At 44.2% G+C, this 71,307-nt stretch overlaps 2 protein-coding genes across 10 annotated transcripts; one reads left to right on the forward strand and one right to left on the reverse strand.

Moving 5' to 3' along the window:
- Positions 1-3,100: 3,100 nt before the first annotated feature.
- On the reverse strand, positions 3,101-30,542 carry C11H17orf67 (chromosome 11 C17orf67 homolog). Its single transcript, XM_005597503.4, has 4 exons — positions 24,900-30,542; positions 23,994-24,094; positions 5,541-5,678; positions 3,101-3,538 (listed from the first exon to the last, which is right to left on the reverse strand). Exons 1-3 carry the CDS (start codon positions 24,952-24,954, stop codon positions 5,562-5,564), a joined length of 273 nt encoding a protein of 90 aa, XP_005597560.1. The 5' UTR covers positions 24,955-30,542; the 3' UTR covers positions 3,101-3,538; positions 5,541-5,561.
- Positions 30,543-34,210: 3,668 nt separating this feature from the next.
- On the forward strand, positions 34,211-57,864 carry DGKE (diacylglycerol kinase epsilon). 9 transcript variants are annotated; one of them, XR_011423019.1, is made up of 13 exons: positions 34,234-34,407; positions 34,826-35,304; positions 42,220-42,379; positions 43,993-44,112; positions 45,911-46,054; positions 46,321-46,478; positions 46,832-46,883; positions 48,066-48,179; positions 49,237-49,308; positions 51,259-51,321; positions 51,736-51,859; positions 52,090-52,201; positions 52,590-52,938. XR_011423019.1 is itself a non-coding variant. In XM_023652828.2 (12 exons), exons 2-12 carry the CDS (start codon positions 34,850-34,852, stop codon positions 52,767-52,769), a joined length of 1,695 nt encoding a protein of 564 aa, XP_023508596.1. In that variant the 5' UTR covers positions 34,211-34,407; positions 34,826-34,849; the 3' UTR covers positions 52,770-57,864. The 9 variants fall into 9 exon arrangements, 4 of the variants coding, with proteins under 4 accessions (XP_023508596.1, XP_001503369.3, XP_023508599.1 ...); XR_011423018.1 differs by having other exon boundaries at positions 34,254-34,407; positions 51,732-51,859; positions 52,590-53,804; XR_011423017.1 differs by having other exon boundaries at positions 34,407-34,625; positions 51,732-51,859; positions 52,590-53,804.
- The last annotated feature ends 13,443 nt before the right edge of the window (positions 57,865-71,307 follow it).

The raw sequence follows: 71,307 nt of genomic DNA on the forward strand, positions 1-71,307 counted from the left end.
GGTAACTCCATTAGAATAACGCCTCTAGCCTCCCTCTGCTCCCTCACCCACCCTAAGAGAGCGATTTACTGAGTTTGGGGAAACCACCAGCCTGCACAGCTCGGCGCCTTCCCTCTGCTGCCTTGCGGAACCAGCCTGCCCACGAGCAGCACTTGCTTTCTGCTCGCCCGTTCCCTGATCTTTACAAGGCGCGGCCCACGGGAGGTGCCTGCGGTTCTCCAGCTCCGTCTGTGGCTGGGTGCCTCTAACTACGGAATGCAGTAATAGACAGCGTATTGCAGCCACAGATCTAAGCCATATTTTCCAAAGAAACTTATTGGTAATAAAGGTGATAGTTTTTACTCTATTTGGCTCCTGCGTCTACTTCTCAGTTTGTTGTACACTTGAGAGAGAAGCGAAGGTCATATATAGGAATCCTCTCAAAGCCCCAAAAGATTAGAATCAATGAGAACTATCAGAAGGCTGCTGGATGCAATCAATATGTGAAAATCAATATTATTCCTATACCCACCTGAATAACCAACTAGAAAGCGGAATTTTAAGAAAATCCTAGTTATGATTTTATAAGTCCTGCAAAGTATCTAAAAATAATGCTGACAAAAGATATGCACAATCTTTGCAAAGAAAATTGTGAAATTTTAATGATAGACATTTAAAAACAGCCTCAATAAATAAAGAGATAGACCATGTTCACAGAGAGAAAGATTTAATAATGTAAAGATAGCAACTCTTTCTAGATAAAGAGGCAGCTCTTTTCTACTCTGGACCCCCCAAACTCTCTCCATCTTTTCCCTAAAAAAAAAAAATTAAAAATAAATAAATAAAGGGGGCGGGAGAGAGAGAAACTTTATCTTGATTACTAAAATAATGCCCCAGAATTTTTTCTAAATAGTAATAGCTACTTTTATGAGTGCTTACTCAATAAAGGAATTATCACAATAACGTTTTGAACTAAGTACCTCTATTATTCCCATTTTACAGTTACGGGAGCTGAGGCCCAGAGAGGTCAATCAGCTTGCCTAAGAGCACACAGCTAGTCAGGGCTAGAGCCAGGATTGCAATGCAGGCTGGCTCCAAGCCTGTATTCTGAACCACTGATCTCTGCTGCTATCAAGATTGTCCTGTAGCACTATTGCTGTCACTCACCTGCCGTCTGAGAAGCTGTTGTGACTCGGGGGAAGGTGAAGTTGCAGCAAGCTCTAGAACAGCAGAGTCCAGCCCCCTTGTCTGTGGGCCTCAGGGGATCGTGTCCGGGTAAGCACATCCATCATGTGTGTCAGGAGAAGAGGCTGAAAACCAGGCCCTATATGACAGGTGGAGACTCTCCTCTGTTCATCAGGGGAATTTTTGCCCCTGAGATGTGAGCCATGCCCATGGTTCCTGGAAACTCAGGGAGTTCCTGGAAACTCCTTCTCTGCTTGGACATGAGACCCTGCCTCCCTGTGGGTCTGCTTTATTTGTAATTCTGCTTCACTTCTTCTCTCTTGTGAGACCTGTTAGTCTCATTCCCTTGGGTTCTGTCCCACACACACATATTCAGCTCCTACTTCTTGGAACGCACCCCGAGAGGCGGGCAGGCGGTGTGATGGACTGAGCAGGAGCGTTCTGTCTGTTATTGCTGCACGTGCCCTGGGCAAGTCCCTGTATTCAGTGCCCGAGTCCGTGGAATGGGCCTGACACTCAGCCGATGCCCCCACTAAGGAAAGGGGGCAATGTCGTCAACTCAGTCAAGACACACGCTGAGCCCTCAAGGAGCTCAGCTGAGAAAACCACTTAATTCCAGCCAGAAGGAGTTCCGGTTCAGGGCACAGGTGCAGAGTGTTTGGGGGGCCCAGGGCAGTGAGGGGCTTCCTGGATTCAAATCCTGCCTCCTCCACCCACCGGCTGTGTGAACTTGAATCAACTGCCTGTGGAGGCAGAATACTGCGCCTCCCCCCGCCCCCTGCCAAAGATACCCACATCCCGATCCCTGGAACCTATAAATACATGACCTTCCGTGGCCATGGGGAATTAAAGTTGCTTGTGGAATGAAAGTTGCTAACCAACTGACCTTAAGATAGGGAGATTGCCCTGGTTTATGTGAATGGGCCCAATGTCATCACAAAGGTCCTTAAAAGTCAAAGAAGGAGGTGGAAGAGACCGTCAGAACGATGTGGCATGAGGAAGACTGACCCCATCGTGGCCAGCTTTGAAGATGGTGGAAGGAGGACATGCGCTGTGGATGCGGGCAGCCTTTAGAAGCTGGAAAAGGCTAGAAAACAGATTCACCCCCAGAAGCTCCAGGGAGGAACGCAGCCCAGTGTGTCTCACATTGAACTTCTGACCTCTAGAATGTAAGATAATAAATTTGTGTTGTTTTAAGCCACTAAGTCTCTGATCATTTGTTACAGCCGAGACAGAAAACGAATACATTATCTAAATTCTGTAACCCTCAGTTTCCTCATCTTTGAAGTGGGAATAATAACCACATCTGCTGCATGGAGTCGGTGTGGGATTAAATGAAGTGCAGGGTGTAAACATTCTAGTGTAGGGTTTCGCCCATAGGACGCATAAAATAAATGCTGGCATCACTACTGTTGGGAAGATCCATCGCTTTCTCCCTAGACAAGCCCACCCAGGCCCCCTTGGGACAGGCCCTCCTCTGTGGCCCAGGGTGTATGGGCATCTCTCCTTATCTTTTTTAAGAATGCCAGATTCTCCCTAGGACCATTCAGCCCACTTCCTCTTTCTCCTTCCCAATTTCTGCTTCTCTTGGTCTTTGATAGTCCTATTTCTGATTCTGGGGGTTGTGGGCAGGTGAGGGGGACCAGGATACAGGCTGCAGCCCAGTTCCCAGAGGAAATGTCTCCATGGCTGGAAGACCAGGGTGTGCACCTGAGACTCAGTGAGGATTCTCTTGGCAGACCGGCCTTGGGCAAATAACCTCTTTACAAAAAAAGATGGCCCTTGTGAAACACGGCTGGGTGTTTACATTTTCATCCACTCAGCTATTCAAGGAACAGTAAGTTTTCTGATGCTGTGATGTTTGTCACAAAGATAAACAGGGAGGGAAATCTCTGCTTCTCTTCTTGTAAGGAAAGGAAAGGAGACACCACAGAAAGCAGGTTTAACACTGATGTTTATTAGAGCAGAAAAGAAGAGGGGAAAAGTAGATGACCAAAAACCTTCACAGCCCCAAGCTGAGCTTCACCACACTGCCCAGAACTCCCAGAGCCCTTCGAGAAGGCAGCCGGCCCCACTCCTGTTCTGGGGGTCCCGGCTCCATCTGCCCAGGTAAGATTCTCCTTCTGCCCACCCTTTCAGCCTGGTAGGAAGGCCAGTGGGGGGCCTATACCTTAAACTATTGTTTGTAATCAGTTATGCAGGAGAGTAAAAGGAAGCAGCATATATGTATTTCTGTGAATCCCCAAGGCAACCTTGGCCACGCCCGCAGTTCGCAAGGTCTGAAGACATCCGTTTCTGCAGCTGACAAACAAATGAAAGAAGGAGCCTCATCCTGGTTCAACAGGATCCAGGTCGTTGCCGATCAAAATGCTTGCTGGAAAAGAACAAGAAAATAATGTTAATATGAAGATGATGTTGATAAAGAAGAAGGAGGAGGGGGAGGAGGGGAAGGCAGGAGGAGGAGGAGGAGGAGGGAGAAACAGCCATCCAGCTGTCATTTCCCGGAGCACCTCCTAGAATGTGCCAGGGCAGCACTATTTTCCATGCGTTAACTTTTTAATGCTCAGAAGAAGCATAAGAGAGAGGAACTCTTACTATCCTCATTTTACAGACGAGAAAACTGAGAGAGAAGTAAGGAATTTTTCCCCAAAGGGACTCCCGATCTGAACGCTATCTGACTCCAGATTCCAAGTCGGCGCATCCCTCCAGCCACTACTTCCTTGTCTTTGTGTGAATGCACGTCGCCTGGAGTCAGGCCTCTGTGGAACCCCATGTTTTGCAGGAGTGAGCCCCCCCCCCGCCTCCCGCTCACCAGGAGGGCCTCTCCTTACGTTGAGGCAGAGGCCTCAGTCGCCCCTGGGAGGGTGCCTCCCTGGAGTTCCTCTACTCTCGCCTGGCCTGCACAATGGTAATAAGAGCCTCCATTCATGGAGTCATTTACTATGCACCAGGCCCTGTGGATACCATTATTCCCCCAATTTCCAGATGCAGAAATGCAGACTCAGAGAGGTTAGGCAACTTGCCCGAGGCCACAGAGCAGGAACACAGAGAGCAGAACCCCAAGTCTGCCCAATTCCAGAGTCTGAGCGCCTAACTACTCCACAGTTCTCTTTTCTGGAAGAAGCCAAATGAGGGCTTCCAGTGCTGGAGGACAAAGATCCCTGGTGCAGGGGGAGGGGCAGGCTTTGCCCTAGAACAGGGCTCCAGAGGCTGGAAGGACCAGAGAGTGATGTCAGCCTGACCCCTACCCCTCGAAAGCAGAACTTCTGTTCACTCCTAGCAGATGCTCCTCTCACTATTTGTGAAAGCCCCTCAGAGGGATCCCATGCCCCCCCCGCCCCCTCACACACACACACACACACACACACACACACACACGGGACCCAGCAGTAGGGTGCCGTTCATGCAAAGCGTTCAGGGTTTAGAGTTGTCAGAAGACTGACATACCAACCAGTGCCCAGCATGAGTTAATGACTTAAGCATGCTCCGTTAGCTCCTCTATAAAATGGGGTTAACCTGCATGCCCTGCAATGACGTGGGGGTGTTAAGAGAGAGAACTTAAGTGATAGCACCCTGAACATTATAAAGAGTGATACTCGAAAGGGAGTGTGCCTGTGTCGATCGCGGTAGCACAAAATAAACAACAACAGAGATAGAAGATGTCTCTTAACCACAGATGACAAACTACCCCATCACATCCTGTCCCGTTTAGTCCGTACAAATTACAGGGGAGGAATGAAATTAACTAGGCTTAACCACAGAGGGGATTTTGCTACGTTATCTGATGGGGTTTGGAAAGGGGTCAAGGAGACGGAAGCGGACACACAGAAGCAAACAGCCTGACGTAGGGATAAAGGTGCCAAGGTGGGGTCTGCAGGCCGCTGGGAACGCCAAGCAGCCCAGGTCCAGGGACTTCAGAGGCAGAGGGAAGACAGGGCAGATTCCCGGCCTGGAAGGCTGTGAGAAGACAGAAAGGAGGTTGCTGCTCCTGGTGACAGTGGTGATGATTGTGACAGATGTCAGTGGCCAAGGCCATGGCTGCTGACCCCACCTGAAGAGACCCAGGTCTCCACACGCCAGGTTTCTGCCTGTGCTTCTCCGTGTTTGTATTCCGGAGTGACTTTTTCTGGATGGCAAATAGGGCCACATCCCTACCTTATCTGGGATCTTTTGGTGACTCAATAGGGGTCAGGCTCTCTTGGCGCTCCTCACAACCTGGCTGGCGCCTGTCTCTCCTGCCTCGCTCCTGCCACTCCCCAACCATAACCAGCTAACCAGCTGGTCCCCTAACACATGTTCTCGAAGGCCCCCCAGCCCATGGACGTGCTGTCCACCACTGTCTCCCTAAAGCGGAAGGCTGAGGAGAAGGCACATACCGGAGGCTGGTCCCGAGCGCCTTACACGGGATGGACCACGTTCCTGTCGCAGTGGGGCTTGCAGTGGGGGTTCAACCAGTGTTCCAGGAACTGCTCCTCGGCACGGTGCTCCAGGCGGAGCAGGTGGTGCATGTACTCCTGTGAAAACAAACCCAGCCTGGAGACAGGCTTCTATCCACAGTGACCGCCGAGCTACCCACGGTGTGGTGCGGCAGTGGCTCTGAGACAGGGAGCCGCCAGGCTGCAGGAGGAGAGACCGCCGCTCCCATGCCCATTTGTAGGGAAGACCCACCAGACAGATGGGTTCCATGGGAAAACGAAGAACTCTGACACCCTGAGAGCTGGGACAGCGCATGTCTGTGGGAGCTCACACTGCTGACAGAGAATAACATGGAACAACTACTTTGAAAAACAATTGGTTGCCTGCAATCTAGACATTTCACTCCTTATTTATACCCTAGAGCAGTGGTCTTCAAATTTTATCAGGCATGAGAATCACCTGGAGGGTTTGTTAAAACAGATTGCTGGACCTCACCCCCAGGGTTTCTGATTCAGTCAGTCTAGGGTGAGACTCTAGAATTTGCATTTCTAGCAAGTTCCCAGCCAATGCTGATGCTGCTGGTCACTTTAAGAACAAGAGAAACTCTTATATCAGATGTGTGTAAGAATGTTCATAGCAGCAATAAATTTGCAGTAGCAAAACACTGGAACCATGCCAAATATCCCTGACAGAAGGATGAATAAATAAATTATGGTAGGGCCACAGAGTGGAATATTATACAGCAGTAACATCAGTGAATTCTAGCTGCATATGACAACATAGGTGAGTCTTAGAAATAGCAGGTTGAGGGGCTGGCCCCGTGGCCGAGTGGTTAAATTCGCGCGTTCTGCTACAGTGGCCCGGGGTTTCACCGGTTCAGATCCTGGCGCAGACATGGCACCGCTCATCAGGCCACGGTGAGGTGGAGTCCCACGTGCCACAGCTAGAAAGACCCACAACTAAAAAATATACAACTATGTACTGGGGGGATTTGGGGGAGGAAAAGCAGACAAAAAAAGAAATAGCAGGTTGAGTGAAAAGAGCAAGTCCAAGAAGACAACATTTCTAGTGTGACATCATTTTTATAAAGCTCAAAACATGCATAACTAAATAATATATTATGTATGGCTACATGCATTTGTGATAAAATCATCTTTTTTAAAAGGAAAAGGAAGGGCTGGCCCCGTGGCTGAGTGGTTGAGTTCGCGCACTCTGCTGCAGGCGGCCCAGTGTTTCGTTGGTTCGAATCCTGGGCACCGACATGGCACTGCTCATCGAGCCGTGCTGAGGCAGCGTCCCACATGCCACAGCTGGAGGGACCCACAGCAAAGGATATACAACTATGCACTGGGGGGCTTTAGGGAGAAAAAGGAAGAAATGGAATCTTTAAAAAAAATAAAATAAAATAAAATAAAATAAAAGGAAAAGGATAACCATAAAAAAGCTGGAGTTTATATACTATCATCAAACAAAATAGACTTTAAAACAAAAAGATGTCACAGGGATAAAGAGGCATTTTGTAAAAACAGCCTGGCTGTTCCTCAAAGTGTTAACCATAGAGTTAACATATGACCCAGCAATTGTATATTCAAGAGAAGTAAAAATGCATGTCCACACAAAACCGGGTACACAGATGTTCAGAGCAGCATTATTCGTCATAACCAAAAAGTACAAATAACTCAAATGTCCATCAACAGATGAATGAATAAATAGAATGTGGTATTTACATATAATGGAATATTACTTGGCAATAAACAAGAATGAGGTACTGATACAGGCTACAACATGGATGAACCTTGAAAACATCATGCTATGTGAAAGAAGCCAGATACAAACAACCACTTATTGTATGATTCCATTTATATGACATGCAGCCAGCCCAACACGTTGATGTGTCCACAACAGAAAGCAGCTGGTTGTCTGATGCTGTCCATCTCTGGGACCAGCATCTCCATCTACTCAGGAACCCAAGCCAGAACATGGACCATCATCGTCCCCCTCAAACTCAGCATAAAATTGAGCATCAGGTCTTGGAGTCTATCTCCTGAATAGTTCTCAGAAGTACCCCCTCCATCTCTGCCACTTCTGTAGGTTGGGTCTTCATCATTGCCCACCCAAGCTTCCTTGTCCCTCCATCCTTCACTCTGCCTCCCCCATCGTCTCTGCTCCACCCTGACAGAGGGATCTGTCCAAAACGCTGTCCAAAGGGGCCACTGCTCTCCTCAGAGGCCCTCCCCAGCACTGCCTGCCTCAGAGGAGACAGGAGGTGCGGCTGACTGCCCCTTGGGTTTGGTCCACGACTCAGGATAATGTCACTGTAACCAGCAGGCGAGGGCAGCTCCTTGTAGGCTCTACCACCTACCCCTGCTCCTCACAACAGCAGAGAGAACCCTTGCCCTCCAGCCCTGGTCCACAGCTGTCACTGGCAGCCTTTGTCCATCTCTGAGCTTCTCAAGAACCACAAGTTATCCCTCAGATGGTTCATCCAAAAGGACTTTAAGGAAGGAACCATTCCCAGCCACGTGAATGGTGGTAAGGGAATCACCAAAGAACATTCCAGCACCGAGGGACTAGCAATACAGGGAAGCCATGGCCACTAGCAATACAGGGAAGCCTGCAGGGCCCACCGGAAGGGGCTGCCATGGTCTTGGAGGGGCGCAGCCTCCGCAGAGCAGGGAGGGAATGGGGGACAAATACCCCATCCTCTCTCTCCTCCTGCCCTCCATCTCCTGCCGAGCCCAAGCAGGAGCCAGCCCACCAGGGAACCCGTGATGCAGTCCATAGCGGTCAGCCTCCTGAGCTGGGCAGAGCAGGGTGGAGGATGGATTGGGGGCCAGATGGAGAAAACCAGTGGCCATACTAGGATGATGAGGTGCGGGAGGTGCGCTGTTGCCAGAAGAAGGGAGCAGAGAGCACAAATAACACGTGTTAGTGATGTGTGTTGCAGAGGGGCCAGCCACTCAGGTCATGCGACCCGAAGCTCGTGAACACCATGTTCCACCAGGGGGAGGAAGGGCTGTTTCCTCTGCGTGCGGTTGCTGTCTCTCCTCCTCCTCTCTCTATTTGCTCATCCCCTGCCCTTTATCAACATGGGCATCACTTCCAGACTTCTCTTCCCAACATGCATTTGGTGTCAGCGTTCTGGATTTGGGCCATTCCAATAGGTGTGTAGTGGTATCTTATTGTTATATTAGTTTGCATTTCCCCGATGACATACAATACAGTGCATCTTTTTATATGCTTACATGCCATCTGTATATCTTCTTCAGTGAGGTGTCTGTTAGGGTCTTTTGCCAAGAGGGCGAGTTTTTTAAATACAAAAACATGAAAATGGCTTTATTGGTTTTATTTTTATTACAACAGCGATGCATAATACTGTTTTGAAATTGTGTAAAAATGAAAGTTCTAAAGAAGAAAAGGAAAAAAGTCCCTCTTGCTTTTTTGTCTCCGTCTCTATCCTGTTGCAAAGTAATGTTTTCTTTAAAAAATCTACCCATGCTGCTTCTTCACTTAAAACGCTTGAGCGGCTCCCACGGGACTTGGGAGAAAGTTCCAGTTCCTCAATGTGGTTTGTGGGGCTCTCCATGGTCGGGCCTCCCCCATCTCCTGAGCCTCTTCTCCCACCATCAACCCACTGGAGCTTCGGCATCCATCTTCCCTGGAGGGGCCTTGCTCACTCTTCTCTCTGATCGAAGGCTCTTCTCTCTGCCTGGAACCCACCTGTGACTTTGCTTTGCCTGTCTCACTCTGAACTGACTTTTCAGGACTCTGCTTAGATGCCACTTCCTCCAGGAAGCCTTCTCAGTTTCCCTGAGATCCCAGAGCTCCCTTCACTTCCTCCGGCATAGCCTTGGTCACTCTGTTTGGCAGTGACCTCTCCCCGAGAGCAGGGACTGAACTGGCCCGCGTCATATTTTCTTAGTGGAGGTGTCATGGGGGTTGGTTCACATGCTGGCATGTGAACTTGATGTTTTTTCCCCAAAAGAGAGCAGATGGAAGTAGAAAAGATTTCTAATTTGGAGAATGTATGTGGTCAATACTGCCCCAAAAGAAGTCTGGGTGCTGTAATTATGGGACGCAAACCCTTGCAAGGTGTGCATGAAACAGATCCATATAAACACATCTAGGTAACCCAAAGCAGCAAGCCATCAATCGGAGAAGTGGCATTTCACCTTGGAAGAGAGTAGTCATATTCGGTAATATTTGTGGCAAGATTAAATTGTTTTAGCATGTATAGATATCATAAAAATCCTAATCATGAAAATCCTCCTATGCCATCAATAAAGCTTTAGTTAAGAACTTTAAGTTTTTCAGTTTCCAGCAAATTCTCTAGGAAGTCTGTGTCCTGAATTGAATACAGTTACAAAAAAAGATTTTTTTCAATGATTGTGCAAAGGAATGAATTATGAGGTATCCAATTTCCTGAAAATGTTTTCCTTTCCCCCAGGACCCATGAAGCTTGAATTTGTTTTGGTTATCGTTGTTGTTTTCATCTAACTCATCAAAATGTACCCTGTGTTCCAGGCAGGGACTCTCTGGGGCAGTGGGGGTGGGGGATGGATGCCGAGAGGGCTCCTTGTGGGACCCAACAATGATTCCCGCACAGTTGCTGGACGTGTTTTGAATCCGAGGCTGAATTATTCCCTGTCCTGTCCCATCAGGGAGTCTGTGGACAGAAGAATAGCAATTGGGAGGAACAGAAAGGCAGTGTGGATCTTATAAATAAGGAACAAAGACTTCCCAGCCCATAGTTTTACTTATTCAACTGTCCCGTGGAAGCAGCGCCCTGAAGGAGACCCACGTTGTGTGTCTTACCTGCTGGTTTGCCAGGCAGTGTGATGGAGAGGCTAAGGGATCCAGGGCTGGGTCTGGGTCAGGGCGCAGCTCCAATCCAGACCCTGCCAAGAATCCTTTACCGCTCCAGCCTCAAGTTGTCTGTCTGTAAGACGGGGATGGCACTAGCTCTTATTTCACTGGGCTGCCAGGATTAAATGAAATGATACAAATAAAGTTCCATGCCCAGCCCATAATCTCCTGTGCCCCTCTAAGTCCATTCTCTCCCCGCCTTCACCCGGCCCCATGCAGAGAGAGGTCGGCTGAGATGAACCACAACCACAGACTCCCTTGTCCTGGGGCTTCGAGTTGGGTTTGATGTAGGAGGCACCAGCATGAGATGAGAGGTACGAAGAAAGAGAGGCCGGGTTGTGTACTCCTCTGATGCCTGCCCGAGGAGTCACAGCAGGTTGGCTGCCTCCCTCTCGGGAAGGCCCGGCTCAGAGAGGGCTGCCCTCTCCAGTTCTGGGAACCACTCCTCCCCTAGTCCTTCATGCCTCAGGGCTGTTAGCCCTGGATCTTTTAGCATCTCTTGTTGGTTTGCCTTAATCCTGCCCACACCTTCATAAAAAGTCTCTTGATTAAGGTCTCCTTAGTTAATTTGGTTGCTATCAGATAAGAAATATCTGAGCATGTCTGCAGGTTATGGATAGAGCATCTTCTTCAGGAACTGGTCCACAGGAAACTTTCAATAAATGCTTGTTGAATGAGAGACTAAAGCCGTGGTCCTCAAAGTGTGGTCTGTGCCCTTGGGGGTCCACAATGTCAAAAGTATCATTAGAATAAGAGGCTGGCCCAGTGAGTAGTGGTCAAGTTTGTGCCCTCTGCTTTGGTGGCCCAGGGTTCGAGGGTCCAGATCCTGGGCGCAGACCTACACACCACTCACCAAGCCATGCTGTGGTGGCATCCCACATACAAAATAGAGGAAGACTGGCACAGATATTGGCTCAGGGACAATCTTCTTCAAGCAAAAAGAAGAAGGTTGGCAACAAATGTTAGCTCAGGGCCAATCTTCCTCATCAAAAAAAAAAGTATTATGAGAATAACACTAAGACATTTGCCTCTCATTGTGTGCATTGGTGGGTAGAACTGACACCTTTGCCAGAGTCAAGGCAGCAGCACTAACTCTCCTAGTAGCCGCTGTATCCTTCACCATCACATACTTGCAGTTAAAAAAAATTAATTAAATAAATACAATTAATTAATTAAAAATAGATACAAAATAAAACATTCTTAGGATGCCAGTTCCACTGAAGAATGCCCCAGGGAAGCAGTAGAAAGCGAGTCGACGGGAATTATGCAGGCAGCCCTTCAGCTGCCTGACGGAGGATGGGGTTTTCTCCAGGAAAAGTCTTGGGCGATCGATGGTTGGTATCAGGCATTGAACTAGCTGTGTACAAACGAAGTGAGCCTGTCACTTCAAGGAAAACAACTGACAGTACTTGTTCCTAAATGATAAAATTCGAGCTTTCAGGGGGAGATTAGAATTTTGAAAAACTTGTATCTGCTGCCATGAGCCCAACAGCCTCCCAATACGCAAAGACTTTTCTGATGAGATTGATGATGATATTAACGAATGTCACCACTGACATACGGCATTCATACACCTTTTTTAATTATATGCTCATTTGCATCCTCACTCATTTAACCCCTGTCCCTCTCAGCCAGACATCCAACTGGCTTTTTGATGACAGAGACCAGGTATTCCTCATATATGGCTTAGCGGTTGGCACATAGTAGGACCTCAATAAAACTCACTGGAGAAACGTGCAACGACTAAATGAATAAATGAAGCCAGTGTTCTTTCCCCGCAATCTTACCAAATCCTCCTTGGAAGGTTCCTCAACATGTGTGCACTCTGCTCATTAGAATGGCCCAGGCCAAACGTGCATAAAAAGCATCAAAGAGTAATATATATTTCACACTCCTAAATAGCAGCTGGAATCATCATTGAAGAAAAACAACCAAAACAGACACACACATAGAGGGAGAGAGAAATGAGTGCTGGTTTCCATGACATTTCACTATTTATTTTAAATATTAGGAAAATGAATATGCCACAAAGGCCTAAAAGCAATCATTAGTCAAAGATGAAAGGCCAAATGGCCAATCTGCTGAGAACCACAAATTCAACAATTGCATTGGCTGAGTTAGAAATGCCCCAGCATTAATGATAATCTCAAATGTTCCTGGATCGAGAAAGAAGGGGTAGATGGAAAGTAAGTATTAATTTTTTTAGATTCCTTTCTTCAAAGGGAAAAAAATTAAAGCAAAACAAAAATCAATATCTGTGTTCCATGTCCAATGCCAACTGTAATGATTTAAGTAAATCATTGCTCAGTAATTAGAGCAGAAAGTGGAAGAGGTCCTTTATTAAGGCACTGGAGGGGCGTGATAATGAATGAAATACCCATGGAACCTGATCGAAGCTGAGAATCAAAAAGCGGACAGTTAACCAATCAAGGTGGAAACTCTTTCCTAGAAGCCAAAATCCTTCCTGTGACATTTGCATGGAATTAAAGGTCCATCAACATCTGGATGAATTGTTTTGCTCATTAGTAAAAGCAATGGAATCACATAGGCAGAAGGGTAGCTCAGAACTTAACTACACCGGGACCCTAGACGGCTTAAGCCTAAAACAAGGCAGATAGCGGGGTGCACAGTTGACATCTCAGTCACTCTGAACTGGTCTTTGAGATCGTGAGGAGCAAAAGGGTAATGGAGTTACTACCTACATTTGCCAAGGAGCTAAACACGAAAGAGTATTTTATAAAGACTTACAATAAAGCTGACATGATTTATACTTGCCAACAAGAACATTCTTTAAACAAACACAGGCCATAATGGAAATTGTATTCCCAGGGCACACAAGTGCTTACAAATACAATCACGTAATTTTAGCTCGGATGTCATCTTTTTAAAGAATTTCCACGGTTCACCCCAGCAGTTGGCAAATAATTCCTTCCCTAAAATTTGGGAAGACTAAGAGAAATTTAATGAATTTAAGTCAGGCAATAGAAAAGATTTCTTTGAAATAACCTCCAGGTTCTACGGTAGAGTTACGTCCTACAAAATTTCCCCTCTGGAGAGAAGCAAAGAAAGGAACGGAAATAAGTGTAATGAGCATTTAGTAAATGCCAAATACTGTGCCTGGTGATGGGGGCCCAGAAGTGAAACAGATAGTCCACCTCCTCAAGCAGTTTAGAACAGTCTAGCAGGAGAGACAGATTTTTTTTTTAAGTCAAAAATAGCAATTTTGTGCTGGGGTGCTATGCCAGGGGGATGGTCTGATTCGTGGTGCGAAGGGAGGGGCGTCAGGAAGACCTCTCAAAAAAGGCATCATTTAAGGTGAATCTCTGCAAATGAATAAGAGTCAACCAGGTAGACAAGAGCAGAAGACAGACGAACAAAGGCAGGTGCTATAAGAGAAGGACTTAAACACACCGTCATTCCGGAGAACCTGCTTCTCCTCACAGGTTTCGAATGCCAGTGAATGCACCAAGTTGTCCGTACAGATGCCCACCCCTCATTTCTGAGCCCTACTCCTCCCGCGCTGCACCCACTCCTCCACCCCAGAAATGGCCGACTGGTCCCCAATTTAAGGTACCACAACCATCTTCCTCTCCTATCTTTACCTTAAAACCTCTGCTGAAACACTCTCTTGGAGAACAAGAGCATAATTGCTAAAAAAAAAAAAAAAAAACTTTGGAAAGCAATTTGATGATATATACATAAAGCTTTAAAAATATTCATATCCTTGGATCCAGGAACTCACTTTCTGAGAATATATCTTTAGCAAATAATTCAAAATATTAAAAGCACTTTAAGAACAAAAATATTCAGAGTGTTGTTTATAATAGAAAAATAATGGAAGTGATCCAACTATCTAACAAAAGAGGGTAATTCAGTATCATTATGGTTATAAAGAGTTTATAATAGTATGGGGAAATGTGTATATTATAATATTAAGAAACACCAGGATATAAAACTGTAGATAAAATATGATCACACTTTAAAAAAATATATGCAAAAATCTAGACAGCAATGCATCAAAAAATGGCACTGCTGTCTTTGGGGAGAGGGGACAGGATTACACCTGATGTTCTTCTCTTCTTTTGACTCTTTCTTGGTTTCCAAATTTTCTGCAATAAATATGAATGGTTTAAATTTCTATTTGTAAGTACACAAGTAATCTATGAACATATTATCATTGTTTAAAATTTGAATATCAAATATAAAGTTCCCAAGATCACCATCTGCAATCCTAGTCTCCTCAAAGAGATGATAGTTAACAGCCAACTGATTCTATTTCTAGAGCTTTTTCTAGAAATGTCCATGCATATAGACTTACCTGTATAAATACATAGTATTCTTTTGTGTCTGAGCACTAAGAGGGCACAGCCAACTCAGGGGAGACAGAAGAGGAGACATTAAGAATGAAGAGAAGGGTACCAGACAGAAATAATGGAGAAAAATATTGCAGGCAAAGGCAGTCATTTGTGAAAAGATGCTGAGAGCAGCGAGAGGATGGCTTATTTAAAAAACAGTGAGAAGTTCTGGGTGGTTGGCGCACAGATTGCCTTGGAGGAGCGGCAGGAAATGGGACACAGCGGTAGCTTAGGGCTGGTTTGTCTCCCAGGCCAAGACACATGGCCTTTATCCTATAAGCAGTGAGGAGCCATAAAGATTTTTATTTTGTTATATTTTAAGAAGTACTTACTAAGCTACTGCTTTTTAAAAAACAAGAAGAATGAGAGCTAACATTATTACTAAACGTCAGGCACTGTGCTGAGCACTTCACATGTATCCTTTCCCAATAAGCCTATGAGGTAGGTTTTATTATGATATCCTGTTTTATAGATGTGGAAACCAAGACTTAGAGAGTTTAAGCAGCTTGGCCAAGATGTGATAGGCAGTGAGTGGCGAGCTGGCATTCAGACTGGAAATCCGCTGTCCCACTCTTAACCACTGCCCTATGTCCTTTTTGTGAAAATCATACATATGCTTACTAAAAATGAAAAACTGAGTGTACTGGATTGAAGTGTCCCCCCAAAATTCACATCTACTTGGGGCCTGTGAATGTGACCTGATTTGGAAATCGGGTCTTTCCAAACATAATCAAGTTAAGATGAGGTCATACTGGATTAGAGTGGGCCCTAAATCCAATGACTGGTGTTCTTAGAAGAAAGAAATTTGGACACAGGGACACACAGGGAAGAAAGCCATGTAAAGACAGATGCAGAGACTGGAGTAATGCAGCTCCAAGCCAAGACATGCCCGAGGTTGCCAGCAACCATCTGAAGCCAGGAGAGAAGCATGGAGCAGATTCTCCCTCAGAGCCCGAGAAGGAAGCAACCCTGCCAGCTCCTTGATTTCAACCTCCAGCCTCCTCAACTGTGAGAGAATAAATTCCTGTTGTTTCAAGCAATACAGCTTGTGGTACTTTGTGATGGCAGCTCTTGGAAACTAATACACTGAGTAAGTTCAAAAGGTATGAAGATGAAAGTATAAAAAATCACCTCAAATCTTACCACTGAGAGAGCATCGTCATGACTGTTTGGCAACACGTCTCCATATACGTACTGAGATAGAAGAGTGGATTAAGTGAGTTTTCTTTTAAAACTTTCTTTCCATTTTGAAAGTTGTGCATGCAAAGTTTGATAATATCAAGTACTGGCAAGAACGTGGGGCTCGAGTGTGCTCATACACACTGCTGGCTGGAGTTGGCACAGGCGATTCGGCAATTCGGCAGTACCCATCTCCATTGGAAGCAAGTAAGCCCTCTGACTCAGCAATTCCTTCTCTTCAAATCCAGTAAAGCAGACATCGTACAAGGATCTTCCTCACACAATGGAAATAACTGGAATGGCCGTTGTTTCAGGAAGGGCTAAATAAATGAGTTGTGATATGTCTTAGTTCACTCAGGCTGCTATAACAAAACACCACAGACTGGGAGGGTTACAAACAACAGAAATTTATTTCTCACAGTTCTGGAGGCTGGAAGTCCCAGGTGAGGGTGCCAGTATGGGCAGGCGAGGGCCTCTTTCAGGTCACAGACTTCTCATTTTGTCCTCACATGGGACACAGGGCCAGGGATCTCTCCAGAGTCTCTTTTATTAGGGCACTAATTCCAATCATGGGGGCTCTACCCTCACGCCCTAAGCACCTCCCATGGGCCGCATCTCCTAATGCCATCCCCTTGGGAGTTAGGATTTCAACATATGAGTTCGGGGGCTGGGGGGAACCAACGTGCAAACCATAGCATAATACATTATTATACTAGACTTCAGTTAAGAATGAGCTGGCACGGGACACATTGTTGAATGAAAAAAAGCAAGTTGCAGAATAAACCTGACCCTGCTTTTCTACACAGTCTGAACTTCATCAACGAAGGGGCAGGTAAGCCTGATGCGTGCAAGGCACAGTGAGGCGGCCAGCGGGGCGGAGCAGAGGGCAGGGAGGAGATGCAAGTGGAGGCCGAGGTGGGGCAGAGGGAGCGGACAGGCCTCCCGGGCCTTGGAGGCCTCTGCAGGACCATGGACTTTTTTCATACTAAGATAGGAATTCTTTGGAAGGTTCTGAGTGAGGGAGGGATGGGATCTGGTTTTGCCTTTTTAAGAACTGACTGTTACTTCTCTGTTGAGAACAGATGCAGAGGCATCTAAAGAGGAAACAGGGAGACAGGGGAAAAGAGTATTGCTTGGTCCACTCCAGGGACTCTGGGGGTGGCAGCAGAGGGTGAGCAGTGGTCAGATTCCGGATTTGTGGCCCACACAACTAGGAGGAGGTGGCGCCACTCACCATGATGTGGAAGGCAAGGGCAGGAGCTGGTGCGGGGGTTCAACCGGGAATGCCACTTGGGGCCATTAGGTCTGAGCTGTCTGTTAAATTTGGTGCAAAGAATCGAGTGGCAGTCTTGTAAACGAGTCCAGAGCTCCCGGGAGAGGCTGGCTGGAGATAGGAGCACGTGGCCATCAGCACACAAGTGATATTTAAACTCTTGGGACTAGAGGAAGTGGGAGGGCACAGCCTTGGGATGCTCTGACATTTAAAGAACTGTCAGAGGCTAAGAATCCAGCAAATGGGACTGAGCAGCAGAACCCACAACACAGGAGGAGAGGCTCGGGGTGAGGTGTCCTGGAACACTGGAATCCAAATAAGCAGAGCGCCCAGAAGGAAGGAGGAGAAATCCATTGTGTGAAAACAAAACAAACATGGGCTGGTTCCTACTCCCCAGGACACCAGGAACAGAGGCTAAGAGCCACCTTTGCAGTTCTCTAGGACAGTGCTTCTTAGACTTAAATGTGTGCCCAGATCACCGTTCCTTGTGGAGGTGGAGATCCGCCTGCAGGAGGTGTGGGGAGGAGCCTGAGGCTCTGTAGGTCTGACAGGCCCCCAGGAGAACCTGGCAGCCGGGCCCGGGACCGCATTTTGAGTAGCAAGAATTTAGACCCAAACCCTGGAAATCAACACAAGCAGTCATGACTGCGGAAACATTCCAGGGAAAGCTCAGAATATTTTTTCCACCTTTTTCCCTCTAAACGCAGCGCTTCTTTCCACGCAGCCCTGTCTTCATCAATTTCTCCTCAGGCAGGTTTTTTTTTCCCTCCATCAGGATCTTGAGGCTTCACCGTAGCCGTGACCTCTTCTGACACAGCGTCCTCATGAACTCAAGTACTAAGTCCTAAAGTAGAACAATGCAGTGAGTGGATTCAGCTGAAACCTACATGTCCCCAGATGGGATGTCCCCAAGGGAATCTCAGCCTTCTGGGAGTGGCCGTCTCATTCCTGTCACGTCCAGAAGCCTACTCCCCCAAATCTCTGAAGATTTCGAGCCACGCTTCTCCTACATTAATCTCATAGCATGTTTCTCCACCCTACAGCTTCCAGATTCTCATGAACACCTTCCTCTTCGGTCAGCCACCCACACAACACACCACCTGCCATCTGTCATTCCCCCAAGAACCATTCACACACGGTCGCTGCGTGTGGTAGACTTGTCCCAAGGTTTAGGGGTTGCAGAGGGTCATAACATCACACAGCAGAAAACAACTTCAAGCTCAACGTCAGGTGTTACCATAAAATAAATGTACCAGCTATTTCCTACCACAGGGAATTTGTCAGTGGTGCGTCCTTTGAGGCCCTACCTACCCGCCTGCCTCTCTCTCTCTCTGACCCCTCTTCACATCCCCCACCACTGGGCCCTTCATCCCCTTCCTCCCCAGTTGCTTCTGTACATTTAAAACCCCTCCTGCTTTCGTCCCCAGATCCACGTCTCCCTTTTGCTCTCTCTCTCCATCCCCTCTGGGGCCTTGCCTTCCTCTGTCACGGGTGCCAGCAAGGTGTTCGCACGCCCCTGGGGGACAAGCTGGCCCTCCCCACAAGGCAGGGCCACACACGAGTGATTTTCTCAATAGCATTCTGTCCTTCCCACCACACAGTGCGAAAAAAACCAGTTGTTGCAGTGAATCGGCAGGATACAGGCTGTCAAAACAGTCCAGCCCCTTGGATGCGCGGGCATAGCTTGTCTGAACTTGTTTCCAAAAAGCCTATTATTCCACAGAAGCCAGCATCTGCCAATACTTAAGCCACATGTCAAGAGTATAAACATTGCTTAATAGATACTCGTGAGGAGAGACTACTGCAAATCTTCATATTTGTTTTCCTTTTGAACTCTTAATACCTCCCCAAAACACCATCGTTTACCCTCATCAACGGCCTCTCCCCTCTCTGAAAGGGTTTTCTTTCTCACAGTCCCTCAGAGAGGAGAAGCAAAATAAAATAACCTGACCAGTCATCTCTCAGTAATTTGGAATTAGCACATGAGTCTCATGGCGCAGCTCCCAAGGGCACACACCCCCCCCCCCCCAAGATCACTACCTCAGCTCATTTGTCCCAGTCCACCTGTCTGTCTCCAGGGCACCATGGCAAGGAGGTGCAGCAACAAGTCCAAAAATGTCCTTTCCCATTTCCCATGGATAATGGTAACTGAAGGACGGAGTTTAAGAGGCTGCACCATGAGCCTCTAAATGGCTCCTACACACCAGCTCCCGTCACATCATTCTCCTGCTTATAGTCCCTTGGTGGCTCCCACTGAGGGCAGAGGGAAAGCAAATTCCACGATGACAGCCAGGGCCTTCCAACCTGGCCCCGAGAGGACCTTCTATTGCCATCGCCCGTCCTTCCATATGGCCCTATACTCGAGTCAAGGTCAAAAGTGGAAGAGAGGGGGTTGGAGTCCACACCTTCTGAAAAAATTATTCTGCAAGGCCCTTTCCAAAACTCACGTGCACACCCCCTTACACATATACACACCCAGAGTCATACACATACCCATACACAAACCCTCACAAACACACATGTACACACACACACACACTATTGCAATCCCCAATACACAGGACAGTGCATCCATCCTGCCCTTTTCCCTAGCAAAGGAACATCTAAGCAGATGGTTTACACAAAGAAAGAAGGCGGGTAGAGGTGGTAAAGATAAGGAGCAGGGAGGTGTGGTGCCCCCCCTTAGACTTAATTAGTCCTTAGATTCTCAAATCCTTGTCCCAGTACTGTAGGACATGAGTCCATATGGCAGTTCCAGCCACCAGCCCCTGACGTCCTCTGTGGCCAGAAGTCCCACCTCGTGGCCGCCTCACGACATGCTGACAAATGTGAGGCCACCGCGTCCAACACTCACATCCAACACTGATGCAGGATAAGAATCGTTGTGATGTCAGCCGCTCAGTTTTGAGGAGTAACTCGCTTCCTTTCATATAACAAGTGGTTGGCATTATTTATTTTGCTCTCAGTAAATCCATGAAAACGAAAAGTCAACAACAGGACCCAAGCAGGGGCACAGGTCAGAGAGTACATCCAGGACGTCAGATGCAGCGGCCGCAGGGCCAGCACGACGAGAGAAGGCCCTGGTGCTTTAAAGAGACCCTTCTAGGGCCTCCCAATGCACCGCTCTGGCTCCTGGCCCCAGCGCAAGTCCTGCTGCCTGTGGCTCGTCCTCCAAGTGGCTGACTGGCACCAGGAGACCTGCGCCGCCCCTGAAGCTCTATCCAGAGCCCTAGAATATGAGACCCGGAGGGAACCTTCTAGCCAGAATCTGGGCCAAACTCTGCCTTTTACAGAGGAAAGTGGGCTCCAGAAATGACTTGTCCTAAGTCCAAAGTCCAAAGTCCACAACTCGTTAGTGGCAGAATATGGACTGGAATTGCACTGGGTCGAATATTCTTCCCACCTCACCTCCACCCCCTACACTGCCTGAAAACTTCTCAGGCTTCAAGCCTCAGCGGGGTGGACACCCCCTCTGGGAGGCCTTCCCAGCCTCCCTCCTTCCAGCGAGAGTTCGAGGCCCTCTCCTTTCAGATAACCTCGTTAGGGAACTTGAATCAGGCCGGAACGCTCTGGCCCCAACAGTCTCCACACAATGGACGTGGGCATCTTGAACAAAGGAAGAAGGGCTAGCTTATCTCCATCCTCAGTGCCTGGCGCTCAGTCAGGAGTGGTCAATGTAAAAACGTAATGAAGTGCACATCTTGGTCAGCAAGGAGTGCTGTCTGCACAAACCACCTGTCTCTTGCTCTCAGTCTGAACTGTCTACCAACTAGCGCATTGACTCTGCATACCACAAGGTTCAATATTTAACTGTTTTCTCAGTGTTTGGTGCTGTTAGCTTTTGTGTTCCCAACTGGACGAGAGGCGCTGGCAATACACATGGTGGATCTCTCCTAGAAGGCCTGGCACAGTGGTTCTCAGCCTTGGCCACACATCAGTACCACTTGGGGTCTTAAACACCCACTCAATGGCTAGGCCACATCCCAGACCACCCCTCTGGGAGTGGGGCCCAGGCATCAGATTTTTAAGTTCCCCAGTTGGTTCCAGCATGCAAGCAAGGTTAAAAAACACATTCCTAGAAAAATAGGATACTAGAAACTCTTTGTTGATTCAGCCATGTCTGCATATGAGCGAGTGTAATTGTGAATGAGAGTGTGAGAAACACACAAAGTGGCACAGAGGAGAAGAGAAAGAGGTTGCTCAGCATTGCGTAGCCAGGGTCCCTCTCCCTCGGCACTACTGACATTTTGGGCAACATCATTCTTTGTCATGGGAGCTACCCCGTGCATTGCAGGACATTTAGCAGCATCCTTGGCCTTAACCCAGTAGATGCCAACAGAAAACCCTCCCCACACCCCCAGTTGTGACAACCCAAAACGTCTCTAGGCATTGTCAAATGTCCCTGAAGGTGGAGGGGCAAAATCACCCCTGGATGAGAACTATTGGTGTGGACTAGCCACCAAATAATTTAGCGCAAGTTTATTTGACGTCAACTGTAGGTCACACAGACACTTTTCCAAACTTGGCTAAGTGACCGAGGATTCTGGACAGCAGGACCAGTGTCTCAGTGAGAGGTATGCAGGACTGGGCTGCACACAGGATGGGTGGGAAGCGGTTGGTGGGGTCAGCAGTGTGTTCTGAGGTAAGAGAGAGTCATGGAGAAACTAGATGAAGTAGGTTCAAGGCAGTTAAGAGGAGTAGGTGGTGGTCACGCTGATAAAAGATGACCAAAAACAGAGCAAAACCAAAAAAGCCAGGTATTCCATGAAATAACAAAGTCAGAGGCAAGCAGAGGGTTGTCACAGATGAAGGCAAGTGACAACCAGAAGCTGAGAAAAGAAAAATGGTCAGAGAAGGAGCCCTCAGAAGCTCTGAGCAGGGAAGGACCGCACCCAGCAGTGTTTGGGGCCACAAGTCCATCGCAGTATTAGGCTGGCACAGAGGAGGACTGGGGGCAGGAAGCTGAGCTGCAGCTGTCCAAACCCAGCTGCTGCCTGATGCCTAAAACACCTTTACTCCCTGCGAAGCCCTCCCCTCCCTCACCCTCCGCCCACCCCCTCCAAACCCTCGTCCCTGTGCTTCTGACCCTACACTCTCCTGGTTTCCCCCAGGATCTCCCCGCATTCCCTCTCAGCCCTGCGGGATCCTCTTCCTCTGCCCGTCTCTGAGTGCTGGTGCACCCAGACTTCAACCCTGGGCCTCCTCTCTTCTAATTGCTTCTAGAACCATCTGTCTAAAGCCCGAATCTGCACTTTCCCATTTGAAAAATCCTTCGATTGTCCTCTACTGCACACAAGATAAAGTCCAACGCACTCAAATCCTTGATCTTGCGCCTGCCCACCTTCTGGTCACCTTACGCCCTGCGCTTAGCTCTCTAAGCCACCTCTGGTTTCTTTACCAAAAAAAAAAAAAGCCACCTCCACCCTTGACAGCCTTGAAGTCCTTGATTCATTTCTAAGCCACTCTGTCTAATAGCCACTTGCTGACTTCTCTGTGTCCACCACCAACTCTGAGCAGAAACCCAGCCGACTGCCTGCAGCCTCGGCACCTCGCCGGCCCCTGGTACTTAACACTCAAAGGAGTAGTTACTGTCTGCTGAGTGCTGTCTTAAGTGCCTTACTATGAATTACTTTATATTATCCTCATAAAGTAGTTTTCTATGTTATTATTTATCAGAATAATATTATTGTAATGTAAGTAATATTTATTGTTACTCCTATTTTATAGACGAGAGTAGTGAGGTACAGAAATGTGAGGAAACTTCCCCCAGGTTCCCCAGTCAGAAAATGCAGAGATTCAAACCCAGACAGTCTGACCCAGAGCCAGCACTCTTCGTCATTGTGGCTACTGCATCTTAATGAGAGTCTTTTAAATGAACTAATAAATTATCCACATGATTCCGCAGGGAGCGAGGGTAAACGCTGCTGGAGACCCTTCTGGGCCTCGACATGGAGACACAGTGAAAAGAGGACGAGCTGGGAGCCCAGCTGAAGTGAGTATTGGCTGGGAGACCAGCTGGACCCCAGACTCGGCTTCGCAGACATTCTTACTTTCCCGGGACACTGACACTTACCCTCAGCTGGGTGGGACACAAATACCAGGAATGTCAGTACTTCCCCCCAATACAGGCAGACACGCCAGGCCCGAATCGGCCCGGGCCAGCATGGCAGAGTCTCGTAGCACCCACCACAAGTCACAAAATGGAGGCAGGGGAAGGGCCCTGGTTCAGAAAGACTAGGGAGGTGAACACCATGAAGCTACAGGGCAGAGAAGAGGCCAAAGATCAAAACCAGAGGCACGAGGTAAGGGAGGACCCTACAGCCAGCTGGGGCCGAGATTCTGTCTGCCCAGACAGAACACCTTGGCCAAGGATGCTGGTCCAGCTCGCCCAGTGCACGAGGGAAGAGGGAGAAGATGGGTTGGCACCAGTTAAGGGCACAGCTCCCCAGTGACCCATTCAGAGGTGACACCCAGCAGCCACTTGGGATCCTGGGACTTCCTCTGTTGGCACCACTGTTTCCATTTTAACTACTGTGTTCACAGTAGGTAAGTGGAGCTGGCACCTCCAGGAGAAAAGGCGTGGGTAAAAGGTTGAGATCACCTCACCCCCGAGTCCCCAAGAGAACCTCCACCTAGCAGCCCACGCCAGGCCAGGACCAGCACCCTGTTTGGTTTCATAATGAACGAGCATTCAGAGGGTCACACACTTTCCCTTCCTATAGCCAAAGCCCAGCACTCACCCGCATGGGCTCATCCGGGAAGCCGGGTTTGCTCGGCCTGTCCTGGCGCCGGGATCTCAGGAGCTGCTTGGCCTGCTTTTCCGTCAGAATCGGGGAGGCCCCTGAAAAAGTCACGGAGGGGCCTTAGGGACTCTGGGGCACACGAGTCCATGTCCATCTCACAGTCTGAGGCAAAGGATTTGCAAGTTCAATTTCGGTCAAAACACAAAAGTTCTTTCACAGGGACCTGTCCCAAAGGACGTGGCATTCCAGAGGGCTCAGACGGAGCTCTAAATTGTTTCTAATATGGTTAACTCAGCGCAAATGCTGCGCTTCTTAAACACATTTACCTACTGCCGCAATGGCCCATTCCTTTAAAAGTGGATATTAATTTAATATGTTTTTTTAAATATATTTTCTCCAGTTCTCTGTGAATGTGTTTCTCATCCCTTAGGTTTGCTTTGGTGGGAATTTTTAAAACCCGAATACACTAAATCAAGTTAAAGTTGTTATTGCAAGATATCCCGTGACAAGATTATGTTAAACATGATAGTCACACATGATCCCTCAAAGAATATATTATGATAATAAAATTAAATTCTTTTGATAATCACACTAACTCTAAAGAATATTATCAAGTAACAGTCTATCAAATTTTGATAATCTCATATGAACTCTAAAAAAAAGGCATAGTTGAAGATTTATCAGCAATTTTAAGAATTAGTGTTCAAGTACATTTAAAGATTAAAAATTAATATGTCCCTAATGATAGCAGTTCTAAGAGCCTGCTTTTAGGGGAAAAAAGCAATGAATTATTGTCCATTATATATTATTTGAAATGAAAAAATATTTTAATAATATAAAATAGACTTATTCCAGTTTATCATGTCGGCATAGAAATAGGCTGTTTTTAGAGCTGATGCTCACCTGAGAAGAAAGGCAGTAAGGTGAGAGACAGCACAAGCACAATTAATGTCTTCATCCTGTCTCGGTTCCTCTCTCTGCCTGTTGTCGAGTGAGCTCCCCCGCAATGAGCCAGCCTGCTTGAAGGGAGCACGTCCGGCCCGAGGCTGGCTCCTGCTTTGACTAACAGCGTGACAGTATGATGCTAAATGCGTCTGACTCTGAGTTGTTGGTATGACCATGAAAATATTTTTTTCTGAATTCCTATAAACATTCATCCTGAGGAAGGAAATTATCCCCCTGTAATAGGACTTTCAGAGCCTGAATTTGAGAAAGCAACATGTGATATTCATTTCATGGAAACGGATAGAGATACACCATAGTTTGTGAATGTTTATCTGTAGCTTCAGTTTATGCTCCCGCTCTTTCATTGAGAATTAATCATCTCTTACATTTGCAAATTTTATGACATTTTTCCAAAGTCCATTCACAAATCTAATTTGACCCTTCCAATAATTTCAGGGGCAGGCACGGAAATTAGCAAGGGACATAAGGAGGGGGAAATTTTCTTTTCAGCTGACTTTGGAACCAGAAAGACCAGGGTCCACATCCTGGCTTCACGTCTTTCTAGCAATGTAACCTTCAGTAAATCACTTACGCTTTCTGAACTGCAGTTTCCTCCCCTGTAAAAGGGAGAAAATGGTACCTACTTTTTGGGATGTGATGAAGGTTGAGGGGTACGGTATGAACTGCATGACAGCTAGCACCACTCAACATCGTCCATCTCCACTTTACAAATACAAAGTGAAGTTCAGAGGCGAAATCACATCCAAGGTCACACGTTACGGATGCTGAAGTAGAACCAGCCTTCTGTCTTTAAAGCCTGCTGCTCTTCCCATCATGCCCCAAAAGGGCCTCCTGCGATAGGCTGTCAGTAAGACTATAAGCAGTCCTACTTCACACATAAGGTAATAAGATTATTTTTATAAAGACAACAAAAATCTCAGTAAGCTGAAGTCTTCTTCAATTCAAATCATCTATAAATAGCACATAAAGGAATTATTAAATGTATTATAAAGTATGTCTGGAAGCTATGTGGCATTTATTGCAATAAAATTCTCAATTCAGAGAAATGATCTGCTGTTTCTGTGGTCACTTTGCCAACCCAAAAGAAAACAATACCCCATCTGTGGTTGCCCAAGTTGACACTAATGTCTTGTAACTAATATTAAACCTAAAGATCTGCCCACTCTGTTGGTATAAAGATAGTTTGAACAGACGGTAAACAAGAGAAAAAATCATACATTGTTAGCAAAGATGCTTAATCTTTTAATTTGCTCAAAATTAGATGCTTGGTTTTAGGGAATCTGTCGCTATTAATATGCTTCTGTTTTTATGTAGTTTTCAATGACTCAGGATTTTAGGAGTACTCTTTTAGGAAGATATATTTGTCACATTTATGTGCATTGCCAAATTTTTCCTTCCTTTTGTTCTTTGTGATTGGATTGAACACTAAGTGTATTGTTTTCTTATATCAAATAAAGATTTTCTGTGGACCAGAAAAAGAAATTTATACCTAGCTAAAAATTTCCAATGTGTCCCCTCTAAATTTACTATAAAAGTACTTTTTAATTCAGTAACTTTTGTCTATATCAGCATTGTCCAATAAAAACATAAAGTGAGCCACAGATGCAAGCCACAGAGGTAGTTTAAATCTTATATGAGCCACATTTTTCTAAAAGTAAAAAGCAGGTGAAATTTTTTATATTATATTTTATTTAACATGAAATATCCAAAATAGTATCATTTCAATTTGCTGTCAAGATAAATTATTAATGAGATACTCTACATTTATTTTTTGTATAAGTCTTCAAAATCTGGTGTGGATTTTACGCTCATACCTTTCAAGAGCTCAGGAGCCACATGTGACTAGTGGCTACCACGTTGAACAGCGTGGGTCTAGATCCTTCCATCTCTATTGCCACCACCCAAGTCTAGGCTACTGTTACTTCTCACTCGGTTTCCTGAACCAGGCTCCCAATTGGTCTCTCAGCTTCCCTCCCTGTTCACTTCAATGCATTCTCTACGCAGAAACAATGATGACCTTCTTAAATAGAAATATAAAATATAAATTGGACTTCATCACGTCCCTGCTTAAGAATCCTTCTTTATCTTCCCACTGGACTCAGAAAAAATCAGAATCCTTACCATGCTTACTCCAGGACCCTGTGTTATCTGTGCCTGCTGCCCTTTCCAATCCCACTCTGACCACTCCCCTCCAGCTCACTCCAGCCTAGCTACACTCAGTTACTTTCAATTTAACAAGCTCTTTCCCACCTCAGGGCCTTTGCACATGCTCTTCTTCCCTCTTTTAATGACTGGATCTTTCTCATCTTTCAGGTTTCCATTTGAAATTTCTCTTGCTCAGGCAAGCCTGCCTTTACCAGCCTACTTCATGATGGTTCCTGTCCCCATCACCATGACTCTCCATCACATAGCACTCATCATTATATGTAAATATTGTCTTTATTTGTTAACTTTTAAAAATCTGACTCCTCCACTGGACTGTATGCTCTAAGTAAGCTTGTATTACTTTTATAATTTAAAAAGAAAAAAGGAACCTCTGGTGGACTGGAGGGGTGAAGCTAAAGAAAGTCAGGGGCCTGTATCCCACCCTGGGATGCTGGCTCAAGGTCTCAGGTGGAGAAGGCCCTTCAGGTGTGATGCCGTCAGGGCCATTCAAATGCCGGTCAGCTTGCCCCTGGGGATATGGTCCCAAAAGCAGGGACTATAGGAAAACTGAAAGAGCAAGGTCACCTTGTTGTGAGCGTCACTCTAGTGGGGAGAAACCTCTTCTACCTGCCTACTCTCACTCCCAGGAAGAGCAGCAGGCGTGAGTCAGCAGGGCTCACAGTGGAAGATGCAATTCCCAAAAAATCCACAAGGTGGCGAGTAGGGAGAAGAACCAGGAACAACCAAGGTCAGGGGAAAGAAACCCAAGGCCACCAAGGTTAACTATTCTAGAAGTTGCCAGGAGTCGGAGGGAATCCACTGCAGGTGGAGAGAGATGCAGTGCCTGAGACTGTTTTCCTAGGGTTTGAACTGACCTGAAGGTCCCCATCAGATGCTGAGGCCTAGGAAAGCTGCATTATCAATTTGACAACATTTAAGCATATATGAAGGAAGAATGCCACACCCATATTCACAGCGCCCTAACAGAACTAATCTTCTCATTTGTGTGAGTTCCCCATCTTTTCTGAGAAGGAATTCTCAAATCACACAGATCCACATAAAGCCAACGGCCTCCAGCTCTCAACATCGTCACACTGGACAAGACCATGACTTCAAATTCCATGAGCTAAAGAAACCAGGGGCAAGGGAACATATTTTTCTTTAAAAAAAAAAAAACTGTAGAAAGATGCTGAATCTGTCCTGAAAGAATTATAATGTGTCCACATTCTTTAGGCCCAGAGTCAATTACGTAAATTCTAACATTCCTTTTCATAGTGTTTTCATCTTTTTTATTGTCTGCCTTTACCATTAGACTACAAACTCTATATTTTTACAAAGTACATATAATTCTTTGATAAGTTTCATAATAGTAACTCCATAAGCTGCATGTGCACACATACATACGTTAATTTACAGGCACGCTGTGCAGGCAGATGCTATGTTTGGGCAGACATGGTAGACTGAATTATTAGCATCAGTTCTTTACCACCACCACGGCATATCTATGCTCTTTGCCCTATGACTTTGCAGTCCTGCCCCTTGACCTCGGACTGGACCAAGTGACTTACTTTGGACAATGGGATGGTAGCAGACATGACACAAACAGGGGTACGAAATGTGTTTGTGCAGTCAGGTATGCCCTCTTGCCTTTCTGCCATTGCTACCAAAGGAGCTTCCCCCTAGAGAGCCGCTGCCCTTCAAGCTGAGTCTCAGAATTAACTCACATGGAAAGTACCTGAGCAAGGAGCCAAGCCTACAGAGATGTGCGGCTTACAGTAGCCCCATTCAACCCAGCCCAGCCTAGCACAGCTAGGAGGGGTTTGTCACACAGCAACACTCTGATGACAGCCAACTGATACATGGGGTTCTAATAGGATGGTTAGTGTGTCCAAATCTGGGTGCTATCGGGTCTCCATTAATAATAGGGTCCTTCCAGAAGCTTCATTCAAAAGTGAGTCAATAAGCACAGAGTAGGCCATGTGGTATAAGGGTCAAGATTTTGGGCCACAGAGTCGTCAACAGGCCTGGGCTTGCGTCCTGGCTCTGAATCTTATTACCTGGGTCACACTGAAGCTGTGTGACATTGGGAAAATTGCTTAACTGTCCAAATCACTATTTTCTAATTTATAAAAAAAAGAAGAATCATAATAAAACTTACCTCTTAAGGTGTTCTGAGACTTAAAAGAGAAGGTATATGTAAAGAGCTTAACAGATGGGAAGGAGCTAATACTTGGAAACTGTTATTATTGTTATTATTGTAATTCCTCCTTCTCTATGTGAAATCACACTTATTTATATTTGCACACCCATGCCGTTCTCAGACACATGATAGAAAGTCTGTAAAAACTTCTGGAACGACCCAACAGAGATTAATCGAACACACACAAAGATATATAATCTTATATATGGTTGAAATAAAAATACCTCTTTTTGAGGAAAGAAAATGTGGGCCTTTGTGAACATGAGTTGATTTCCCTGCTCCATCTCCACACCCCAGGCCCTTGGCTTCCCTTTTCCTATCCTCAGCACCTCTACACAAACACGCACCTTCCTGTCTGAAGGAGCAATACAATGTAAGATGGTTTGGCCTTGAACAGGGGCCTTTCCGGCCTGCTGTGTGCTTCCACAAGTGGGCTATAATGTCTGCTCTGGGTCCAGGATATTGGCCTCCACTTACGTCTGCCCAGCTGGTAAGGACAGCCAAGGTCAGCGTCAGGTTCCTGATGGCCAGTGCCAGGCTTCTCTCCAACCTAAACAGAAATGACAGGCACACTGGCAAAGGCGCAGGAATGTAAGGGGTACAAACAAACACACTAGGGGAGAGCAGCATGCACGGAACGATTGGTAAAACCACCCCTAAGGCTACTGCCATATTACATTTCATTCAGGAAAAGTGCCAGGCCTTTAACTGGGAGAGAAAAGCTCTGGTTCTTCTGGGAAAAAAATACTGAACCACATGTTTTTCTCTGAGAGATCTCAGTTGGAACCACAAGCCCCGGAGAGATTAAGAGACACTCTGGCAGCAGTTCTCAAACCTTAAGGTGCATAAGAGTCACCTGGATGTCCACCTGACCTCTGACAAAGCCTCTGACATGGAAGATAAAGACAAAAGAAACCAAAGGAGAAGCAACTCGGGGCAGAGAGGATGCAAGCTGAGAAGGTAAACAATGACAACAGCATCCTCTGAGAGATAAGAGAAAATTTTTGCTCCCATGAAATGTGAACAGGATGCTGTGAAAAGGAATATTCAGGAAGCAAATCAACAACAACAAAAAGTTTCCTGAAATTAAAAAACATAATAGGGGCGCCGGCCAGGTGGCATAGCAGTTAAGTTCGTGTGCTCCACTTCGGCAGCCCGGGGTTCACCGGTTCAGATCCTGGGTGCAGACTTATACACAGCTTATCAAGCCATGCTGTGGCAGGAATCCCTCATATAAAATAGAGGAAAATGGGCACAGATGTTAGCTTAGGGCCACTCTTCCTCAGCAAAAAGAGGAGGATTGGCAGTGGATGTTAGCTCAGGGCTAATCTTCCTCAAAATAATAATAATAATAATAGGAATTAAACACTCAATAAAAAGCTTCAAGGACAAAGCTACGGAAATCTTTTAGAAAAACAAAGCAAAAATGAGACAGAGAGATTTTTAAAAAACAATAGTGAAAACAAACTTTTTAAAAGAGAGGACGTTTATCCATATGAGTTGAAAACATGTGCACACAAAAACCTGCATACGGATGTCTAGGGTGGCTTTATTCATAATTGCCAAAACTTGGAAACAACCAAGATGCCCTTCAGGAAGTGAATGAATAAATAAACTGTGGTACATCCAGACAATGGAATAGTATTTAGCACTAAAAAGGAATAAGCTATCAAGCCATGAAAAGACATGGAGGAGACTTAAATGCATATTACTAAGTGAAAGAAGCCAATACTGTGTGATTCCGATTATATGACATTCTGGAAAAGGCAAAAGTATGGAGTCAGTAAAAAGCTCAGTGGTTGCCAGGGGTTGGGATGTGTATGGAGGGATGAACAGGCAGAGCACAGAAGATCTTTAGGGCAATGACACTACTCTGTATGATACTATAATGAGGGATACATGTCATCATGTGTTTATCCAAACCTACAGAATGTACAACACCAAGAGTGAACCCTAATAAACTATGGACTTTGGGTGAGGATGGCGTGTCAATGCAGGTTCATCAATTATAACAAATGTACCCGTGGTGCAGCAAGATCATAGTGCAGAGCTGTGCATGTGTGGGGACATGTCTAATAAAGAAAAGAGAGAAAGTGGGGCTGGCCTGGTGGTGCAGCGGTTAAGTTTGCATGTTCCGCTTTGGCAGCCCAGGGTTTGCTGGTTCAGATCCCGGGTATGGACCTACACACCACTTGTCAAGCCATGCTGTGGCAGGCGTCCCACGTATAAAGTAGAGGAACATGGGCATGGATGTTCACTCAGGGCCAGTCTTCTTCAGCAAAAAAGAGGAAGATTGGCAGCAGATGTTAGCTCAGGGCTAATCTTCCTCAAAAAAAAAAAAAAGAGAGAGAGAGAGAAAGAAAGAGGACAGTCTAAGAGATCCAACATCCAAATAACAGAAGTTTCAAAAAAGGTGAACACAGAAAATAGAGAGGAAGAGATCAACAAGGTAACTCTAGAACTAAAGGACGTGAGCTGCTAGACAGAAAGGGCCTAGTCAACTTGACAAAATAGATGAAAACAGATTCACACCAACGCACATCTTTGTGAAATTTCAGAACACTCGAGAAGAAGAGGAGTCCACGGGCTTCGGGAAAGCAAAAACAAGTCCCATTCAAGGGATCAGGAATAAGGAGAACCTCAATAGCATCTCTCCAGCAACAGTAAACACAAGCGGAAGTGGAGCGATGTCTTCAATGGCCTGAAGGAAAAGTATCTCCAACTGAGCATTCTATACCCTGATAAATAACCAGCTGTTGAGAGTGGAATAAAGACATTTTATAGACATGCAAGGACTCAAAAATACGCCTCCTGTGCACCCTTGCTCTAAAAGCTCCTGAAAGATGTGCTCCACATAAACAAGAGAATTCACCAAGAAACGGGAAGTCATTCACCCAGGAAACAGAGGATCCAAACAGGAGGGTGGAGCAGGGACATCCCAGGATGAGCGCTGTGCTCAGACACGGAGGGTGTACTCGTTAAGAAGGCAGATTCCTAGCTCCACTACAAATCCGATGCGGGAGACGCAGTCAAGACCCGGAACCCATGTTTTTAGATGATGCCGATGCAGGTGGTCAGAGACCACACCTTGAAATACCTGCCTGGCTTGAGAGCATCACAGGCTTTGGCATCAGGCTAACTAGGTTCAAAGCCCCAACTCAGTTGACTCCTAGCTGTGTGACATCAAGCAAGTTTTCTTCATCTGTAAAATGAGGATGATAAACTTGGCACAGTGCCTAGGATCTACTAAGCAAGCAACACGGGTTGGCTATAATAATAATTCTTATCATTGCCTTTAGTGGAATAGGAGTGTTTCCTCAGACTTGGTAATTTCTATTTTCTATTCAGGGAAATTTTCCAGATGATTTTCACTTAGGAAAGAGAGACTATTATTGTTAAAAACCTTTTCCAGAAGCCTTAAACTTTTCATATCCTTTAGCTAATGTGAGAGGCTAAGGAAACACCCCTAAAACAGAGGAGTTACATACAATAGCAAAATATTAGAAACAACTCAAATAGTCAACAACAGAGGTAAGGTTACATAAGCTGTGAAATATATTCACAGACTGGAATATTATGCAACCATTAAAAACAAATTTATCAAAACACGTAAAAGTTATTTTGTAATGTTTAAATGAAAAAACAGCCAGATAGAGAATATATCTACCGTAGGATCAAACTTATGTATACAAAAAAGTAAACCATTGTTTACTTTCCATAAAAAATAATGGAAGAAAATAGGCCAAAATGTTCAAACACAGGCTGTCTCTGGGGAGAGGGGTGGATGATTCCTTTGTCTTCCTTTTTCCTTGTCTGTATTTTCCAAATGTTCTATTATAGAACTATTTTTTTTAAAAAGCTCACTTTTCAGAAGTATATTCTTTTGTTACCTTTTCAAATCTAAACTAATTTAAGGGCTCTGCCTGAACCAGGATTCACAGACGTGTATGTATACACATCATTCATAGGTGGCCGGGATCTGATCCCAGGCCTCACGATGCCCATTTAACGCTCTTCCCGTTTCACCACACTGCCCGCTCACTCTTCACAACCCAGATCATTAAACACTTGAGCATAGCTACTCAGTGCAGCCCAGGGACCATCAACATCAGCATCACTTGACCACTTAGTAGACACGCAGACTCTCAGGCCTCTTCTCCAAGAAAAGGAATCACGATCTGCATTTTCACAAGCTCCCCAGGGCAAGGTTCTTAGAGAAGCAACAAAATAAGAGAAACTCTCTTTGATGGCTTAATTTAGATCGAAGCTAACTTGAATGAGCACCTTGAAACAAAGTGATCTCAGTCCCAACACTGGCTTTGTGACATCTAGCATGTTTCTCAGCTGCCCTGTGCCTTGGTTTTCCTCATCTGTGAAATGACCATGGTGCCTCGCAAGTGCAGAGACGGGAGCTAGGGTGCAGTAAGACATTGTACACAGGGCTAATCAATGCACACAGGGCTAATCAGCGCTTTCTGTTAGACATGTTTCAGCAGGCCTGGCGCTCCCTGAGAACTGGGGCTCCTTGCACAGTGCTTGGCCTTGGTCATATATAGCAAGCCCTTGGTCAGTATATGTTTAACAACCAGCAAGAGCGCAGGCGGCATCCGTCAATTTTTGAGTTGGACTGTAGTATATAACACTCTCAAAACGGTGCCAGCTCCACTCCACACCAGACAGTGAGGAGGAGGGGGGATGGAGAAGCTTCACTCATACTGTAAATCATTCATACTAGAACTTTCTATGGTTACAGACATAGGGATCCACCCTCCTGCCTCTCTAACGCCCCTGCCTTATTGTTACTCCGCCCACCGTTCCCCCTAAGCCACACCCACGGGTCCCGCCCCTTCCGCCCAGCTCCACCCCTCCCCGAGGCCCCGCCCCCGAAGGCCTTCCCATCCCACCTCACGCCTCCGCCCCGCCCCGCCCCGCCCCGCCCCGGGGCTCGCGCTGCAGGCCCCGCCCGCGGCCCCCCCCACCCGTCTCGGCTGGCTCGGCGTGCGCGCCCGCTCGCTCCGCCTCTTCGCGGGCGTTGGCGCCCCGGCAGGCCCGGAGGCGCGAAGGCGGGAGGGCGGCTTGAGGCCCGGCCCCTGGAGCGAGGTAGGGCCCGAGGGGCGGGAGGGGCAGGTGCGCGGGGCCCTGCGGGAGCGGAAGGAGACGCGGGCCGGGCTAACGGTTCCGGACGCCCGCCGACGCCGCGCGGCCCACGTGCGCCATCGCGCCCGCCTCCCGCGCGGGGCGGCCTGTGCGTTTTGATCGCACCCTTCCCTATGCCCGGCGAGATGCGGGGCGGCTGCGAGGCCGGAGGAGGAGAGAGGGTACGCAGTGTGGCTCCGCCGGGCGCCGCCCCCTCGGAGCACCCGGGAGGGGGAGCCGCGGGGAAGACGGTGCGCGTGCTCCTTCCTGGAGAGAGCGGAGCCGCAGGACAGACGGCGCCCTCCGTTTTCCCTAACAGGCAGGGAGGAGGGCGGGGCGGGGCTGGCGAACCCCAGGTGGACCCCGCCTGTTTCTCTTCTAGTGCGGAATCGTCCTTGGAGAGACGATGGAGGGGGAGAAGCGGCCGGCGCCCTCCGAGGGCCTGTTTGCGGACGGGCACCTGGTCCTGTGGACGCTGTGCTCGGTGCTGCTGCCCGTGTTCATCACCTTCTGGTGCAGCCTCCAGCGGTCGCGCCGGCAGCTGCACCGCAGGGACATCTTCCGCAAAAGCAAGCACGGGTGGCGCGACACGGACCTGTTCAGCCAGCCCACCTACTGCTGCGTGTGCGCGCAGCACATTCTGCAGGGGGCCTTCTGCGACTGCTGCGGGCTCTGCGTGGACGAGGGCTGCCTCAAGAACGCCGACAGGCGCTTCCAGTGCAAGGAGATCATGCTCAAGAATGAGGGCAGGGCCTTGGACGCCATGCCCCACCACTGGATCCGGGGCAACGTGCCCCTGTGCAGCTACTGTGTGGTTTGCAAGCAGCAGTGCGGCACTCAGCCCAAGCTCTGCGATTACAGGTATGGCCTTTGTGGGTACTGATTGTCCTGGAATGCGTGGTAGGAGGCAGGATTTCCTGGAGTAGGCGTAGAGGCCTGCCTGGATCTCTGCAAATGGCCTGAACTGCCCACTTCGAGGAAGCGAGCTAATAATTGTTGTACGTAGGAGCGGGGCAGCTTTGTCGTCATTTGCCGAGATGCTGCATCCAACCTCCACTTCTCAGCCAACCTGCCCTTTTGTGTGATAAAATTTGGCTCTCAACTTTCATCCAAAGTTCTCTGAGTACTTCATACTTCATACTTCATGGCCACTGTGTGTTATGTTTTAGCTTTTGTCCCTATTGATTATCTCCGTTTTACGTAGGGAAAAATGAAGTCATCAGTGAGACTAGGTTACCGGTTTGGCATCAGTGAGAGCTAGGTTACCAGTGTCTTTAAAGGAATTTCATAATCTCTCTATAGGTAAACTTTGGTCTTGAAGATTCGGGATTAGTTGGAAAGAAGACATGAATTGAGTATTATTTCCTTCCCTTCTTTGCGTCCATGCAAAATTAGAAAAAAATGGCTTCCATAAATATCTTAACTGCATTTCAGATACTCCTTAACAAATCATGGTTCTCTGATCCTCCACTCGAATGGTATTTGTAGAGATATATATCTGGCTGAGTCCCTGCTCTGCTTGAAACCCATCACTTGCTCCCGTCACTTACGCTGATGGTCTTTCAGTGTTAACTGCGGGTGCTGAACACAGTACATAAGGTCCCGCATGCTCTCTGGACCCTGCCTGCCCTTCTAGCTTATCTACCAGTACCTTACATTAAACGTTGTGTGCCAGCGACATCAGGCTGGTTGTGGTTTCCTTAAAATATCAGGCTTTTTCCTACTGCCCTTCTTTTTCTCAAGGCTTTTCTCTCTGTCTTAAGTATTCTCCTCCTGGCCAATTTCTAGGCGTCCTTGAAGAATCATCTTGTGCCTTTTCATCCAGGAACCCTTGCCTGATCTTCTACCCACCCTTGCCCCCAAATGTTTGCTTCTTGATAATGGCATAATATCCTGTATCCCAGCAGTTCTGGAAGGTTTCCAGACCAGCAACATCACTTGGAAACTTGTTAGAAATTCAAATTCTAGGGTTGCCAGATTTAGCAAACAAAATATTTGCAATATTTGGGATACACTTATTCCAAAAAATTGTTTGTTGTTTATCTGAAATTCAAGTTTAACTGAGCATCTTCTGTTTTTCCTGGCAACTCTGGCCCCACCCCAGACCAGCTGAATCAGAAACTTGGGCTGGGGAGCAGCAGTCTTTGCGTTAGCAGGTCCTGCAGATAATTCTAACGTCGGAGAACCACAGCTGTATTTGTGTACCTTTTTAGACATGAGCCTCTGTCCTTGATTTTCTGTCCTCCCCTTTGAGCGCACTGGATGTTTATGATGATAGATCTCCTTTTCCTTATTAGCTCGTCTTTAGGGTTCCTGAACAGTCTGTTCCCAGCATGCTAGAACCCCTCACCCATAACAGAAATTGTCTGTGTGTAATTTAGGAAGTGTTGATTATTCCCAGGAGAAAAGAGCACAGTGTCCTCCAGTTGTACATGTTCTGCAATGTTCTGATTTATTTTAGCCATTAGTTTTATGCAGGATTACAGTCTCTTGTGACCTTGTGAGAATATTTTAGAAAGAGAAACAAAGATATCTATTTAGAACCTTTAGACACAGACCGGACTGTCCCTCTCTGGAATTTACCCAGACCGTGTCTGCATGACACTCTCGAGAAGGCCAGGATTTTAAGTGAACTCGGAAGACTGTTGAACAAGTTAGCATTTCACGGGGTGGTAATGACAGGTGGTAACTGATTCTGAAGCCTGCAGCCCAGTCAGACTGCAGAGTAAGTGACAGTGGCCCTTTAGTTTATATGCATTCCGTCCTTGTTTGATTCTCACACGTTGAGCATCTATTTTCTGCTGGCTCTGTGCTAGACTCTACCTTCCTGTATGTTTTTTTCTTTTTTGTGTGTATTCCTGCATCTACCCCCAACCACGACAGTGTATTCCGGCAGCTGGTAACTTATCGTCCCTTCCCTGTACTTCCTTTCCTTCTGCTCACCTCTCTTCTGACAGAAATAGGGAATCAGGTTATATTGTTAAGCACTCATTACATTTGTTAAGTAAACCTGTGTTCCTCATGGTGCTCTGTCTCTCATTAGGAAAACTTAAGGTGCCTTTTTATTTGTTTGTAAGACCTTTTCTTCATTACATTCCATCCCCCACCCCCACCACACACACACACACACACACACACACACGCACACACACGCACACACATGCACGCTGATTAATAAAACAAAGTTTCTGACTCTTGATAGGTAATTACATTGGCCACTTTAGTCTTGGCTTTGATCTTAAATTTTACGTTTCTGTGTTTTATTGGTACATTTTTATTCATTTCATTAATTATCTGAAACAATGATAGATACCAAGTCATCTTCTAGAGCAGAGGTGGGCAAACTTTTTCTGTAAAGAGCCAAAACTAAGTATTTTAGGCTTGCAGACCGTGTGGTCTGTCATAATTACTTAACTCTACCGTCCATGGGAGTACAAACCCAGCCATGGACAACACATAAATGAGTGAGTGTAGCTGTGTTCCAGTAAAACTTTTTTCACAGAATCAGGCAGCAGATGGATCTGTAGTTGCCAACCCGTGTTCTAGTGTGAATTTCATAAATGACCATCTCAACTTCACGTATAATTCTGTTGCCTCCTCCAGCCCACTAAGGAAGAGCGCTGTGGTCAACAGGTATCTGTAGAGAAAATAATAAGCAGTGTTGCCAACAGTTTGTTTTCCTTTGTGAAAGTTCTTTTTAAAAGCATAATGCAGTCAAACTCCTGCGCAAGAATCGCACGTAGGGTAATGTTCTCTGTCTTGATAAGGGTTTTAGTTACATGAATATGTTCATTTGTCAAAACTCAGCAAACGTACAGATTTATACATTTCATTGTATGTAAATTTTACATCAAAAGAAGAAACACCTGTAAACGAATAATGGAATCCAAGTAATGATATGTGTGCTTGCCGAGGTATTTAGGAAGTATTCTGTTTTCTGAAATTTACTTGAAATGCACCAAAAATAAAATGGATTAATGGATGGATAAAATATAACAGAGCAATTACAGTAAGATGTTAATGCTGGAATGTAGGTGGTGGGCGTACCTGTGTTCACTATAAAAAAATTTTTGATGCACAACATTTTAAAAAGCAGGGTGACCATCCTGTTTTTTTTGGAAATACTTGCTTGAAGTACTGAGAGGTGAAATCTCATAATGTCTGCAATGTATTTTCAAATGATTTAGCAGTATATGAATTTATATTGAAAGAGAGAAAGCAAACGTGGGAGAAAAAATTAAGAATTAGAGTGAAGGGTTGGTTTAAGGGTATTCATTTTGCTCTTTTTTTGATTTCTGTATAGGTTTAAGATTTTTCAAAATAAAAAGTTGGGGAAAAAATCAGAAGCAATTACTCAGTGACATGATTGCTAAAACTAAAATAAGATATCAACACATTATAACTGTCTTATTTTCCCGTCAGGTTTGAAATCTAGATTGAGTTAAATACTAATTACAAAATATGTGAAGAGAATAGGTCTCAATTTTGAGTATGATATTTCTAAGGAAAAGTATAATGTCAAATAACTAGTAAGCCTCTTGGCTTTACCTTTACAGAGCAAAGGCTGATAATAGCCATCATCTTGGTTAAAAGAATCTTTTCTGAAATTTATGAAAATTTAGTAAAGGAGAAAAGGTGTCACAAATCAGCAGGAACAGAAAAGATGATTTTATAAATCTTGCTAGGACTAGTGCCTAGTGCTTTTTGAGAGGAAAAGAGTTAAATCTTCGTATCCTGCTGTACACTAGTATCACCAAAATTAACTCCCAATGGATTAACCAGGGGTTCCTAGTTCTTCAAAAAGGTTCCAGGAAAGCCTGACACTTTCACGAGATTCTCAATGGGATCTGTGGCCCCAGAAGGTTAAGAAGCACTGCATTGAAGACAGAAGTGTGGAAACAGAATTGGGGGGCAGGGGGATAACTATAGGTGGGTATTTATCTTATTTGGAAATGGTAAAGGACTTCGAAGAATAAAAGCATTTAAATAAACTGCAAAGGGAAATACTGACCTATCTATGAAAAAATAAAGTACAGTAAAAAGGTCAATTTAAAAGACAACTGAAACAAGCTTGCAATCAATTTAACAGAAAAGTTGATTTCCTACATAAATAAAAAGTGCATACAGTTATTGAAACCTAGTAAAAGATGAATATAGGGTGTAAATCAATTTACAAAAGCAGGCAAAAAAAAATTCAGCTTCACCTAGTGATCAAAGACCTCCAAATTAAAACAATAAAATACTTTTCCTGTCTATCAGATTATCAAGGAAAAGTCTTTAAGTGCTGATGAGCGGTATTAGCAAGTGTTACATGATGGACACCTTCTTGACTGGTAACAAGCATACTGGACACACGTATCTAGAACCTGAGGAAAATGCATTGACTTAACTTCTGAAACTCCAGGGAAACAATCTCATTTATGTTTAAGGTTGTTCATCATGTTGTTTATACGTAGGAAAACTATCTAAATGTAAAAAAAAAGAAAGGTCGGGGGCCGGCCCCACGGCCGAGTGGTTAAAGTTCGGTGTGCTCTGCTTCCGCAGCCCAGGTTCACAGGTTCGGATCCTGGGCACTGACCTGTTCCTCTCATCAGCCACTCTGTGGAGGTGTCCCACATACAAAAAATGGAGGAAAACTACCAACGGGTGTTAGCTCAGGGCGAATCTTCCTCACCAAAAAAATAGGGGGAGGGGTAAATAAATTGATATCTCCATGTGATATGATATTATGCATTCTTTACAAACCATATTTTTTAAAAATATTTAATGTCATAGGGCAATATTCATGATACAATGTGGGAAGAAAAATACTACCCAGATATATACACATTATATCCTTAACCTGAAAAACAAACATATGTGCACTATACAACTGAGAACAAGTACATCAGAAAGTTAAGAGTAACTGTCTCGGGATGATTTTTACTTGATGTCTGTATTTTCTAAATTCTCAAGCGTAAGCTGATATTACCTTATTTAAAATCCAATTTAGAAAATTTATACAAGCAGTTCATGAACATATTTGGTTTTTAGAAACTCAAACAATACAAGAGAAATATAGAGTAAAAAGTGAATGTTCTTCTCATCCCTCCCTCCCTCTTTCCTTCCCAGAGGAAACCATCGCGGAATAATTCAGCGAGTATCCTTTAGAGTTATTTTCAATAATAATACACCGTTGTAAAGTTAATAGTAGAGCGGGAGGTGGAGGTGGTGTGCTTTGGCTGCCTAAGCGGTCTGTTGTAGTTTCTCAAGCTCAGTTTGAAAGCGAGTATTAGCACTGGTTACCACGCATGTTGTTTCACAGTTTTCTCTTGAGCAGATCATGCAGATAACTCTCCTGTTAGCAGGAACTAGGACTCTTGAGTAAATAGCAGCGATTGCTTGACAACTCTGAACATCCAACTGGAAAAAACAACCTTAAAATAGAAGTCCCAGAGAGTTAACCTGGGGTGAAAGAGTTTCTATCCTCTCTTTTTTCATTATTCATTTAATTGTAACCATTATTTTCCCTCGGCCTGCTTTTGTCTGTAGGGTTAGATCCGCCTTAGCTGTGAGTGGATTAAATACTTAGCAGATTAATAATAGAAACCAGGCCGTTTACCAGCCCTGTTCTCTGCTTGTTTCACCCATGGGTCCAAAGGTAGAGGCAAATCTGAATGTAAATGTCTTTTGTCTGTGTTTCAAATGCAAACATACAGATTAGTTTTGTATTAACCCCCAACAAGAAATTCACCATTTTACTGCCTTTACTAAAGTGTTCGCAGATGGTTATAAGGTAAGATATTTTCAAGCTGGCCCTTGAGCGCTTCGGGGACCCAGGCCAGCGGGCATTTAAGCCTTGAGACTTTAGCCTCACAAATTTACTTCAGCCAAAGCGCAAATAATCAATGCACAAAACCATTGTTCTAGACCAGCTTTTTTTGTGTGGATTTTATCTACTGATATTTACCGTGTTATAAATTAAAACTAAGCAGTCATTTAGATATTCATTTTTAAAATAACAGTAATGGTAGCATAAGTATTTCTATGAAAATAAGTGAAAATTTAGTGAAAAGAGTGACGTTGTTTTACACTTTTGGTACATTTCGTTGGCTTAGAAGTCAGCTAGATTCTCCTATCTATCCCCTTTCTGCATTCAGCTTATGAATATAACACATGTCATACATCTTCTGGAAAACTGCTGTATACTTTTGAGAGAATGAAGGTGGAATAACATCCATTTTTTTTTTTTAAAGATCGGCACCTGAGCTAACATCTGTTGCCAGTCTTTTTTTTCTTCTTCTCCCCAAATCCCCAAATACAAATACATAGTTCTATATTTTAGTTGTGGGTCCTTCTAATTGTGGCATGTGGGATGCAGCCTCAGCGTGGCCTGAAGAGCGGTGCCATATCCGCACCCAGGATCCGAACCAGCGAAACCCTGGGTCACTGAAGCCGAGCACGCGAACTTAACCAGTTGGCCATGGGGCCGGCCCTGGAATAACTTCTTAATATTATTATTAAGATGATTTTAACCTCAGAGATGCCCTGAAAGGATCTTGGGGGCCCCAGACCACACTATAAGAACCACTGTTAGGTTAAACTGCCAAATACGTTCACACTTTATTGCTCTGTTTTGGCTATGCAGATACAATCCTAAATCTTTTATTTGCCAGATTTTATGCTCAATGGTGATGAAATTACTGTTTTAATTGTTTTGACAAAAATGATTGGTCTGCAGACCAGTAAGATTATGGTTTAAAATTAATTATTGTCTTTGTTTCTTCCTTCCTTTAGGTGCATTTGGTGTCAGAAAACAGTACATGATGAGTGCATGAAAAATAGCTTAAGGAATGAAGAGTGTGATTTTGGAGAATTCAAAAACCTCATCATCCCACCAAGTTATTTAACCTCTATTAATCAGATGCGTAAAGACAAAAAAACAGATTACGCACTGGTAATCACAGTTTATTTTTCGTTATATAACTGACTTCCAAAAAGTTGTTTAAGTCAGTGTGTGAGAGAATTACGACTGTGTGTGAGAGAGGCATCATTGTGGTAAGCCGTAAAACCCTGCCCAGTTCCTAGAGATGTGCCACAGATTTTGGCTCTTGAGTTCTTTCGTGTCTGCAGGGAGATTGGAAATGTTAGATTAGTGGTTCCTGAATCACTGCCTGCATCTGAATCACCTGGGGAGCTTTTTAAAAATACAGATTCCTGAGTCCACCTCCATCCCCTTTGGTTTAGTAGGTCCAGGGTAGGTCCCAGGAATCCATATTTTTTTAGGGTCCTCAGATGGTTCTGGTGAACAGCCAGCTAAGGGATTCAAGCTTATTGCCAGTGAAAAGAAAGCACTGATTTTCCTCACATGTTGTTCTAAAAGAATTTTTCCATTTGGAACTTTACATGGGTGCCTGGAGATAAGTTAACATTGCGCGTTAGATGTCCCCACAAGTAATGTTGAACATTAAAGCTGTCAGCAGCACTCTGCAGTGTGTGTGTGTATGAAAATTGATAGAAATGTATCTCTCAGTCTTTATGTAGCTTTTAGGGAATAACTATAAAATTTGCATTTATTTCCTGCTTTAATATGCCAAAATTAAATTGAACTATTTTATTTTAAAATTAAATTGTGTCTTTTCCAGGTTAGGATTTTATATCTTAAATGTCATCTTTGTCAATATTCCTCCAAAAGAAAGAGGCATTTTAAAATTTAGAAACACTATGTTTAATGTTGTTGTAATACGTATTTTTTAAATGTACAGTCCCTTATGTATCTGAATTCAACCTAAGATCACAAGAGATGAGAATCAGTAAGTACAACCATGGAACATCTTCATTAATGTTTACATTCACAAGGAGAAGGGCAGAGGAAAGAAATAGGTTAGAAAAACATAAATTTCATTTAACTTTGGCTTTGCAGAAATCTGGATTCTTGAATCTTTATTTCTGAGTACCCCATTTAAAAAAGAGAAAAACTTTCAGACTAAAGTACATTGGAATATATGCAGAAAAGGACAGTCCAGATAAGAGAGCAGAGAAAATCAAGTCCATTCTATGAACAGTTGAAAGAGCTTGAAATGTATTGCCTGGGAGACAAGACTAATAAAAGCTATAATGTGTCAGGTGTTTGAGCCCAACGGCTGCATAGAAGAAAAAATGAAATCATTTCTAGTTGTCTCAGGAAGCAAAATTAGAACAATAAATGAAAGTTATTGAAAGACCCATTTTTAAACTCAATTTAAGTCAAAACTCTTTAATAATTTGACTTAGCAGTGGAAGGGGCTGCCTTGTTAGTGAGTTCCTTCTTACATGAGTGTCCGAGCATGTGCTGGATGGCCATCTAGAGTAATGTAGAAGAGAATTATACAGGAAGTGCCAGTTAAATTCGTTCATCTCTAAGGTCTCTTTCCACCCTGAGAATTCTTTGATTTCTATATGTATTGACTGTACTGGGATAGTTGTTTTTCTCTCAGCAAATTTACAGCGTTGTTTTTATCAAGAAATTAAAAATTTGTTGCTCACCGTCTTTGAGATATTAAACCCTTTTCACTCGCATTAATTTTTCAGCTAGCCTCTAAGCTTGGAAAGCAATGGGCTCCTTTAATAATCCTGGCCAACTCTCGTAGTGGAACTAACATGGGAGAAGGACTGTTGGGAGAATTTAGGATCCTCCTGAATCCAGTCCAGGTAACTAAAGAGAAAACTTTCTGTATTAATCTTTTCATTTTCTCTAAACTGTAATGGCTAATGCTTTAAACCAGTAATCACCTGATTATAGAAAAGAATAATAATTATAAAATTATCAAGCCATTTGAACATGTGGAGAAAGAGGCACTTCCGTAGTGGGGAAATAAAGGGTGTAGCTGCGTTAGAAAACAGTTTGGCAGTTTATTAAAAAGTTAAACATAAATTCACCATACGAGCTAGCAATCCCATTTCTAGGAAGCTACCCAAGGGAAAGGAAAACATATGTCCCACAAAGACTATTATGCAAATGTTCATAGCAGCATTATTCATAATAGCCATAAAGTGGAAACAACTAACTGTCCATTAATCAGTGAGTGGATAAAACAAAATGTGGTGTACCCATACAGTGGAATCTTATTCACTGATGAAAAGGAACAAATGACCTACATACTACAATGAATGAACCTCAAAAACATGCTAAGTGAAGGAAGCCTGCAGGGGGCCCACATTGTATGATTCCGTGTACATGACCTGTCGAGAAAAGGGGAACCTAGCAGCACAGAGCGGGTTGGTGGTTGCCTAGGCTGGGGCGGGAAGTTGGGAGCGGCTGCACATGGACGTTGAGGGATCTTACTGGGGCGATGAAAAGGTTCTAAACCGGATCGTGGTAGTGGTTGCACAACTCAGTAAACTTAGTAAAAATCATTTAATTGTTCACTTTAAATGGGTGAATTTTATTATGTGTAAGTTAGACCTCAATTTAAATAAGAAAAAAAGGACCACACCATAAAGATGGAGTTTACATGCTAGCAGCTTCTACTTTGAAAAACTAAACAACCCATTGTGCCACAATCAGAAATGCAATAATAGCTTTCTGCCTGCCAATTTGTATTTTTCCCTTTCAACATTATACAACTTAAGGAAATTATAAAAAATGATAAAAAAAAGGAAAGGTTTCCCCACACAAATACATCAGTTGTTTTCATTTGTGCATGTTCTTTCCATGAATTGTCTCTGCATTTACATGTCAACATTACTGTGTCAATAATCTAGATACAGGTTTGCATTCTATTTTCTTTACTTAAAGGTATAAATATTTTTCCATATTGCAGCATAATCCTTATAATTACACGTATAATGACTAAGATAATCAGTCAAATGGATATATCATAATAAATTTGTCCAGTCTCCTGCTGTTGGAGGCTGAGTTTCTCTCCAAGGTAGTACAACTATAAATAATGCCACACTGAATACCTTTATACACAGGGCATTTTCATCTTTTGAAGTATTTTCCCGGATATTTACAGAATTATAGATATCAAGGATTCTTATATCTTTACGTCATTTTATGCATATTACAAAATAATTTTCCAGAAATGTGTACCAACTTGCACTAGTAAAGGATTTTAAAAATTCCGTATAAAATATGAAGCACTAGTTAAAGGTGAACTTAGCACATTCTGGTTTCCTGTGAACAGGAAGGAGGCAGTGTGTGTAATGGATAGACGGTAGGATTGAGTTATATGTCAGCAGTTAATTATCAGGGGAATCGTCGGCAGGGTATTTAACCTTCTGTACCTTGATTTCCTGGTCTATGGGATGAGGCTTACTTGTGCTTTGTAGGGTCAGTGTCGGGATGAGCCACAAAGGGTATAGTCTGGCACAGTGCCTGGCTATTGTTAAAAACAAATGCCTCATAGCCAGGAGTGTGATTTCCCCGTATCTGTACTCATCTGAAGGGAAATCATCCTCACAAATGGAGGACAGTGATAACTTTTCCCTTTTCTTTCATTTCTAGGTTTTTGATGTAACTAAAACTCCTCCTATCAAAGCCCTGCAGCTTTGTACTCTCCTTCCCTGTTACTCAGCTCGTGTGCTTGTGTGTGGAGGGGATGGGACTGTGGGCTGGGTCCTGGATGCAATTGATGAAATGAAGATTAAGGTATCAATCTTTGAGACCTACTTGCCTTTCACAGAAGTATTGCCAAGATAATTATATAATATTTTTGGTTGTATTTTTGATTATGCAGATGAATATTAGAAGACATCCCTAATTTTGAATGTTATGCTTAAGCAGTTGACATTACCTGTAGCAAAACAACATACTGTTCTTGTATTTGTATCTTTCTTTGGTCTTTAAATTTTACCAAATTTGATTACCCTACACACAGTCCGAAGAGAAAAATCTAACTACCTTCTGTGTCCTAGGGACAAGAGGAATACATCCCGCAGGTTGCAGTGCTGCCTCTGGGGACAGGCAACGATCTGTCCAACACGCTGGGCTGGGGAACAGGTTATGCGGGAGAAATCCCAGTGGCTCAAGTCTTAAGAAATGTGATGGAAGCAGATGGAATTAAACTCGATAGGTAGGTTGTACTTCCTGCCAAAGGTAGATTTCTTGAGTTTTTGGAATATTGTTTGGTTCATAAATGAAGACTTGTTTGGTTATAAAGTTAAATGTAATTTAAGTGTAAAAGACTGCGTTAGTCGTATTTTTGTTGCTGTATAATTTGGTGTCGTGTGAGGACTGAGGCCCTCAGTTGGCTGAGTACTCCCTCAGCGTTTGCGTGCTCACTCAGAGATGCTTGTCTTTCCCAGTGCTGCTTTACCAGGCGAACCTCATCTACCAGGCATCCAGAGTTGATTGGTGATCATTCTAGTTAATTAGCAGTTAATTTGGTAGTAATTGCTCATTTTTTTTTTAACTTCTGTTTTATAGGTGGAAAGTTCAAGTAACAAATAAAGGATACTACCACTTAAGGAAACCCAAGGTATGTTTTTAGGGCTTCAGTTGCAGGAAGTCTCAGCAGAGACGTTGGAGGCCTCTGTACAGGTGTGGCGCTGTGGAGGGCACAGAGGCAGAGTGCCCATCTCCAGGGAGCTGGTCCTGGAGCAGAAGGGAACGCACATGCGCAGCTCCCAAGTTGGACTGTAAACAGTGCTGAGGAGAGAACAGGCTGCAGCTGTGCTTGGTCCTGCCCTGCTAGAGCAGGCTGGAAAGATTTGGGGGGAAGTGACATGTGAGTTGGTCCTTAAAAGGGGAACACAACTGAGATCAACAAGAAAGGAACAAAAGACTTTCCAGGCAGAGGAAATAGAGACTAAAGGGTGCAAACCATGGGTAGCAAGTAGCAAATAATCCTGAGATAGCAGATCTGTATTTTCAAAAAGATACTCTGGACATAGCATGGAAATAGTTTGGAAACCCGCAGTAGGGCAGAAGCAGGGGAATGTTAGGCATGAGGACAATCCACAGACATTTTAGAGGTAGGACGAATCAAGACTTGACAGCTGATTGGCATTAGGGGAAGAGAGAAAATATGTGTTACTAATAGATTTCCAGTTTTTATGACTGGATATATGGAAATGACATTGACCAATATAAGAAAAATAGAGTTTCAGGTTTGAGTAGGAGGAAAATGAGTTAGAATTTGGGCATATCAACCTTGAGGGTGTGGCACATTGAACAAGAAGTTGGAAATTCAGGCTTATTGCTCAGGAACGAGACAGAGCTGGAGATGCAGTTTGAGGAGTCCACGCTGGGTTGAGATGTAAGATAAATTAAGGGGAGACCACGAGGCTGGGTTGAGACTGATAGGAGCTGAGATCCTGAGAGTTGCAATGAAAGTAGAAAGCAATGTCATGGGAGAACAGGAGTGGAAGGTCTGGGTGCAGAGTAGAGCCCTTCTAGATGATAAGAGCTGAGGTGCAGCGTATTAAACCAAAGTGGAAAGTGAAATTCATATCTGTGTTATCAGCCTTTGAACTCTAAAGCCTCTGAAGCTTTATTTCTGGAAACTTCACTGGATGGCATAAAATAGTTCTGTGTGAAAAGTAAAATCAGAAAGGATTAAATTTTCATAAAGAACGTAAAGACTAAGATTTACATATTTAATATATGACAGGTTTGGACTGAAGCCTAATCTGCTGCTTATTCCTACCCTTTTTCGCAGGAATTCACGATGAACAACTATTTTTCTGTTGGACCTGATGCTCTCATGGCCCTCAATTTTCATGCTCATCGTGAGAAGGCACCGTCTCTGTTTTCTAGCAGAATTCTTAATAAGGTGTGTTGGATAACATAACATTTCCTGCTTATCACCGAAGGTACAGTAACAATCAATAGTTAATTATATCTAGCGCTCTTTCAAGTTGATGCTGATAGAACTACCTTATGGAAGCATTTGCCTGCTGTGTTTTGTGTAAGACTGTCAAATTAGATCCTTAGATGTATTTTATTAAAGTATTTTATAACTATGACAGATTTTTTTGAAATTCAAAGTAACAATGTTTGACACCGTGTTCTACTTAGATGGCAACTAGATGGAATGTATGGTAGCTTATCTTACTGAAATGGCAACTAAAATTGGAAAGAAATTTTAGGGCGGATAAATTTTTGGCGAAGCCATTAATGGAAAAATAGATTTCATTGGGTGGAAGAAACTCCAAAAGGCAGATGAGGTTAAAAAAAAACGGAGCAGTTTGTTTACCATGGCCTTTAACTCAGACCATTGCTCTGGTTCCTGTTACAGCTGATGCCTTTGGTGGACGTTTTGTTTTGGAATTGTTTTAATGACTTTTGGTGATTGAGCAACAGGATGTGAAAAATAAACACAGAACAGTTTTGTTCCTGGTTCTGTTGTACAAATATTTCCAATTTACAAATAGTTTGCTTTTATTACTATGGCTCCTAAGGCAGTAAGTATTGCTGTTTGTGCAATTGGTAATTAACGTCTCTGCTTCCATCAGCCTTTCTCTACTCGAAGGTGATTATCAAATGCTTGCTAGATTTCTCTGTTACTTTCATTAAGTAATTTGAAGTACTCGGAAAAGGTGGAATTTTCTAACTTTAATAGAGTATTTCTTTATAAAATGTAGCTTTTTGGACAAACTGGGAGGAAACACCATGTGGGCACATACCACTCCTATCCCACACTCCCCCTGAAAAATGGGCTAATTAAACTCAAAAGTACTGGTGTGCCTTCTTCCCGTCAGTACACCGGGTCTCGTCCGCACCAAGGAAACCCGGCCCAGCAGGCGTGCCAGGGAGCTGGGCCAGGGTCTCATTCTTGCTTACAGTTGTGAGAATGCCTTAATATCATGTTTTCTGTCCATTTCTCCTAGGCTGTTTACTTATTCTATGGAACCAAAGATTGCTTAGTGCAAGAATGTAAAGATTTGAATAAAAAAGTTGAGGTAAGCTTTTAAAGTTTTAGGCGGTCTCTGGATTTTGAAGTTTTTCTTTTTAAAACAAAAATGCTGAATTTTCTCTTAAGGCATTTCACTAACATATGTGGCGCATGTGTGCCAGGCACTTGATCAAATGCTTTCTACACGTTATCCCACTAAATTCTCACCACAACCCTGTAAGGCAGGTACTGTTATATTCTCATTATGCGGAAGAGAAAACCATTTGAAATTAAGTAACTTGCCCAAATTCACACAGTGCCCAAATACATGTGTAATCAGGATTTGATCCCATGTTCAGCTAACTCCAGAGCCTGTTTAACTCATGCTCAGCAGCTTCCGTTCATACGCGATGACCAATGTGAAGTTACCTCACACAGTGCCTGACTCATGAGAGGAAGCGTAAACCCAGAGTTTCGTTTCGTTTACAGTTGTGGAAACAGTTGATTGCAGTGGTGATGTATCGCTCTTACCTACTAAAGCCAAATAAAAATGTATGAGCAGTGAAAATGGGATACTCTTGAATGCTTATTGCCACAGTATCCCTGGTATCATGATATGGCAAAGTCTCGTATGTGTCCCTTGCTTGCTTCCAGGAGAATCCGTAATGATTAATAGCAACGGCAAAGACATTAATACAGAAAACCTACACCTGGTAAAATAAGTAAAAAGGGAAGAGCCAAACAATAAATAGCTTGGGAAACAGTGAAAAAACTGAGCAGGGAGTGAGGAGCCTGATTTTACATAAGCCGCGGGGAGCGGCGTGGTCAAGCAGACACTTAGCTCACAGCCTTTGCAGCCGCAGCGCGCAAGGCACGGCAAGGTTTCCGTTAGGAAAGCATCCTTCTGCTTCATCGTGTTTCCTTTCTCCTGGGCTTTGGTAGCATTGGTGGAATGAAGCATACGAGGTAGCACTTTATTTTTTTGTCTGATATTTTATTCATACAAAAATTATTTGTGAAGCCACATACAAAATGCCAGGCACTGACCTAGGTACTGGGGATACAGTGATAAATTCCTTGCTCTAAGTTTACAGTCTAGAGAGAAGAAAGACATTTAAACCACGTGCAGTGCAGTATGGGAAGGGATATGATCAGGAAAGTATGCAGTTTTATAGGAATAAATAAGAGCAATACATAACCCAGGGGTTGGAGAAACTGTCTAAGGCAAGTGACTAACAGGGAAGTCTTTCTGGAAGAAGTGACAAGCTGGAATCTGAAAATTAAGTAAGAGTTAGCTGAGTGAAGAAGGAGATGCAAGTTGTTCTTGGCTAAGAACAGCATGTGCAAAGGCCCGTAGGCAGGAGAGAACGTGGCCTATTTGAGTGAGTTCAAGCTGGTGCATAGCTCGCAGGAGGGAAAGAGGCAAGAGCTGAGGCTGGAGAGTTGGACAGAGGCCAGATCACATTGGCCTACTAAAGAGCTTGGATTTTCTCATGAGCACGAGTCAAGCCATTGAAGGGTTGTAATTAGAGGATGACATTTGCATTTTATACATGTCAATCCAGCTGCTCAGAGAGACGAATAAGAGGAGAGTAAAGCTAGAGACAGACCAGTTAGGAACATTTTAGGGAAGAGAGGATGGTGTATGCGACTAGGGTACTATTAGGAGTGATGGAGAGGGATGGATACTTAGAAGTAGTAACAGCTGGTTTTGGTGATTAATTGGATGTGGAGGGTAAAGGCAGAGAAGTCAAAGGTGACTTCCCGGTTTCTGGCTTAGGCGGCCACGGGGGATGGTGCTGCTCTTTCCTGGGAAGGAGATTGGCGGGGGTTGCAGAGAAGATGCTTAACTCAGTTTTGTACATAGGAGTGTTAGGTGCCACAGTCAGTTGGAAGTGTTTTGTGGGCAGTAAGATATACAGATCTGGCCCAGTTCACTTTCCTGGACCAGCAAAATAGAGCTGTCAGCACAAAGATGGCAGTTAACAATATGGAAGTGGCTAAGATTTCCCTCCAGGGTCTGTGGCGTGAGAAGAAGAAGGAGCCTGGTACCTCGCTGTGAGGAGCGCGTCGACACGAGGTAGGAAGTGGAGCTGTCAGCAGCACCTGAGGAGGAACGTCCAGAGAAGTTGAGCCTGGGTTCCGGAAAGCAAAGGAAGAGAATATTTCAGGAAAAGAGGGAGAGGGTCAGCAGTGTCTGGTCCTCTTGAAACAGCAAGTTAGATAAGGCCTGAAAAAAATCATGGGATTTAACAAAAAGGACATCATTGACCTTGGCTGAAAAAAGAATCATTTGTTATAATTCATGTATTGTAACAAACATTGAACCAGGTGGGAAAGACCAGATTACCTTGAGTGAGGGGTAGGAAGTATCTTCTCTTACACGTGCATCTCTCACGTCGTATAAATAGGAAAATGGCTGTGAATTCTAAGTGGCTGTGTCTGGAAATAGTGTGCCCCATAGTAACTAATACTTGTATTTCTTTAAAGCTAGAACTGGATGGGGAGCGAGTAGAGCTGCCGAATTTGGAAGGTATTATAGTTCTGAACATCGGATACTGGGGCGGTGGCTGCAGACTGTGGGAAGGGATGGGAGATGAGACCTACCCTCTAGCCAGGTATGTCCTGCGTGCAGTCTGTTTTCTTTGTATCACTGTCTTCTTCAAAGCAGTTTGTTGTTCTTTATAGACTTTTAGCATTTTTCCCTCAAGTTTTCTTTTTTGTATACCTCGTTAATATAAATATTTAATAAGTTGACGGTCCACCCATGTTAAAAGGTAATTGTCCTGACATGATTGATTTTATTTTATTGCATCATATAATCCATATTTCCTTTTTCCAATTCTAGGCATGATGATGGTTTACTGGAGGTTGTTGGAGTGTATGGGTCTTTCCACTGTGCTCAGATTCAAGTGAAACTGGCAAATCCCTTTCGAATAGGGCAAGCACATACAGTGCGGGTAGGTGAAATATTGCTGTAACAGGCTGCTTGGTCCCAGTCCATTTCTACACCATTGATCTGTAGAAGAAAATACACACTCTGTAGCTTTCCTTAAGCAGGGGTTACAGCGTGTGCTGGTGATCACTCTCCACCAGGGGCTCAAGTGGGCTGGGAAAGAAACAGGAAATATGGCCCTCAATCCAGCTGAAGAAATAGAGCGTTTGGTGGGACAGAATCCCTTAAACAATCAATGAATAAGGATGTGTTCGGATTAGTTTTCTAAGAATGAGATGCTAAGAAACGTCCCTAAGAAGGGTCAGGGGACTGTGGATGATATTATTAAGGAAGACCTTAATGAACCTTTTTGGAACTGACGCTTTTTCTGATTATTTGTTCGATATTACCAGCTGATTTTGAAGTGCTCGATGATGCCAATGCAGGTGGATGGGGAGCCGTGGGCCCAGGGGCCCTGCACTGTAACCATAACTCACAAGACACACGCACTGATGTTATATTTCTCTGGAGAGCAAACGGACGATGACATCTCTAGTGCTTCGGATCAAGAGGACGTAAGGGAGGCTGAGTAGATGGTGGGGAAATGGACACTTAGGGCAGATCCTCACGGACGAGTAGACACATACTCAGCCAAAAGCGGAAGTTCTCAACTACTTAGTCCTAATTTCACCAGTAGTACAATGGGTATACATTTATGTAAATAGCATTCCAAAAACAGCCAGACTTCCGGTTGTTTACAAATGTTGGTTCTTTTTAAAAGCAGAACACTTTGATGGGAGAGCACTAACTTTAGAAAGTCACAGAATGTTCCATGAAGGTGAGATGTTTTCCATGGCTTTCCATTCGAGAGTGGACTCACTCTGAAGCATTTGCTCTCGTTCCTCATCCTTGAACCACACATCTGAGGGACGCATTGTACAGCCAGCAGGATGGGGGTGGAAAAGTCATTTCCATGTTAATTCTTAATGTGGCGACACCAACAAGATTTTAAAAATTCACTTGCTTTTTTAAAAGGAGATGGTTAGTGTCAAACCTCCTGCAGCTTGCCCCTTAAAATTTCCTACAGCCCAGCACTGGGTGGATCCCTAAGTATCTATTTCCAGGAAACCCTAAAAGGGGAAGTATAAAGGCAAGACAGTACCCAAAAGTTTTATTATAATTTTTATTTTAGGAGCATTTTCAGACCCCAAATGTCATCTGGTTAACCCTGTTAATGCCATGTTGAGCTGAAATTTCAGCATCTTGTTATAACCCAGTACAGCCAAAAGAGAACCACATAATTGGTAAAAGTTAACATTCAGAGCACTTTGGATTGAAGCGCATGGGTTCTGAGCTGGACAGTTCACCAACCTCTCTTTTGGTTAAAAGGTGGTGTCAAAAATTCAAAAAAATGTACTAAAGAAAATTTATTAGATTAATTGCTCAAAAAAAGTTCAGTAATGACTGCTAAGTTTTAAAAATTCACTGGTCTTCTAGTATTTTGAAATACAATAGTGTTTTGTGTACAAACGACTTAACACACTTTCCCCTTGGGGAAGCAGACAGTCCTCTGCTAAAATGTTTATATCATATTTATTTTTAAATTAAAGATATATTTTTTTTACTTATTTATTTTCTTTAATGTGGTATACCTGTGTTTAGTGTTTACAATATATGGCTTCATTTAATAAGTTAAATGGGTCACATAAATTCTGTCACAGTCAGATAGAAATGTAGCCTATTGACTAAGTAATTAAAACTCATAATTCAATTCTCCTGACATATATTATCCAGATATTCTCATTCTTCGGAAATATTGCTCAATGCTTTTGAAAGAGGGGGAATGAAAGCACTGGCAGTCGACTTGTGGGTAACTGAAACTTTGTTTCATTGTTTTACGTCACCCTCAGTTGCCAAAAACTCACCAAAGTCTGACAGTCAGCTCTGCGAGGCTTGTGTTGTTAACCAGCCTGCCCCTTAAGCATCTATTATGAATCTGTCATCCATGAATTGCCATCAACTTAAATTTGAGTCACCTTCAGGCCTGTGCCATGTTTTGAAGGAACAACTTAGTAGCGTATACGGTAGTCAGTACATTATATAAAATACTTGTTTTTGCTTAAATTAGCCTCTTCCAGATCTCAGCAGGAGATGCTAAATTCTAGTGTTGAAAGGTTTCGTGAGCAGACATGTTTTCTCCTTATTCATACAGCTTTCATGGTAGGTAACCTGTTGCAGTGGTGGGAGAGTTCTGTAGATTTTCTTTTATCTGATCATGTTTTTAATATAATGAGTTTTACTCTTTAATTCATGGTCAAAATTGTTACACATAGCACATTTTATAAATACACTGTTAAATTCACGTTGCTTTAGGCTGTATCTTATTTATGATTCACAGTGCTGGTTGTATAATCAAAGTAAATAGTTACTTTGGGATGTCAGAATTAAAATAATCAAAATATCTATATAGTTTTTTGTAATTGTTAAAACTATATTCTAACCATAATGTTACATTAGATTTAGAACAGGTTTGTATACAACATCCTCATTTGTTTAAACAAATTGATTTTTCAATTTTCATAATCCAGTGAGGTTTTTTCCTACTGATCCTTCATGAAGTTTTCTGTTTCATTATTCTCTCAGATCTGATTTTTGTTTCAGAAAGTTATTTCAGAATACCAAATCATAAAATACCTTATTGTAGCAAATTCACTTATTTTTTAGGCACATTTCCCCAGCATTTCAAATAAATGTGTAGGCATATGACTTGCCTTAAATAAGTATAATTTACAAGACTCATGTTTGCAAGTTATACATTAGGGTAGCAGTTGTTTACATGCCCAGGAATTCTACACGTTACAGAAAATAATTTGCCACAAGACTTTCCTGTTCCGTTTTAAATTGTCTTGATTTAAAAAAAATAACTTCTACATCCTCAGGAAGAACTGTATGAAGTAAAGCCTATCTCCATGTCTGTTTTCAGAGTTCTCTCATCTCTTACTGTCCTAACGCATTCCTAACTCCTCGTCAGCCTAGTGGCTTAAATGCTGAATACCTGGCAGCTCTTACGGATCCCACAAGTAGACAGTGATCATTTTCAGTGCTTTGTCATGTTTAATAGAAATCATACTGACTCATGTCTTAAAATACAGATCATCTAATGGTAACATTACATGATCTTAAATGTGTTTTAGATTTTCTGCTACAATTAGCTATGAACCCTAAATGTAGCTAATGTTTATAAAATTTTATAGTCAAAATTATTTATTTTTATTTTTTTAGGGTGTGTCAAAAATGTGTAGTATTTGCTTTTTGAAATGTTGCCTACTTGAGTTGTAAAATATACTGTGATTCAGAAATTGTAAAGTCCTTTTTGTGCTGTAAAAATGAATACTACCAGCATGTCAAAAGAAAAACAGTTTGCATTTGTAATATAAAGTAAAATTGTATTTAACGTATATTACGGGATTTTAAATTTGCACTAACTAGAAGACTTTAAAGGTTGTATTAATTTACAGATTCATGTGGATCCGAATACATAATTTGTACTTGTTCAGCCGAAAAGGTCAATAGAAGAGGTGATAGTTTGTGTGGTTTTCCCTCAAAATGGTAATACTGAAGCAAGAACCAGCACTTTATATTCAGAATTTTCTTTTAATTCTACCTAATTTGGGACAATGGCATGTAGGTAGATTTATTTTTGTAAAATATCTAGAAATTCAAAAGGAAAAAATAGTGTTGTTATTCTATCCTAATCTAAATGAAGATGTATTCTCAGCAACAAGACAGAAGAGGTGGTTTTGGTTTTGCTTTTGCTTTTGCAAAGTATGCCCCTGCTTTTCTCAAATTTTCCCTTTCAGGCCCATCTCCTGTTTCTCTCAGTGGGACTGCAGGCTTTCTGCAGCATCAGAACCACCTGGGAGCTGGGGAGCAGTGCAGATGCCTACACCCGGCCACCCCGACTTGATGACTCAGTCTCTGGAGACGGGACATAGGCATCTCTGGTGTCATTAACAAGCACCTCAGGCACTTCTGCTGCACACTGAGGTTTCACAGCTGCTGGTCTGTACCTCATGTGTTCACCCAGGGCTTTCGCCCCATGGATACCAGGCAGAAAAGTGGAATTAATTGGATGTTCTTGAAATTGTTTTTCCTTCACTCCACTAACTACCCTCTTCTCCCCAAATCTTTCTTCTAAAAGAAGCCTATGAAAAATTTGTTCGTATCATATCCAAATTGATATATTTGTCTAAACTCTGTTGGATACAAATCAGTAGCTTCAGATTCTTGCGTGGCACCGTAGGTTTTGATCCATGATCCCTGGCCTGCTGGAGGACAAGCAGTGCTGCAGGGGCCGTGGAGTGGGCCCGCAGGGGCTGCTGCTTCCTCACTTGGGTCAGCGCAGCCCCACGCTGGGTGCTGCTTCAGATAGGATTTCAGTAGGTAAAATACTTCCTCTTTGCAAAATAATATTCCACTGTTTTTTTAAAGGGTTTGGAAGCCACTACTCTAATGACTCTGTCACCTGGTTAATTTTCTACTGATTTTTACATATTGAGAAACCTCATGTTTTTTGATGGAAAGAATATTTTGAAGGTCTCCGTTGCTGCTTGGAATATGGCCGCTTGGCCATTCACAAGTGTTAGAGGCATTCTGTTGGATAGTGAAGCACTGACTTAGCCTTGGTTCCTCCTATTTCTGATTTTAGTGAAGTATAGGAATGGTCTGTGTATTTAGTAAATACATACACACACGTTTACCCCCATGAACCTGACTGTGTAGTCGGTGCATGAGGCTTGCTGGTGTCAAAAAGGTACATTCCAAGGTTCTGGAGAAAGAATCAAAAAATGTCACCCTTTAATACAGAAGTTCACAAAACTTAAATGATTGAGCTTAGTCACGGTGGAACTGTGTGCAGAAAATCAGTCAGTCAGAAGCTACAAATGTCAGTGTACTGCTGCTGTTAGACCTAGGACGCTTCCTCAGTCTGCGAGGATGCCCTGCTGTTAAAGGAAAAGTGTCAGAGCGGAACGCACTTCACAGAAGGTGAACTGTAATCTGGGAAATCTCCATCAGGGAGCACTTTGTGATGCCGATTTACCATGTTGAAAAGAGAGCTGGAAAGTGAGGTTGCTTTCCTTGTTCCTCCAACATGGTCTAGGCAGGAGGACGTCCTGATTTGATGATGAGGCTGGGCTATCTGTGAGCAAATTCCTAAAGAAGGCAGGACGCTGGACTGGTGGGATGACAGGGGCTCAGAAGAAGACTTGCTCTCATTGCCCCGCTTCTGGGCTCTGCCAGCAGCCTTTCTCTCGGACTCCATCTGCTTGAATGAGCCCTACGGATAAACTGGCGCTCGGGTTTGTAATGGTCTCGTACAAACTTAGAGCAGCCTGAATCCTTGGCCCTGATCACTTGCAGGTGAACTGACTGAATGCGATCTGTGAACCCACAGTGTCGAGGACACTTGTGATGGCTTCTCTGAAGCAGCCAGCTGGCCTCTTGCACTTTCTCCCCCACTCTGGCCACAGTTCTGTGTACCCACCACTCAATTACCACGGGTTAACTGCTTTTGTTGTGTTTGGTCTGTATTGTGGTCAGTGCCTACGGAAATGTGAATTAAAGCATTTGATATGTTGAAGATGTTTGCTTGGTTTTTAATAAAATTAAAAATGCAGCACTTAAAAAGTATGGTCCCGTATTGTTTTTTGACACAACGATAAGAAAATCGGTGGCTTTGAGTTAGTCTCACAGAAGACGGTCCTTGGTCCACAGCGGGACAAACAACAGTATGTGGCAAGTTCTGGATCCGATACTTTTGGATGGAAAGGAGAATATGAAATTATATTGCGTGGCTTTTGTAGCCTCAGGGCATAAAGTGTACACACCCGAATGACACGTAGGAGAAACACATTCCCATGTGTGTAGACGCTCGTGGCACAGTAGAGCAGGAAATGGAATGAAATAAGTGAAGTGAATTGTTCTCATTTTCAGTTGGTACAGTGGAAAGTGTACAGAATTTACTTGAAATATCTAGGTTGGAAACCCAGCCTCTGCCACGGTTTAACATTGTTCCGCCTGCGCCTCAGTGTTCTTTGTAAAAGCGGGAGTTAATGCCCACCTAGGGGTTGCAAACCCAGACACTTGGAGCAACTCGGTGGGTGGTAAAGGGAGGAGTGGTGGGGACTTTGGTGACTAGAGAGCACCTGATGGCAGGAAAGCAGGGCCAGTGGGGACAGGACTGATCTTTCTAGAAAAGAAAAATTTAGACTTTACATTAAATGTAATTTTTAAATATTGGTTGGCACCTGATTACCTGTAGCCTCCCACAGGGTTCTGTGATCATTATAGTGGGGACAAAGTGAAGGCATCTTAATATACCCGGCAGAAATAAACATTTCTTTCCATTGGAATTTTTATAGCGCTTTCTCGTTTTCTCAGCTGTGATCTGGATTTCATGTAACGTTTTCTGGCGTATCATTTATTCATTTCATTAGGTAACAGAGGGAGGCAATTCTACAGTCCAGCTTCCTCCTGTCATCTTTACCCAGAAGTCCATTTTCACAAAATTTTTTTAAATAACTTAAAATTCATTGCTCACTTACCTGTTTTTTTTTTTTTTAAACAGACAATGTGAAGCATAACGCACCTTTTCTTGATCAATACTTTCCAACGTAAGTTATCATGCTCGGCTGTGATACCCACTAAGTTCGCAGGGAGGGTGCTCTTATTAACTACCCCCTGACAGTTCCATATTTTGACTCCTTAAACAGTTTTAACACACATTTATTGGGCACTTGGGTGTTGTGCTAGGTGCTTTTACTTACTTTTATGTCATTATAACCTACAGTTTTGTGAGGTGGACCTTATTAACTCCATTTCCAGATTGGTAACTCCGAGCTAGATGTGGATCCCAGGTCGTCATCCCTGCTGTTTCTTCATCATCCACACAACCACCACCACCACCAGTGTCAAAAGATGATGAATATTGGCAGACATGTTCCTGTTCTGGGCACTGGGAGTGCTAGGGTTAGGGAGACAGCCCTCAAGGGCACTCCCCATACAAGGGAACCCATCATATACATAGAAAGATAAATTACTTGTGGAAGGAATTCACAGATTTTGATGAGCTGAAAGTGTTACACATTGCCCATAAATAAGAATTTAATTTTTTTGGTAGGGTTTTGGGGCTAGGAAATACAGCATTTTTCTCACGTGTGAGTAGATAGAAAAGTAAATTCGTCTGTGAGCAAGCTAAGTAGCACTGTGAGCTTCTCGAGGACGGGAGCTTACCGTGGTGGTCTTTGCATTCAAATTAATGGTATTTGCATATCTTTTGTGAAGATTTTATTCTCTGCGTTATGGAACACTCACTCTGCAGGACATTACACTCAGCCCCCGAATTTCAGCCCATGGGGAGCACTCCGCGGTCTCTGAATGAATGAAGTTGCTGAGGCGCTGCACTCACGGGGCAACCCTGGCGGCCAGCACGGCTGTGCGCTCCTAGATCCTCCCGGCCTGTATCTCACGCCCCCTTCTCCGGGAAGCGCCCCAACCAAAGACTCGGCCAGAGGGCAGTGTTCGTGCCGTGTGATCGTTCCTCCCTCGTGGCTGATTGGACCCGGTCTGGGGCGGTGGGGGAGACTGGGGGCCGGGGACGTCCATCAATTGACCAGCAGCCAATCAGATTCTCGACTGGGCTTTATTTTCATGAAATGCCTTCCTATCCTTTAAATCTGTACTACCCAAAAGTGTTGCTCACAAACTGCTTCCAATCCACCAGGAAGTTAGTATAGAAATTGAGAGAAAGAGTTTAGAAATTTTTTTAGCTATTTTGACAGTTGGCTATTGAATCTAATCGTAATAAAATGTGGCTTGAATTTTGTATGCGTTTTTCATGTCCTTTTTCTCTCTATTGCATTTTATAAAAATATTAACACATGATGCACTGGAAATTTAAAAAAAAAAAAAACCGAAACGAAACACCAGTCCTTCCCCACAGGTAGTGTGAGAAGCACGGCTCTCAGTAACATGCTTCCTTCCTTTGGGAAAGGAGGGGGCGCAGCTGCCGTGAGTTTCTGTTTCTTAGAAACCAATAAACTCTGACTAAAATAGGAGGCTTGCTTTAATTTGGTAAGAGGAGCAGTAACCTTGACTGTGTGATGCTAAAGCTGGTGACTGTGATTCAGACAATGGCAGTAGACCCTGGACAAATGGAACACTCAGACAACAGGAGGGAGAGGGAGATAAGACTAGTAAGAACTATTATTTCAAGACAAGTAGGAAATGATGTAAACTGGAATATGGAAACTGAGAACCACATGCTCTGGAATCAAGTGATATAATAATTTATATTTGTAGAGTATTTGATCATTTATAAAGCAATTTTAGATAAAGTATTTTATTTATCCCTTGCAAAAACCTAGTTGAGTAGGCAGAGCAGACATAACTTCTGTTTTCCAAATGAGTACGTGTGATTCAGAAAGGTTAGGGACATGCCAGTCGCGCAGAGCTGGGATACCATTCCCGTCTTGAGACTCCAAATTCTAGGGGGAATTGTGGTGCATTGTTTTTCACTGTTTTGCCATCTTCTGTCTAGGTCAGGGGTTCTTAGCCTTTGCTGGGTCACATGCAGAGCTCTGTAAGAAGCTGGTTACAGTTATGGACACACACAGAGACCCACGTCACTGTACACATACGGCAGAATTGTGCAACCAGCTTCCATATTGGCTATGCTCACTCTTTGTGACTGATAGAAATGGGGACATGCAGGACGTGCAAAGCAAAGGCCAAGGCCTGACTGATTCAACCGGTGCAAAAAGAATAAGCCAAAGGTGCCAGCTCGCTGAGAGTTTTGTCTCACACACCGAAAAGTATGACACGACTGCAACGTGAGTTGTGGGACAGCCATCGCTGAGGGGCTAATTCTCGACTGCAGGGCCGGGGTTTGATATTCCGAATCCCACGCCTCACCAGAATCCTAGAGAAAAGAGAAACTTTCTCATGACAGCTTCCCAGGGGAGATAAGGAGGCAAACTAGACAAGGCCTCCACCAGCTCCTTACAGGCCTCCCACGCCCTCATGTCTGGGAGCATCACAAGGCCTTCTGCCAAGACTCAGGTAGAGGTGGTTCAAGCCTTTGCCTCAGTGGCTATGTGCAAGGGCGCCATCACACCACGGCGCAGCTGTTTCTGTCCACGGTGGGGAGCGGGGGCGTGGGGGGTCCAGTGGCTGGTTTTGAGGAACAGAAGATAAGCTTGGTTCTAAATAGATGGACTGTAAAGTTACATTGGGACATTCACATAGAATTGATTCGGGCTCGTCAGAGCTGCAGGTATAGACTTCTGTGCCATTTCCAGAGACGTGGGGGTATCATTGAGTGTTGGAGTTTCAGCTCTAGATCCTGGCTCTGTCCCTCACTGGGTGTGGGTTCCAGCTGCCAAAGGAAGGAAGCGTGTTACTCAAAGTAGTGCTTCTCAGACTATCTATGGTGAAGGCCCGGGTGTTCTGTTTTGTATGTTCCAGCTGTCACACCATGGCTGTGTGACAAATCACCTGAAAACTTAGTGACTTAACATTTATTTAGCTCCTGAATCTGCAATGTGGGCAGCCTCTGTGCATTTTTCACGTGAGTCTAATTCTCCTCCCACTGTCTGCTGGGACAGCTCAAAGGCTGGGGACTGAATCAACGGAAAGCTCACTCATTCACATGTCCGGCAGTTGACGCTGTCTGTGGCTAGGACTCTAGCTGGGCCTGGGGCTTCCTCACATGTGGTGTCTGAGTTCCCAGGAGAGCGTTCCGAGAGGGAGAGCCAGGTAGAAGCCCCAACTCCTTTTAGGATCTAGCCTCAGAAGTCACACAGTGTCTCTCCTACCGTTTTCCACTCACCAAGGCGGTGACAAAGCTCTGCCCAGGTTCAAAGGAGGAGAAATAGACTCTGCCTCTTGGTGGGACCGGGGCCACGTTCTGGAAGGGCATGCTGGGCTGGAGAGAGTAATGTGGCCATTTTTGGAAAATACAATCTGCCAGAAGGTGCTCTCTCTTTCTCTCTTTTTACTGTGATAAAATGCATATAACATAAAATTTACCACTTTAACCCTTTCTAAGTGTACAATCCGGTGCCACTAAGTACATTTCACAACGTTGTGCAACCGCCACCACTATCCAGCCCCAGAAATTTTTCCTTATCCCAGACAGGAGCTCCGTACCCATGAGACAGTGACTCCCTTTTGTCTGCTCCTTCCAGCCCCCAGGAACCCCGTTCCGCTCTCTGTCTCTATGGAAGGGCCTGTTCTAGGTCCCTCATCTAAGTAGAAGCATACAGGACTTGTCCCTTTGTGTCTGGCTTATTTCACTTAGCATGATGTTTTCAAGATTCTAACATGATCTCTTGAGCCTATTTCCTCATCTATAAAAAATAGAGAATAGAACCTGTGTTCTGCCACACGCCCATCTGGGTGAGCAGTGTAGGAGAGGTTGCCGAGAGACCAAAGACCTGGAGACAGGGAACAAGACATATGGGTCTGTTGGGAATTACTTACAGGGAAGGCCCCGTGGCGGCCGGCTGGACAGCAACGTGCACCCGCTCCCGCCCCTCGAGAGAAGCTTGGTTAAGTAGGCAGAAGAAGAAAGGCTGCCAGCTTGCCAAGAGGGATCATCTCTGTATGACCTGCATTCCAAGGACCAGAGCCCCACCCCTCCTCGAGACCTTGAGGGTCTTTGTGCCAATTATCCCACGAGAAAGCAGCTGGGCCAGCCAAGCCCAGGACTTCTGCCATCATGAGTGTTGGTGTACAGCCCAGATAAGAAGCCTCTAGGACACATGGCCCTTAAAGGGGCACACCAGCTAATGCCCCTACAACCAACCTCACAGGGTTTCTTGGAGGATTTAGTAAGATAATACATGTAATGGTCTACAAATTCCTTAATATTCCTCCCATCCAAAAATGGAGTCTAATTCCATTTTTACGGGCTGACCATAGTGACCTGCTTCCAATGAAGAGAACGCAGAAGAAATGACTCAGGGAGCCCTCTGAGGCTCGGTCATAAAAGGTGATATGGCTTCTGCCTGGTCCTATTGGGACACTTGCCCTTGGAACCCAGGCCTTTCTTCAGTCTTGCAAATCTACCTGCTGCAAGGAAAGCAAGCAGCCACATGGAAAGGCCCCAGCTCACAGTAACTGCCAGACCTGCAGGTGAGCCAGCCTGAAGGTGATTCCAGCCACAAACTTCAAGCCACCACGGCAGATGCCAAGTGGAGCAGAAATGAGCTGTCCCAACCAAACCCTACACAAATTGCAGAGTCAAAGCAAAATAAATCTTGTTTTCATCCCCAAGTTGTTGTGTAATCACACAGCAGTAGACAACCAGAACACAAGTATAGCAGATGTTGATTCACCACCCAACACCCATTTCCCTTCTTCTTCCTTGTACCCCAAATGAGGTACTCTGAGCCAAATACTCGGAGAAGGTGACACCACGCCATCCCACGGTAACCAAAAAGATAATCCTGGTCTCTTGGCAATTGGAGGGGGACAGCTGACCTAGTTCTAGCTGATGGAAATGTAAGGGGGTGATCTACTGGGGTGCCTCCAGAAAAGGCTGCCTGGTTCTTACAAAGATACAGAGACAAAGTGACAATGTCACTCTGCATGGAGTGCCTGCAACCATCGCAGTCGTTTTCTGACCATGAGGTAAGCAAACCTGGGGAGAGAGCCAACAGGCCAAGGCTGGTAGTATGGAGAGAAGGAAGGACCCAGTGATGACAGTGTTGAGGAACTGAGTCAACTAACCCGGAACTGCTCTACCTTGGGACTCCTTGGTATGTCAGATGAAAGGTCTCATTTTTCTTTTTTTATTAATATTATGGTAGATTACAGCCTTGTGAGATTTCAGTTGTACATTATTGTTAGTCATGTTGTGGGTACACCACTTCCCCCTTTGTGCCCTTCCCCCATCCCCCCTTTTCCCTGGTAACCACCGATCAGTTCTCCTTGTCCATATGTTAACTTCCACCTATGAGTGGAGTCATATAGAGTTCGTCTTTCACTGACTGGCTTATTTTGCTTAACATAATACCCTCGAGGTCCATCCATGTTGCTGTGAATGGGCCAATTTTGTCCTTTTTTATGGCTGAGTAGTATTCCATTGTGTATATATACCATATCTTCTTTATGCAATCATCAGTTTCTGGGCATTTAGGTTGGTTCTACGTCTTGGCTATTGTAAATAACGCTGCGATGAACATAGGGGTGCAAGGGACTCTTGGGATTTCTGATTTCAGTTCTTAGGATAGATACCCAGTAATGGGATGGCTGGGTCATAGGGTATTTCTATTTTTAACTTTTTGAGAAATCTCCATACTGTTTTCCATATTGGCTGTACCAGTTTGCATTCCCACCAACAGTGTATGAGGGTTCCTTTTTCTCCACAACCTCTCCAACATTTGTCGCTCTTGGTTTTGGATGTTTTTGCCAATCTAACGGGTATAAGGTGATATCTTAGTGTAGTTTTGATTTGCATTTCCCTGATGATTAGCGATGATGAACATCTTTTCATGTGTCTATTGGCCATACTTATATCTTCTTTGGAGAAATGTCTGTTCATGTCCTCTGCCCATTTTTTGATCGGGTTGTTTGTTTTATTGTTGTTAAGCTGTATCAGTTCTTTGTGTATTATGGAGATTAACCCTTTGTCGGATAAGTGGCTTGTAAATATTTTTTCCCAATTAGTGGGCTGTTTTTTTGTTTCAATCCTGTTTTCCCTTGCCTTGAAGAAGCTCTTTAGTCTGATGAAGTCCCATTTGTTTATTCTTTCTATTGTTTCCCTCAACTGAGGAGTTATAGTGTCCGAAAAGATTCTTTTGAAACTGATGTCAAAGAATGTACTGCCTATATTCTCTTCTAGAAGACTTATTGTTTCAGGCCTAATCTTTAGGTCTTTGATCCATTTTGAGTTTATTTTGGTGTGTGGTGAAAAAGAATGGTCAATTTTCAATCTTTTGCATGTGGCTGTCCAGTTTTCCCAGCACCATTTGTTGAAGAGACTTTCTTTTCTCCAATGTAGGCCCTCTGCTCCTTTGTCGAAGATTAGCTGTCCATAGATGTGTGGTTTTATCTCTGGGCTTTCAATTCTGTTCCATTGATCTGTGGACCTGTTTTTGTACCAGTACCATGCTGTTTTGATCACTGTAGCTTTGTAGTATGTTTTGAAATCGGGGATTGTGATTCCTCCGGCTTTGTTTTTCTTACTCAGGATTGCTTTAGCATTTTGCAGTCTTTTGTTGCCCCATATGAATTTTAGGATTCTTTGTTCAATTTCTGTAAAGAATGTCCTTGGGATTCTGATTGGGATAGTGTTGAATCTGTAGATTGCTTTAGGTAGTATGGACATTTTAACTATGTTTATTCTTCCAATCCACGTGCATGGAATGTCTTTCCATCTCTTTATGTCATCGTCAATTTCTTTCAAGAAAGTCTTGTAGTTTTCATTGTATAAATCCTTCACTTCCTTGGTTAAATTTATCCCAAGGTATTTTATTCTTTTTGTTGCGATTGTGAATGGGATTGAGTTCTTGAGTTCTTTTTCTGTTAGTTCATTGTTAGTGTATAGAAATGCTACTGATTTATGAATGTTGATTTTATACCCTGCTACTTTGCTGTAGTTGTTGATTGTTTCTAATAGTTTTTCTATGGATTCTTTGGGGGTTTCTATATATAAGATCATGTCATCTGCAAACAGTGAGAGTTTTACTTCTTCATTACCTATTTGGATTCCTTTTATTTCTTTTTCCTGCCGAATTGATCTGGCCAACACCTCCAGTACTATGTTGAATAGGAGTGGTGAAAGTGGGCACCCTTGTCTTGTTCCTGTCCTCAGAGGGATGGCTTTCAGTTTTTGTCCGTTGAGTATGATGTTGGCTGTGGGTTTGTCATATATGGCCTTTATTATGTTGAGGTACTTTCCTTCTATACCCATTTTATTGAGGGTTTTTATCATAAATGGATGCTGGATCTTGTCGAATGCTTTCTCTGCAACTATTGAGATGATCATGTGGTTTTTGTTGCTCATTTTGTTAATGTAGTGTATCACATTGATTGATTTGCAGATATTGAACCATCCCTATGTCCCTGGTATAAAACCCACTTGGTCATGGTGTATAATCTTTTTGATGTATTGCTGTATTCAGTTTGCCAGAATTTTGTTGAGGATTTTTGCATCTATGTTCATCAGTGATATCGGCCTGTAGTTCTCCTTCTTTGTGTTGTCCTTGTCAGGTTTGAGGATCAGAGTGATGTTGGCTTCATAGAATGTGTTAGGGAGTACTCCATCTTCCTCAATTTTCTGGAATAGTTTGAGAAGGATAGGTATTAAATCTTCTTTGAATGTTTGGTAGAATTCTCCAGAGAAGCTGTCTGGTCCTGGACTCTTATTTTTGGGGAGATTTTTGATTACTGTTTCTATTTCCTTACTTGTGATTGGCCTATTCAGATTCTCCATTTCTTCCTGATTCAGTTTGGGGAGGTTGTAGGAGTCTAGGAATTTGTCCATTTCTTCTAGGTTGTTCAATTTGTTGGCATATAGTTTTTCATAGTATTCTCTTATGCTCCCTTGTATTTCATTGGTATCTGTTGTGATTTCTCCTCTCTCATTCCTAATTTTATTTATTTGAGATTTCTCTCTTCTTTTCTTGGTGAGTCTGGCTAAGGGTTTGTCGATTTTGTTAATTTTTTCGAAGAACCAACTCTTTGTTTCATTGACCCTTTCTACTGTCTTTTTTGTTTCAATATCATTTATTTCTGCTCTTATTTTTATTATTTCCCTCCTTCTACTGACTCTGGGCTTTGTTTGTTCTTCTTTTTCTAATTCTGTTAGGTGTCGTTTGAGGTTGCTTATGTGAGCTTTTTCTTGTTTAGTGAGGTGAGCCTGTATTGCAATGAATTTCCCTCTTAGGACTGCTTTTGCTGCATCCCAAATGATTTGGTACGTCGTGTTCTCATTTTCATTTGTCTCCAGATAATATTTGATTTCTTCTTTAATTTCTTCAATAATCCATTGTTTGTTCAGAAGCGTGTTGTTTAGTCTCCACATTTTTGCACCTTTCTCTGCTTTTTTCTTGTAGTTGATTTCTAGTTTCATAGCATTATGATCAGAAAAGATGCTTGATATTATTTCAACTCTCTTGTATTTATTGATGCTTGCTTTGTTTCCCAAAATATGGTCAATCCTTGAGAATGTTCCATGTGCACTTGAGAAGAATGTGTAACCTGCTGTTTTTGGATGAAGTGTTCTATATATATCTATTAAGTCCATCTGGTCTAATTTTTCATTTAATTCTATTATTTCCTTGTTGATTTTCTGTCTGGATGTTCTGTCCATTGGTGTTAATGGTGTGTTGAGGTCCCCTACTATTATTGTATTGTTGTTGATGTCTTCTTTTAGTTCTGTTAAGAGTTGCTTTACAAATTTTGGTGCTCCTGTGTTGGGTGCGTATATATTTATGAGCGTTATGTCTTCTTGGTGGAGAGTCCCTTTGATCATTATATACTGTCCCTCTTTGTCTTTCTTTATCTGTTTTGCTTTGAAGTCTACTTTGTCTGATATTAGTATAGCGACACCTGCTTTCTTTTGTTCATTATTAGCTTGGAGTGTTGTTCTCCATCCCTTCACTCTGAGTCTGTGTTTGTCTTTGGGGCTGAGGTGTGTTTCCTGGAGGCAGCATATTGTTGGGTCTTGTTCTTTGATCCATCCTGCCACTCTGTGTCTTTTGATTGGGGAGTTCAATCCATTTACATTTAGAGTGATTATTGAGATGTGGGGGCCTACCGCTGCCATTTTATGTCTTGTTTTCCGGTTTTCTTCAATTTCTTTTGTTTCTCGTCCCATGGTTTAATCTGTTCTGATGAAGAGCTGCTACTCTCTGTTGTTGTCCTTCTACTTATCTCCTCTGCTCTTGGTTTTGTAGCCCCGTTCCTTTTTTTGATTTTTCAGGAATGAGGATTTTCCTGAGGATTTCCTGAAGAGGAGGTTTTGTGGTAATGAACTCCCTTAATTTTTGTTTATCTGGGAAAGTTTTTATTTCTCCATCGTATTTGAAGGATATTTTCGCTGGGTAGAGAATTCTCGGCTGTAGGTTTTTGTCCTTCAGATTTTTGAATATATCATTCCACTCTCTTCTAGCCTGTAAAGTTTCTGCTGAGAAATCTGCTGATAGCCTGATGGTGGTTCCTTTGTAGGTTAATTTCTTCTGCCTGGCTGCCCTTAGTATTTTCTCCTTGTCGTTGACTGTTGCTAGCTTCACTACTATATGCCGTGGGGTTGGTCTTCTTGCATTGATAAAGTTTGGAGATCTATTGGCTTCTGTCACATGAAGTTCCATCTCTCTCACCAGATTTGGGAAGTTCTCAGCCATTATTTCTTTGAATAGGCTTTCTGCCCCTTTCTCCTTTTCTTCTCCCTCTGGTATACCTATAATCCTTACGTTGCATCTCCTAATTGTGTCTGATAATTCTTGGAGAGTTTCTTCATTTCTTTTTAGTCTTACTTCTCTCTCCTCCTCTGCCTTCAGCATTTCTATATTCCCATCTTCCAAATTGCTAATTCTTTCCTCCATATTATCGGCCCTACTGTTCAGTGCATCTAGATTTTTCTTAATCTCCTCTATTGTGTTTTTCATTTCCAGTATTTCTGTTTGGTTCTTCTTTATCGTATCAAACTCTTTTGTGACATAGCTCCTGAACTCGTTGAGTTGTCTATCTGAATTCTCTTTTAACTCATTGGGCGTTTTAATGATGGCTGTTTTGAAGTCATCGTCATTTAGGTTATATATTTCATTTTCTTTTGGATTGTTTTCTGTGTATTTGTTATTTTCCTTCTGTTCTGGAGATTTAATGTATTTTTTCATATTGCTTGATGTTGTAGATTTGTGCCTCCGCATAGAGATAGAGTTTAGTTACTCCTTCCGCTTGTTTCTGCTGGTGTGGTGGGGGAGCAGCTGTTTATACTGCACCAACCAGGAACCCTATCAGCTGTTGTTAATTGGGCCTGGGCCCCTCCTCGTAGTCACAGTGGTCCTGTGGGTTCCCTCTTCTGCCATGGGGGCTGTCACGGGGGGGCTTCAGGCTGCTGGTGCCTACTGTTGCAGACCACCTAGACGTGCTCCCTCCTTGGGGTCTGCAACGGTGTTATAAGCTTTTCCAGTGGCCAGGGGTAGGATCACTTATATTTGCAGCTCCGTCACTGTCGGCACCTGCAAAATCTCACTTGTCCACTATGGGTCACAGCAGAGCTATTGTCATTTTCTGCAGTCTGTGGTTAGCTCACCTAGCTATGCTACTTTTGTCCCAGGGTCTTCCAGCCTTGTGGCTGCCGGATGGGTGCTCTCTACTAGTGCTGTGCAGAGGCTTTCGCTGAGGCTGCTGTGAGACTGTAGGGTTTCCCCCTAGGCTAGGGAGCCGGGTCACTGGAACTCCACCCAGCCCCAGTCCTGTCCCCCAGGATCTTGGGGAGCCCTTTGCCCTGTCTGGGGGATAGCTGGAGACCTTGATTTCAGTGGTAGCTGGCCAGCTGCTGCCCTGCCTGATATTCTCCTCTCCGGGGTCCTCCCCGTGTTGTGGGTGCTGGGCAGGGCCTCTCCGCTAATGGCAGACAGAGAGTTTTGTCTGCTGCCCAGGCGGAACTCCAGAGCTTCCCCCCAGGGCCATGGAGCCAGCCGCTGGAGCTCCACCCAGCCCCAGTCCTCTCCGAGGAGATCTCCGGCAGTCCCGAGCCCCGCCGGGCTGGCAGCAGCAGCCGGCAGGCCGCGGCGCTGCTTGGGACTCTCTCCGGGACCTTCCCGGCCTTGTGAATGCTGGGAAGGGCCCCTCGGCTAATGGCAGACAGAGACTTTTGTCTGCTGCCCAGGCAGAACTCTGGAGCTTCCCCCCGGGGCCGTGGAGCCAGCCGCTGGAGCTCCACCCAGCCCCAGTCCTCTCCGAGATCTCAGGCAATCCCGTGCCCCGCTGGGCAGGCAGCGGCAGCTTGGGGGCCGCCGCACCCTCTGGGATTCTCTCTGGGACCCTCCAGGCACCATGGACACCAGGCGGGGCCTCTGCGCCAATGGAGGGGCGAGGCTCTTCCCGCAGACTCATGTGTGTAACTATGGAGCTTCCCTCTGAGTTTAGGAGTAATTGCAGGGGGCTTAGGCAGGACTCTGGTCACCTGTTTCCACCGTCGCTTCTCTGGTGTGCGCTCCCTCCTGCCCTAGGTGTGTGTTGATGTTCTGGGGGCGTCCGTTGGTAGAAAGCTGCTTGCAGGTAATAGGCTGTTCGGTCAGGGTCGGAGAGTTTTCGCCTATCTCCACCTCCTCCCAGAGGTAAGTCCGTCTGCCTTCGGATATATAGCCGCATGGGTCTCTCAGACGTCCTGAGATGCTATATGGATATCCTTTGTTAAGCGATGAATGTCCAAATAATTGTAGACTCGACAGGGGAGAGACAAAGAGGACTACTCACGGCGCCATCTTGGATCTACCTCCGAAAGGCCTCATTTTTTTTAAGTCGGGTTTTCTCCTTATTGCTACCAAAAACAGCATCCTAACTGATGTGTTTATGTAAAGTCTGGCACATTACCAGAAACATAGGAACAAGTGGAAATAAATGTCAGCTGTAGTGATGACGAGGATGACAATGATGATGATAATGATAATGATAATGATGATGAAGATGATGATGAAGAAAGTGCGTGGGTTCTTGGAGGGCAGAATGCTACAGTGAGAATAGCAGAGACTGTGGACCTTGGAGAACACCCCCCTCTAGGGGAGAGTAGACAAGCAGATCAACAGAGGATGAAATCACAACAAGGAAAGGAAGGGGAAGTGGAGTATGATGCAAGCAGAGGAGATGAGAATATCACTCTACAAGGCATGCTTCCACCATGTACAATGCTGCAGAGCGGATTCTCTTCCCCTCACCTGGGTGGAGACCTCAAAGGGGACCAAACTTGACCCACAAAAGCCCAGGTGGGTGTATTTGCTGATGCCCCCTGAGGCGTTCTTCTAGACCAGTGATTTTCAAAGTGCAGCCCCAGATCATCAGCATCAACACCACCTGAGAACTTGCTAGAAATGTGAATTCTCAAGCCCCACCCTGGCC

This window comes from Equus caballus, chromosome 11, assembly GCF_041296265.1.
Source record: "Equus caballus isolate H_3958 breed thoroughbred chromosome 11, TB-T2T, whole genome shotgun sequence".
Lineage (NCBI taxonomy): Eukaryota > Metazoa > Chordata > Mammalia > Perissodactyla > Equidae > Equus > Equus caballus.

Excerpts from the sequence above, each read along its gene's own strand:
- DGKE (XM_001503319.6), top strand. The coding sequence starts at position 34,578 with ATGCCCGGCGAGATGCGGGGCGGCTGCGAGGCCGGAGGAGGAGAGAGG. Across the intron at positions 42,380-43,992 it reads AAAAAACAGATTACGCACTG|CTAGCCTCTAAGCTTGGAAA; the intron begins GTAATCACAGTT and ends TTAATTTTTCAG. Across the intron at positions 48,180-49,236 it reads CTAGCAGAATTCTTAATAAG|GCTGTTTACTTATTCTATGG; the intron begins GTGTGTTGGATA and ends CATTTCTCCTAG.
- C11H17orf67 (XM_005597503.4), bottom strand. The coding sequence starts at position 24,954 with ATGAAGACATTAATTGTGCTTGTGCTGTCTCTCACCTTACTGCCTTTC. Across the intron at positions 24,095-24,899 it reads CTTACTGCCTTTCTTCTCAG|GGGCCTCCCCGATTCTGACG; the intron begins GTGAGCATCAGC and ends TGACTTTTTCAG. Across the intron at positions 5,679-23,993 it reads TCCCGGATGAGCCCATGCGG|GAGTACATGCACCACCTGCT; the intron begins GTGAGTGCTGGG and ends TTGTTTTCACAG.